This window comes from Pseudochaenichthys georgianus, chromosome 3 (genome assembly GCF_902827115.2).
Source record: "Pseudochaenichthys georgianus chromosome 3, fPseGeo1.2, whole genome shotgun sequence".
In the NCBI taxonomy this organism is placed as follows: Eukaryota; Metazoa; Chordata; class Actinopteri; order Perciformes; family Channichthyidae; genus Pseudochaenichthys; species Pseudochaenichthys georgianus.
The window spans coordinates 26547357-26619445 of NC_047505.1; the positions used below are offsets into that span (position 1 = coordinate 26547357).

The 72089-nt window shown below is 41.3% G+C and overlaps 4 protein-coding genes across 4 annotated transcripts; 2 read left to right on the plus strand and 2 right to left on the minus strand.

The window, feature by feature from the left end:
• Positions 1-13141: 13141 nt before the first annotated feature.
• hdc (histidine decarboxylase) lies at positions 13142-17643 on the plus strand. Its single transcript, XM_034108160.2, has 12 exons — positions 13142-13169; positions 13315-13487; positions 13572-13685; positions 14171-14293; positions 14394-14531; positions 14805-14948; positions 15411-15477; positions 15598-15760; positions 16016-16106; positions 16185-16283; positions 16438-16539; positions 16810-17643. Exons 1-12 carry the CDS (start codon positions 13142-13144, stop codon positions 17578-17580), a joined length of 2013 nt encoding a protein of 670 aa, XP_033964051.1. The 3' UTR covers positions 17581-17643.
• Positions 17644-17888: 245 nt separating this feature from the next.
• Positions 17889-22275, minus strand: LOC117465211 (long-chain fatty acid transport protein 2-like). Its single transcript, XM_034108151.2, has 10 exons — positions 21657-22275; positions 20890-21099; positions 20603-20761; positions 20284-20408; positions 19911-20105; positions 19562-19652; positions 19284-19482; positions 18615-18712; positions 18201-18331; positions 17889-18119 (listed from the first exon to the last, which is right to left on the minus strand). The coding sequence occupies exons 1-10, from the start codon at positions 22135-22137 to the stop codon at positions 17946-17948; spliced, it is 1863 nt and encodes a 620-aa protein (XP_033964042.1). The 5' UTR covers positions 22138-22275; the 3' UTR covers positions 17889-17945.
• A 700-nt stretch (positions 22276-22975) lies between these two features.
• On the minus strand, positions 22976-31043 carry LOC117465201 (long-chain fatty acid transport protein 2-like). The gene is given in 11 exon segments (XM_034108139.2): positions 22976-23589; positions 24274-24404; positions 24553-24650; positions 25076-25274; positions 25394-25484; positions 25696-25890; positions 27514-27638; positions 29309-29467; positions 29572-29704; positions 29706-29782; positions 30496-31043. Coding segments are annotated over 11 exon segments (1866 nt in total). The 5' UTR covers positions 30977-31043; the 3' UTR covers positions 22976-23412.
• A 7943-nt stretch (positions 31044-38986) lies between these two features.
• gatm (glycine amidinotransferase (L-arginine:glycine amidinotransferase)) lies at positions 38987-43214 on the plus strand. The gene is made up of 9 exons (XM_034106747.2): positions 38987-39136; positions 39918-40130; positions 40232-40427; positions 40704-40894; positions 41084-41221; positions 41423-41587; positions 41711-41774; positions 41866-41982; positions 42183-43214. The coding sequence occupies exons 1-9, from the start codon at positions 39068-39070 to the stop codon at positions 42293-42295; spliced, it is 1266 nt and encodes a 421-aa protein (XP_033962638.1). The 5' UTR covers positions 38987-39067; the 3' UTR covers positions 42296-43214.
• Positions 43215-72089: the final 28875 nt, after the last annotated feature.

Here is a 72089-nt window from a genome sequence, read left to right on the forward strand (position 1 = left end):
CTTGCAGAGGGCGATTTCTCTACTGGCCGAACTGGTGTCCTGGTCGGTGATGACACCAGAAAGACCGATGGTACTGCATCTCCATTGAGTAATGGTTGTTCTTTAAATCCCATGTTATGTTTGATCATACTCTCAGAGTAGTCGTCCGGAAATGTGAAATGTTCGCTGCATACATGAGCCTGTAAATCTCTCGGTTCGGGCCGGCCACATTTCGCTAGCCACTGCCTCCGAATGTACTTCTTATGCTTACCTTTTGGCAACAGATGGAACCGAGCATTCCGTGGATTGTTCCTATCCGAATTATGGCAATATTTCGCGATACAGTGAGGCATATTTGAATAGAGAAACTACAGTAAATAACATGGAGATCAACGTGTCTTCGAAAACCAAACGCATGGATTACGTCACGTCCGGGAAATGGCGGCGCCCACAGTGTTGATGTTATTTCGGTATATAATCAGTTTAAAATCACTGATAATGTCATCGGATTAAAAAAAAAAAAAGAGAGACTGGCAGAGACTGGTCTGTTTTATCGGATGATAATTTTTAAAAAATGAGTGTCATGAGCATACCATTCCTTTAACTAACAATAATGCTTAATTTATTATATCTGTCGATCTAGCATAACATCCCAATAAACTGCTAGCAACTGCAAAACACTAGTGCTAGCTAATGTTTTGCAAACTATTAAAAGTGAGGCTATTACAGTAGACCTAACGTTAGTCTAGTAGCCTCACTTCTAATATTTTGCTAAACATTTGCTAGATACATGTTGGCTAGCTAATGAGCTTCACATATCAACCTGAAGAACTGCGAGGCTCCACTCGCAGAGAAGAAAGCAGCCTGATGACAACATTCTGGACACCGTGGGGTAGGAAACGCTGGCTGAAACTCCCTTTCGGTGTGTCAGTTGCCCCGGAGCAACATGCATCTTTTGCACTCTCCAATAACTTGGAGTTTCAGGCTCTGCACTTTCCCTCCTCACCTCATACCTCAAAGACCGTACCTACAGGGTAACTTGGAGAGGGTCCGAGTCCGACCCTTGTCAATTAACTACAGGGGTCCCTCAGGGCTCTGTTCTTGGTCCCCTCCTCTTCTCCTTGTACACAAACTCGCTCGGATCTGTCATTAGCCCGCGTGGTTTTTCATACCACTGCTACGCTGACGACACCCAATTAATTCTGTCCTTTCCCCGCTCAGAGACCCAGGTCGTCGCACGCATCTCTGCTTGTCGATCTGACATCTCTCAGTGGATATCCGCTCATCACCTCAAGCTCAACCTTGACAAGACTGAACTGCTTTTCCTTCCGGGAAAAGATTGTCCCACTCTTGACCTAACAATCAACATCGGCACCTCTGTTGTTTCCCCGACTCAGACTGCAAGGAATCTGGGTGTGACCCTAGATAACAACCTGTCCTTCATTGCAAACATCGCTGCTACAACCCGTTGCTGCAGATACACGCTTTACAACATCAGGAAGATACGTCCCCAGCTGACACAGAAAGCGACCCAGCTTCTGGTCCAGGCTCTCGTCACCTCACGCCTAGACTACTGCAACTCCCTCCTGGCTGGTCTACCTGCATGTGCCATCCGACCTCTGCAGCTCATCCAGAATGCAGCGGCTCGTCTGGTCTTCAACCTTCCTACATTTTCCCACACCACTCCGCTCCTCCGCTCCCTTCACTGGCTTCCGGTAACTGCTAGAATTCACTTCAAGACACTGGTACTTGCATACCATGCTGCGAATGGATCTGGCCCTTCCTACATCCAGGACATGGTTAAACTGTACACCCCAGCGCGTGCACTACACTCTGCATTAGCCAAACGACTCTCTGCACCGTCGCTGCGAGGGGGACCCAAGTTCCCATCAGCAAAAACCAACAAGTCCTCCAACTCATACGACCAAATGGGTCGATTGTTTAAGCCCTTATTACGACCAAATATGTCGTTTGTTCAAGTGCTTAATACGACCTATAATTACGTTTTAAAATTGTCGGCCTCTAGTGCTCCCGTTCAATGCAAACGTTACAGAGGGTTGTTTATTCACAAATAACCCTCTCTGTAAAATTGTCATAGTCTGCTCCATCATTCACCAGTAGTTTTCCATTCACCTGTCTCACCTGTTTTCCACACCCACTCGTTAACTCACTCTCTTTCTCTTCTGCACCTATTAGCTTCTGCCAGTATTTAAACTCGCACCTGACACACACTCTTTGCCAGATTGTACTTTGCCTCATGCTTGTCTCTCCCGCGTTCAACACTAGATTGCCTACCCGGTTCCGACCCTGCCTGTCCCCGACCTGCCTGCTCTGCCTGTTTCCTGATCCTGCCTGTCCCTCGACTATCCTGCCTGGCCTGTTATCCGACCCTGCCTGTATCCACGCTGACCGCCTCGCTTACTCCCTGACCCTCTGCCTGTCCCTGACTCACCTTCTGCCCGCTGTCCTCCGGTGCGTTATACTGCCCGGTTAGTATTCCTCCGATCCAGTGGAATCTCCAATAAAGGATATTACCAATTCTCCTTGGTTTCTCGAGTGCTGCATTTGGGTTCTCCTTAAGACTGTGACAGAACAATCTGGCCAGAACATGGACCCAGCGCACTCCTCTTCACCAAGAGACCGTTTCGAGAGAGTTGAGGACGCTCTCCAGAGGCAGGAAGCCTCGATAGCCGCCCTGGCCACCGAGGCTCATCATGCTACATCTTCACATGACCAGACGCTAACCTATTTAGCTGCGCAGCTACAGCAGCTAACGGCTACTGTGCAGCAGCTAGTGGCAGGAGTGGCCGCTCCAGCGCCTCTTCCTATGCCGTCGACACCCGCTTCTGCATCACCTCTGATGGGATTTACCCCGGAGCCTCGGGTGGGAACTCCGGAGCGCTACGCCGGGGAACCGGAGGGCTGCAGCCCGTTTCTTACGAACTGTTCTATCCTGTTTGCACTGCAGCCACACACTTTCGCTTCTGAAGCTGCTCGTGTGGCGTTCACGGTCAATCATTTGACTGGGAAAGCCCGACTGTGGGGCACAGCGGAATGGGAGCAACAAACACCCGCCTGCTCTTCGTTCCCCGCTTTTTCTGCGGAGCTGCGCAAGGTGTTTGGACCCGTGTCTGTGGGTCCAGACGCTGCAGGAGGACTATTGAACCTGAGCCAGGGTAATGGATCTATAGTGGATTATGCCATTGAGTTTCGCACCGGGAGCCGCCTCAGCAACTGGAATTCTGCAGCCCAGTGTGACGCCTATCTGCGTGGGTTGGCGGATTACATCAAAGATGAGCTTGTGTCGTTTGATTTGCCCAATTCACTGGATGGGTTGATTGAACTGACTTCCCGCATGGATCGGCGCATCCAGACACGGAGACGGGAGCGACGATCGGCGGAAGTTCAACATGCCTGGGCGCCCCGACGTCCGAGTTTGGCTGCGACTCCTCACCTCACTCCAGAGCCGCAACCAGGGGGGGATGAGCCCATGCAAGTGGGTCGCACCAACCTCACTTTGGAGGAACGTGAGCATCGCAGACGTCGTAATCTGTGTCTCTACTGCGGCCGGGCCGGCCATTTCGTTTCTCACTGCCCGGTAAAAGGCAAGGCTCAGCAGTAATGGGGAACATACTGGTGAGCCAAACCCCTGGATTTGTTCCCACTCAGAGACCATTGAGCCACGCCAGGTTGCTATTGCCGGATAGCTCTCAGGCTCTTGCAGTTTTTATTGACTCTGGTTCGGACGCGAGTATTATGGATGAAGAGCTTATGCTGCAGTTGGGTATAGACCGGGTTCCCTTATCTCGCCCAGTTCCAGCCAACGCCTTAGACGGTCACCTGCTGGGGACAGTGACTCATCAGACTGTACCCGTTCACATGCTCCTGTCTGGGAACCATCACGAGACTATTCAGTTTCATGTTCTCCGGTCTCCACATATCCCGCTTATCCTGGGTTACCCATGGCTCCTCCGCCACAACCCTAACATTAACTGGGAGACGGGAGCCATTTTGGGATGGAGCCCCTCTTGTCATCAGATCTGTCTGAAACAGGCTGCCGCGCCTCAACGCTCGGGGAACCCCAGCCAAGTTCTGGATGTTACAGGAGTTCCACCGGAATATCTGGACTTCAAGGAAGTATTCAGCAAGTCGAGGGCTACTTCCCTACCACCACACCGGCCCTACGACTGTGCCATCGACCTGCATCCCGGCACCAGCCCTCCCAGGGGTCGATTGTACTCCCTGTCTGCTCCGGAAAGAGTTTCCATGGAGACTTATATCAATGACGCTCTGGCGGCTGGGATTATTCGCCCGTCCTCATCACCTGCTGGCGCAGGGTTCTTCTTTGTAGAGAAGAAAGACAAGACCCTAAGGCCCTGTATCGACTTTCGGGGTCTTAATAACATTACAATCAAGAATCGATACCCACTGCCTCTTATCTCTTCTGCATTTGAGTTGTTGCAGGGAGCAACCATATTCACGAAGCTGGACTTGCGTAACGCGTACCACTTGGTACGTATTCGCGAGGGGGATGAGTGGAAGACCGCCTTCAACACCACCTCGGGGCACTACGAGTACCTAGTCATGCCTTTTGGGCTTACCAACGCCCCTGCAGTATTCCAGGCGTTGGTAAATGATGTGCTCCGAGACATGTTGGACCGACACGTGTTTGTTTACTTGGATGACATCCTGATCTTTTCCAAGACACTGAAAGAACACGTGCACCACGTCCAGGCGGTTCTCAGGAGATTACTCGAGAACTCGCTGTTTGTTAAAACGGAGAAGTGCGAGTTTCACACATCCTCTGTCTCTTTTCTGGGATACATCGTGGGACAAGGGAGCATCGAGATGGATCCTGCCAAGGTTGATGCAGTCACTTCCTGGCCGGTTCCAGATTCCCGGAAGCGGCTACAACAGTTCCTCGGGTTCGCCAACTTCTACCGGAGGTTCATTCGTGGATACAGTACCTTGGCCGCTCCTCTCACAGCCCTGACCTCCTCTAAGGTCATGTTCCAGTGGTCCTCCTCGGCTGAGGAGGCATTCCAGAACCTTAAGGCGAGGTTCACCTCCGGCCCCATCCTCCGAGTACCCGATCCTGTAAGACAGTTTGTTTTGGAGGTGGATGCTTCTGATATGGGGGTGGGAGCCATCCTGTCTCAGCGAGCAATGGACAGCCAAAAACTCCATCCCTGTGCTTTCTTTTCAAAGCGTTTGACTCCAGCGGAAAGGAATTATGATGTGGGAAACCGGGAGCTGCTAGCAGTGAAGTTGGCTCTGGAGGAGTGGCGTCACTGGCTCGAGGGGACCAGTCAACCTTTCCTGGTGTGGACCGACCACAAGAATTTGGAGTACATCCGGTCGGCCCGCAGACTGAATTCCCGACAGGCTAGATGGGCCCTTTTCTTCACTCGGTTCAATTTCTCCCTCTCCTACCGCCCTGGTTCTCGGAACATTAAGGCTGACGCTCTTTCTCGTCAGTTTGGAGAGGGAGGTAACATTCCCAGGGGCTTGGACACCATCCTTCCGACTTCTCAGCTCGTCGCCGCCCTCATCTGGGAGGTGGAGGAGAGGGTCAAGGCTGCCCAGCAGGACCAGCCGGGACCCAGTGCCTGTCCTCCGAACCGCCTGTTCGTTCCGCAGACGTTGAGGTCTGATGTTCTCCAGTTGGCTCATAACTCCAGACTCACCTGCCATCCTGGGATCCAACGCACATGGGAGGTAGTCCAGCAAAGGTTCTGGTGGGCAACACTTAAGGAGGACACCAGGGAATTTGTTAGTGCCTGCCCCGTTTGCAATCAGAACAAGTCTTCTCACCAAGCTCCTGCTGGTCTCCTACGACCTCTGCCTATCCCTCATCGCCCCTGGTCTCACATTTCTTTGGACTTTGTTACTGGTCTGCCACCGTCCAACGGACACACTGCCATCTTGACGGTGGTAGACCGATTCAGTAAGATGGCTCATTTTGTGCCGATACCCAAGCTCCCCTCAGCTAAAGAGACGGCAGAGCTGGTCCTGCTCCATGTGTTCCGGCTCCATGGGCTGCCTACTGATGTGGTTTCCGATCGTGGTCCTCAATTTACCTCGGTGTTCTGGAGGGAATTCTGCACGCTCCTTGGGGCCACGGTCAGTCTGTCATCTGGTTTCCATCCGCAGTCCAACGGTCAGACAGAAAGAAAGAACCAGGAGATGGAGACAACCTTACGATGTATAGTCTCCAAGAACCCAGCGGCCTGGGCTAAACAGCTGCTCTGGGTCGAGTACGCCCACAACACTCTGGTCAGTTCGGCCACCAAGCTGTCCCCATTTCAGTGTGCTTACGGGCTTCAACCCCCTCTGTTTCCGGCCCTGGAGAGGGAGGTTACCTGTCCGTCCGTCCAGGCTTTCATCCGTCGTTGTCGACAGACCTGGAATCAAGCCCGGAGAACTCTCGTCTGTTCGGCCAACCGGTACGCCTCCTCTGCCAACCGCCGACGTTCTGAAGCACCTGTCTACCAGGTGGGCCAAAAGGTATGGCTTTCCTCCCGGGATATTCCTTTACGGGTGGATTCAAAGAAACTTGCACCTAAATTCATTGGACCGTTTGAGATTGTCAGAATAATCAATCCCGCAGCAGTAAGGCTAAGACTGCCTCGGACTCTGCGGATCCATCCCACCTTCCACGTTTCCAGGATCAAACCTGTCCGAGAGAGTGCCTTGGTTCCTGCGATCCCTCCCCCACCACCCCCCCGGATGATTGACGGCGGGCCTACGTACACTCTCCGACGACTTCTTCGTTCCCGTCGCAGAGGAAGAGGAGTCCAGTACCTGGTGGACTGGAAGGGTTACGGCCCTGAGGAGAGGTGTTGGGTTCCAGCTCGTCATGTGTTGGACCCCCGGCTCATCAGGGAGTTCCATCGGCGTAATCCCGAGCAACCGTCTAAGACCGTCACGTTGACGGGCAGAGACACAGGGAGAGTCTCTCCTCTTACCGTCAGCTCTTCAGAGGAGGACAGCGAGGGGCAGGCTTCTGATGAGGATGCAGATTCCCACAGGGGGCAGGAGAGGGAGGCGGAAAGAACTTTTTCAGATGAGTACTAATCCCACCTCCCACCTTCATCTGTAGATTAGCATTTAGGGACGTCAGGAGCCGTCCATTAAGGGGGGGGTTCTGTCATAGTCTGCTCCATCATTCACCAGTAGTTTTCCATTCACCTGTCTCACCTGTTTTCCACACCCACTCGTTAACTCACTCTCTTTCTCTTCTGCACCCATTAGCTTCTGCCAGTATTTAAACTCGCACCTGACACACACTCTTTGCCAGATTGTACTTTGCCTCATGCTTGTCTCTCCCGCGTTCAACACTAGATTGCCTACCCGGTTCCGACCCTGCCTGTCCCCGACCTGCCTGCTCTGCCTGTTTCCTGATCCTGCCTGTCCCTCGACTATCCTGCCTGGCCTGTTATCCGACCCTGCCTGTATCCACGCTGACCGCCTCGCTTACTCCCTGACCCTCTGCCTGTCCCTGACTCACCTTCTGCCCGCTGTCCTCCGGTGCGTTATACTGCCCGGTTGGTATTCCTCCGATCCAGTGGAATCTCCAATAAAGGATATTACCAATTCTCCTTGGTTTCTCGAGTGCTGCATTTGGGTTCTCCTTAAGACTGTGACAAAAATCCTAAATTGTAGGATAGTTTGGCCATTAAAACGCTTTATGATTAGATTTCTAGCGAGAAGTATATATTGTACTTTTAGAATCCACGTCCAGTCGATATGTAGGATCTATAGTTTGATAGATATTACGAAGATGATTTGAGGTTTCGTCAGGACAACGTGTATATGCGGCAAGCTTCCATGTAAAGTTACGGGTTGAAAACAGTATTTCCGGTCTCGCCGTTTTCATAATAAAACCAATGATCAAATGATTTAACAGTGATATCTGCACTACTCATCCACTAAAAAACATCAGTTTATCCTAGTTAATTATACGACATTAATTGGTTTAAATTGTGTACAATGCTTTTGTGTTTTTCCCATAGGTTTTTCTCTTTCGATTCTGAGAGACACATTTCTGTTTTCAGAGGTTTTGATAGGCTAAAATCACGTCGCAATGCACGTCGGGATATGGTGTTTATGTGATATGAAATCGGAAAACATTAAAAAAATAATAATAATACTTTATTCCGAGTGTTCTTGCTTTTCTCTTTGAAAGTCATCACATAATGGCATTGCAATACACGGTTCGGCTGCATTAAATATTACATATCTGCCCTAGATATGTATTTATAGAGCCCTGATCAGAAGACCTTTTGACAAATTGGAAGAGATGCCGCCAAAACTGAATACGTGACGTGGACCATAAATATATCAACAATTAAACAACATCTTCCATTTCTTTTCACACAATACGTCTCCTTGCAGTATCAACACTAATTCGGCTGACTTTTATATTTGATCCAATTAGTAGATAGTCTGTATTTACACCATAACGGTGCACATCTGATAGAAAGGGACTTTTTTGTAGTTTTTAAAGATATTACTGATTTTCTGAACTACCTTTCCAACTCCTCATGCAGTTGACTGTTACAGGTCTATACAAGTTCATGGTACAATGCATAAGCTTCACATCGAGAGACTGAAACTGTATTTTCCTTTAACGTTCTGTTTTAATTTCACAATAAAGTTTATAGTCATATTATGTACGATATTATTATGTTTTATTAACTAGACCACTGGTCTAAACCGCACCTCATAGTGGTTAAAGCACGTTATTGAATTTAGTTGTAGAATAAGTTATATTTGATGAAAACATTTAAATATTAGCCTACATACAAAATAGGGGTCAATGATAGAAATATAGAATGGAAAATATCAAGAAGATACTGTAGTGATCTCTACAATAAAACAGTTTAGTGCAGGACGTCCAAAGATATTAACAGGAGGATGTGCAAAACAGACAAACTGATAAGGCTGAATTTTACTCAGGTGTAACTAAAGTCTGATTTAAGGGTTGTTTATATTTCACATCATTAATCAGAATCTGAAAAGTAACAAAAATAAATGTAGTAGAGTAAAAATACCAGGTTAACCTCTGAATTGTAGTGGAGTAGAACAAAGTAGTACATGCTGCTGTAACAAAAACATTTCCCAACTTGGGATCAATAAAGTATCTTAACTTAAGATGCTCGATGGCTACTGTCATATTTGCTAAATGTGCATCTGAACCTTGACAAGTGCATGTTTCAGGCTTATCAATTAACAATAGGAGGGGTCACAGACATAAGACCAGCTGTCATGTGGTATTAATGCTGCCCATTATGGACACAAGCAATTTTCACCCATGTATTAATTATATGTTTTAAATTTGATAACACCAATGTGTTTCGTATCCCCTAAACCTCCAGGGATGTATACAGTTTAATACTGGCAACTTCTAATTGTGGGAAATACGAAAACGTCTTTTAAAACTACATTTCCCAGTAGAGACGTGCCATAGAACATGTTGCGAAACACACAATAGCCAGCAAGTGTAATTCTGGGGGGGAGGGCCGGGCTGGACCTGTCCAAGTCCAGTTTTGGATAGTCTGGCGTGGTTCCATTCCATTTCAAAGAGCTGTTTGACAGCGTAACCTTGTCGCACTGCCACTCCAATATCCAATCACAGAGCTTGAGGGCTAATCACGGGGTTTGTAAAGCAAGGCGGATGTTGTAGTCCCAAACGATAGCTGGGGATTCTGGGTAGTGTAGTGTCTTCGGAAACTCTGTAGTGTCTAAACTCCGAAAAAACTATTTGTTTCTCCGAATCGAAGGTTAAAAACACAAAAGCATTGTACACAATTTAAACCAATCAATATTGTGTAATTAACAAGGATAAACTGATGTTTTTTAGTGGATGAGTAATGGAGATATCACTGTGTAATCATTTGACAGTGTGGGGAATACTTCCGGTTTTATTATGAAAACTTCGAGACCGGAAATACTGTTTTCACCCACGCTAACTTTACATGGAAGTTGCCCCATATACAGTACACGTTCTCCTGGCGAGACCTCAAATCATCTTCGTATATCTATCAAACTGTAGATCCTACACATCCACTGGACGTAGATTATAAAAGTACAATATACACTTCTCGCTAGAAATCTAATAAAAAAGCATTTTAATGGCCAAACTATTCCACAATTTAGGATTTCCCAGAGAGGGTTATTTGTGAATAAACCAACCTCCGGAGCGTTTGCAATCGACAGGAGCATGTTGTTTCTTACACGACCACTAGAGGTGCTACACTTTAAAACGTGACTCTGGGTCACTGCTGCTGAACAATCGACCTATATGGTCGTTTTTTGTAGGAGGACAGGCTGGCAAAAACACGTGGGTTTGCTATCCTGGCTCCAAAATGGTGGAATGAACTCCCCATTGACATCAGGACAGCAGAAAGCCTGCACATCTTCCGGCGCAGACTGAAAACTCATCTCTTTCGACTCCACCTCGAGCGATAGAATTACTAACAAAGAACTGCTAACAGAGCACTTATATACTAATAAAGGACTGGCTTATCTATAGCCAGTTGAGTAGCACTTGAAATGTTTGGCTCTATGAAACCTGATGTACTTATATGATTCTGTTTTCTTCAAGGTTGTGTCTTCCTGGTCGAATGTACTTATTGTAAGTCGCTTTGGATAAAAGCGTCAGCTAAATGCAATGTAATGTAATGTAATGCTCTTTGAGTGTCAGTTAAAATAATTGTGCTTTATGTAGAATTTTAGTGTGTTAGCAATCGAGAAAAACTGTAATGAGGTAGCATTGAAATGAATCTACATATTATAACATTCCCACCATAAAGCTGCCCATTACAACTTCAACTTTTCAATGACAAGGTTAAAATTAAGAAAAACCTTGATTAAATAATAACACATGTTCTAAAGCTTAGTTAAAACTACACTATATTTGTATGATAACTAACTGGCAACATTTCTAAACCCTTGCTTTGTTCCTTTTTTCACCTTCATCTCAGACAGTATCATCATTGGTCGGTGTGTCTTTTCCACTTCTACTCATGTCAAACTAAGTGGCCCAATCCTCTTTCTATGACATTTTTTTGACTTTTGGTTTGAAATATAAAGCCCAGGGTCATGTTGATATTTGTATCTTATTTGAATAAAATCAACACAATATGATCCATTAGGAAGCACTTTGACTTTGATGTAATGTCAATTGCACAATCAGTGTTAAACCTGCTTTCATCAGGCTCATACTCCCAGATGGTAAGGCACACGAGGAGCACAATAGTCGCAGTGTGCTCTGCTCAACATCCCATAATACTTATTGGTTTGCATTGTAACACACACACACACACACACACACACACACACACACACACACACACACACACACACACACACACACACACACACACACACACACACACACACACACACACACACACACACACACACACACACACACACACACACACACACACACACACACACACACACACACACACACACACACCTATCATTATTCCAGTCTTTACCAGCTACTGGGCTTCCTGCCTTGGTGGAATCTAAAGTCTGTGTGGCAGTTATAGCTCAGATTCATAGAAATGGTGGTTAACTGAACTGGAAAGTGTTCACAGAACTTGCTAAATAAATGTTAATGCATGCACATCCTCCAATATTTAGAGAGGTGATGTTGTGGCGGCTCAATCCCCAGTTACATTTGAGTCGCCGAGAGGCTAAACTTGGCTTTAAACTGTGACGTGTTTTCGAAGAGAAAGTCCATGTTGAAGCAATATAGTTTTAAGGATATTTAATAAACAAAATCAAAACATAGTAACTATGGACAAAATGGTCAACAGAAAAAATGACAGCACAAGCTCACCCTCTGTCATGTGCACTCGACATCAAACAGGTGACTTATAAACCAAACCACACCCATGTGACAATTACCGGAAGTGCTCAACAAGCAAATAAAGGTGACGTAAATAATAATAATACAAATAATGAACTTGAGCTAAGTAGTGTTATGGCACCTACAAATAATACAAATAATGAACTTGAGCTAAGTAGTGTTATGGCACCTACAAATAATACAAATAATGAACTTGAGCTAAGAAGTGTTATGTCACCTACAGATGTATTAGTGTTTAAATACCATGTCTGGTGAATGTTATAATGTTCTAGTGTTGAAGTTCTAGTCTAAGTTGATATTATTGTATGGGATAACAGGTTTGAAATGAACATCCTGCTCCTTTATTAGTTTAGTTAAATGAGTTGATTGCCTCTCATCATAAGTCATCAAACTCTCTCTGAAAAACACTGATGTGTGCTTGGTGTATTTGAAATTGTGGTTAGATTTGCACCGCTTATTGGCTTCCCCAAATAACTAGATGAGAGCAAGTCCAAGTGGAGCACAATGCACAGCAAACAGTAGAGTGTGTGAACACTCCAGGTGCGGCTCAGGCTTTTGTCAGAGTTTAAAAGGCAGCGATAAGCTGCGACACAGATGGTTTTCCTACATCATCCCCTTTTACTCATTCGTAGATTATTTCCTTTGTAATTTCCCCTATGATAGACCTTTATTTGTTTGTGAAAAGTCATCAAACAATAGATATATCACTTTCCTTTAATAGTCATCTTTTGTAATGTGGTAAGGCGAGATGAGAGGAGAATCTCAATTGTGCCAGTTGAGAGAGCGTACAATTGATCCACTACATGGGCAATGATGCATCAGTGGGCCTTTTCACAATGTAATACATAAAGGGATAAAAAAACTGTACGTTATAATTGTCTTAAATTCAAGAACTATCTGCAAATATGTTAGATATATTTTAAACATTATTTTGATGTTCAGGGTTATAGTATGGAACAATGGGAGTTCATAATGTATATGTACTTTAATATTGCACAATAAACAAGTACACTGATCCATATTTTTCTATTTGTTAGAGGTACAGAGGGATTGATTAAATTATACCGTTGATAATATTATCCTATTAAACTTAATACAGTATAATCTCACAATGATCTGCATAAGGAAATAAAATGCGTCACCACTTCGGGGCGTGCTCTTCACAACAGGGCCTATATAGTTCTGTGATCTCTGCCACAAGATACACAAAGCATCATTGCAGACAGCTGTTTCACACAACAAATATAACCAAAAAGCTCTCATCTGAAAATAATAATGCAGCCTGAAGAATACAATCGCAGAGGTAATGATAGCTTTCATTTCATTGTAATGACTTGTTTTGTTGTGATGTTATATCTCACTGAAAATAATGATTAGCAAACAATAGTCAGAATAAATATGTATTTCACTAGAAGTATCCTTGCAGCTGTTAAAGTGTTTCTGACCAGGTAAGGAGCTGGTGGACTACATCACACAGTATCTGGGCTCCATCAGGGAGAGGAGGGTGATTCCAGATGTGAAGCTGGGCTACATGAGGGAGCTTCTTCCTGATACTGCGCCTGAGGAGCCGGAGGACTGGGAGACCATCTTCAAGGATGTCGAGAAAGTCATCATGCCAGGAGTAAGTTCCTACTGTCAAACATTATCATATCAGAAGTCAGAAACGATGTCTCTGAAGCAAGGTCTGTCTCCTCTTCTCCCTCAGGTGGTTCACTGGCAGAGCCCTCATATGCACGCCTACTACCCCAGTCTGACCTCATGGCCCTCCATGCTTGGGGACATGCTGGCTGATGCCATTAACTGTGTTGGATTCACCTGGGTAAGGCAACAACTCACCTTCTACACTACCTCAAAACAATTAAGAAAACATAACTACATTCACGTTTTTCAATGGGTTTGCATGGTAATCATATACAGTATATGGATAGATATTGTGATACACAATGAGGTTTCTTAATTGGTAATAACGATCAAATACTAACTTATACCCCAGTGTAGTTAAAGCAAACTATTGTCTTAATGTGATTAATCTGTATTTGCATGCACTATTTTAGCTTGAAACTTTAGTTCATTTCAGACTAAAGTTCTTAGAAACTTTTCATTTGTCATTTTTTTTTAAATCAGTAGTTTACATAATAGGCTTTACCATGTGATTATTTTATATAGGCTATTTAATTACAGGAAAACATGCTATATCATGATGTGTCTCTACATATAGTAAATAACTAGGCATAGAAGATGTTTTACAAATAGCCCAGCTCTGATTGAAGACATACAATAGAGTTTGTTGCTGGTTTTGAACAGGCCTCCAGCCCAGCATGTACTGAGTTGGAAATGAATGTGATGGACTGGTTGTGTAAAGCACTGGGACTCCCCTCCTTCTTCCTGCATTACCATCCTGACAGCAGAGGTGGAGGCATACTGCAGGTTTGAGAATACCCTGATCTGATTTTATTGAAACGCCAAACTTGAAAGTATTCTCTGCAGTAACTTTTTAAGTCTCTCTTCTGCCTGAACCTCCTGCTAGAGCACAGTCAGTGAGAGCACACTGGTCACTCTTCTGGCAGCCAGGAAAGACAAAATGTTGCAGCTGCGTCCTGACCTCGAGCAGGACGTGGACGACTCGGTGCTAAATTCAAGACTAGTGGCCTATGCTTCAGATCAGGTCAGTGTCCGTTTTTTCACCTCACCTGCTACTGCGGCAGGTCACTGAACGTTTTTACCGGCTCTCTCTGAAACCTATATTTAATCGCCTTTGAATTGTAAACACGGTGGTATCTGACACATAATGTGAGATATGGAATGTATTGTCTAACCTTAATCCCTCATTATTTTGAATTCAAGAATTGAATTGAATAACAAGTTACTTTTCCTTAATTTAAGTAGAAATCTGTCTGCCACGGTGGAAGGTGACCTGAAATGTTTACTGCTTTTATAGGCTCATTCCTCGGTTGAGAAGGCAGGTCTGATCTCTCTGGTGAAGATCAGGTTTCTTCCCACTGATGATCAGTTGTCTCTGAGAGGAGACACTTTGAAACAAGCCATACAGGAAGACAGGAGGATGGGACTGGTCCCTTTCATGGTACGTAGACTGAAGGATGGGTGAGCATCATGGGGTGTTTCGGTGGAGATTTACAGTGTTTACTAAATAATGTTTACCCCGATGACATTTTGTACAGTATGTTTAGGAATACTGACACTATAAGGGCTTCATTGTATATAGAGTTGCTTCAACTATCTACACTAATGTGTCAGTCATGGGACATTTAAAATAACAGCTACTTTTATGTTTTAAATATATTTAGCTAAAACACTTAGATATATTTACTTAGCTATAATTTTGATAGAAGGACTTCTAGTATTAAAGTAGATCTGTGGATTTATGTATTGAAACCTACCAATATCAAGTGGTATTCTTAAAACATAATGATGTACAATTTGGTTTGATAAAAACCTAGGTTTGTGTTTAAAATAGTTCAAATACAAAAAAAACTGACATTGAAACTTTCATCTTATTGGTGGTTTTGTTTTCTCCTGTGTTCAGCTGTGTGCAACTTTGGGAACTACAGGAGTGTGTGCCTTTGACAATCTGTCTGAACTTGGACCAGTCTGTACGTCTTCAAATTCACTCCTAATAATATCTGTATAAAAAAATGTCTGTAAAGTCAAAACATTGAGTTGTCTTTTTGAGATGCGCGTGGACAGTACTTGTATTTTAATCTCTTCTACAGGTGCAGAAGAGGGAGTGTGGCTCCATGTTGATGCCGCGTACGCTGGCTCGGCATACTTCTGTCCTGAGCTGCGCTGGTCCCTGGAGGGCATTGATCTCGCTGACTCCTTTGTCTTCAACCCTTCCAAGTGGATGATGGTTCACTTTGACTGCACAGCTTTCTGGTGAGTAAGAGTGCTAAATACTTGTCTCAGCTCTTCAGAAATAATGGATAAAAAGCATGTTCTTTGTTGGATAATTCGTTTTTATTTTCTATAGTAATAGTAATTATAGTGCAAAAGCCCAAATAAGAATCCACTTAATACTATTAAGTTAATAGTACATTTAATTCAAACTATATATGATAGATACAAAAACAATTAATACTAAGTGAAGGATGCTTGTTTATTTGTTAATATGGTTTTACCTTGTTTTCTCAGGGTAAAAGATAAATATAAGCTCCAACAGACGTTCACTGTTGACCCTGTTTATCTCAGACATGAAAACTCACAGGCAGCCACAGACTTCATGGTAACATACCGTCTTGTATCACCTAATTACATTTTCATTTATTATAGTGATATAAGGAAACCTTATCTTTCTGTTCAGAATTGGCAAATTCCCCTCAGCCGACGTTTCCGTTCTCTGAAACTTTGGTTTGTTATGCGCTCTTTTGGCCTGAAAAACCTCCAGGCTCATATCAGACATGTAAGTGGCACTCAGTTATTTTAATGCAAATTATTGAAGGAATGAATATCCAATGTAATCAGATTATGAACATGTATGAAATACTAGGACATCCCAAAGCTTTTATTTGTCTTTAAATGATAGGATTTACATGTATATTTCTGTATCGCATCAGGGGATTGAGATGGCGAAGCTTTTGGAGTCTCACATTAGGAGTGACCCAAATTTCGAAGTTCCCGCTGAGAGGCACCTTGGCCTGGTGGTGTTCTGCCTAAAAGTAGGTGGCACAGATTTAAATTGTCTATGCAGTAAACTTTGTTAAGCAACATGTCTTTGACTTGCTAATCATTGTTGAAAGTAACATCTCATATAAAGGTCAGTTCATTTATAAGGAAATAAAGTTTTTCAAGAGCACGCTAGTTAAGGTCAGACCAATAAAGGAGATCATTAAAAGTGGTAACCTTGAAATGATTTCCTCTAAATGTTTGAGTTTAGTTGAGAGGTTTGGGTTTTTTGGCATTTGACATTTATGTATTTTTTATGCTAGGGGGGAAATGCTTTGACACAAGAGCTGCTGAGGAGACTGACTCGGTCAGGCACCATGTACCTGATCCATGCAGACATTAACACCAAGCGCATCATCAGATTCACGGTGACCTCACAGTTCACCACCGCAGAGGACATCCTTAAAGACTGGAGCATCATCTCCAAAACAGCTTCCACTCTCCTGGCTGAGACTCAGGCTCTGAACAATGCAGACCAACCAAAATCAGTGAGAGATGAGGTGATGGACGAATACCTCGACTCTGACATGCGGTCTGAGGGGAGCGAGGATGCTGTCTCCTGTCTTGAAAAGGCTGAGGTGGAGCTGTGGATTGACAAAGCCTGGAACAGATCCAGGAGACCAATGCGCTCTCTCAGCTGCAGCAGCGAGCCTCTGCCTTACACTTGCAGGGGGCCACTGTCTGGCTACGACTTTGATACAAGGCCTAGTCTTAAAGATGATGCAGGCGCCCTCCCTAGCACGCCATCAACAGCAGGATCTGGTCCTATGTTTAAGATTACAGAGGTGCCTTCAAATCTCATGGGTAAAAAGGTCCTAAAGCTGACAAAGTTCTACAGCGTGCCCAGTTTCTGCAACCAGTGGGTGCAGTGTGGCCCGCACCAGCTCTGCTGCCCTGTAAAGGTTTCACAGACAACTCAAAAAAACGTATCCTCCACCTGCAGAAGAATTAACTGTATGTCTTCTTCTCCTGTTGCTAACACTGCCCCCTCTACCAATCCACTGGATACCACCACAGCACCTAAGCTCCTATAATGATCCTAAAAGCAGTACAGTAGATTAGATACAGACAGTAATTCAGCTGTATTGAGCAATTTACTACTGTTCAGGCCGGGTGCTGTGCCAGCACATTCTGTTATTGGCAAATCTAAGATCACTGTATAACCATGTCAATGATTTGGGATTGCTTTGCTCAGTACAATCATGTTTTTAATTTTCAAACTAAATTAAATCCCTTAAAAATATTTCAGTACACAATGTTCCCTTCAAGTAGCTCGTGAAATGTGCTGTACCTAAATGTTCAATGTGAATGCCATTTATCATTATTTGACATCCAGTATCACTTCAAATCAAATGTATTATTTTGAGGTTCACAATCCAACAATAAACACTGAACTCATTCAGAGCCTGATTTTTCCATCTGTGATGGAGTTGAATATCTGCTGAGTCATGGGTACATAGTTGTTGTTGTCCTCCAGGTAGAACAGAGGGTCACTGATGGCATCTGGGTCAAAGCCCTCCTGTCCCAGCTTCACCTTTATTTGCTTAAACGTCCCAGTAACTACCACTGCATCCTGCCACACAAACAGAGACATATTCAGACGAATCCATGAATTGTTATGTGTTATAAACGTATTCAGCAAGACTTTCCTTACCTGCAAGCGAACGAAGCGGGGTCTTGCGTAGCTGGGGAGGTAGTTTTTGACGTGTTGATAGACAGCTTTGGTGTCAAAGTCCATGTTTTCTTTGAGCTTCACTGCTGCCATTCCAACTCGTCCCTCGTGTCCTTAAAAGTGAAGGAGAAAGTCAAATGACAACTTTAACAGGAGAAGATTATACATTTCTCTCCGTTTTATACAAGCACTTAATGGAAACTTAATTCTCTGGATAAAATTACAAAAATTGTGTATGATTATTAGACATGTGAAATTCTATATAAATATAAATAGTCTAATGAATACACAATCAAACACATTTAATGATCAGATGCAAGGCTTACACTAACATTTAGTTTTTAGGAGTTACAGATTTTCAGCACCATAAATCCTTACTAACAAAGTGATTCTTACCTGGCACCTTCACACCATAGACATTAGCCTCCTCGACAAAGTCCAACATCAGCAAATGATCGGCCACCTCTGTCGTTGCTACATTTTCGCCTTTCCACCTTTATTCAGGGTCAATAAAACAGACAGTAAATGCATAACTTAACTGCTATGTTTTCATTTAGCACTGAAAAGTTGGTCATAATTAGCAAACAAACACAGAATTATAAAATTATAATTCAATAATGAATCTGAGATTATATTAGCTAAATTAAATGCTTTATAAATCTTGAATATAATCCAATGTAATGTTGTGTCTACATCTTTAATTCAGTTTGCAGAGGTAAAATGTAAAAGTTATTATATAATAGTTGGGTTTTCTCCGGAAGTTTTTCCTTGTACGATGTGAGGGTCTAAGGACAGAGGGTGTCGTATTGTCATACTGATATTCTGTACAAACTGTGAAGACCACTGAGACAAATGTAACATTTGTGATATTGGGCTATAAAAATAAACATTGATTGATTGATAGTTATTTTCCAACTAATTGACCAAGTCAAACGCAGAATGAGTTTGTGAACCTTTTAGGGAGTGACATGGTCTACAAATGTCAACACATCTATTTGTTATCTAAAGCTGTTCCTAGATGTTCCATTACTCGCTCAGCTCATCAACTTTGTTCAAATCACTCACCTGAAAGTATCTCCAATTCGGTCTTGAAAGAAGACAAATCCCTCCTTGTCTATCTTTAGAAGGTCACCACTGTTAAAGTAGAGGTCTCCCTTCACAAACACATCTCTTAGCTTCTTCTTCTCTGTCTGCTGATGGTTCTTGGCGTAGCCACTGAAAGGAGCTCTTTCTTCGATCTTCCCCACAAACAACCCGGTCACTCCTGTAAGAAGCACATTATGTTTATTAGTAAGAGCTAGATTTCAAGGCTCATATTTGGGGGGGGGGGGGGGGGTTCTGACCTTTGGGGACTTCAATACAAAATCCCTTGGAATTTTTGACGGGCTCCTCTTTCTCCGTGTCATACTTTATGAGGGTGTACTTATATCCCATCTAAAATTCAATTGGAGAATAAAACGTGAGAAAGAATAAAGTAGTAGTTATATAAAGAATCTTATCTTCTAACATTTTAATTCATACTGTACTGCATCTCTCTCTATATAATATATATAGAGAGAGATGCAGCTGCAATAGCATATATATATATATATATATATATATATGCTATTGCAGCTGCATGTTCATCGCATGGCGTAAAATATTAACCCACAAAATATTACTGAAAACCTATTAGCATTAGCAACTTCTTACTTTGTGGAGAAAATGCTCTTTGCCAATAGCTCCAACTTTGCCACAGTAGTTGACAAAGCCAACATTTCCTTCAGTCGCTCCGTAGCATTCACAGATAGAAATGTCCCCAAATCGCTGCAGGAAATCCTCCCAGGTGTCGCTCCTTAACCCGTTCCCCAGGGCCAGTCGGACCTTATGATCTTTATCATTGTCTCGCTAGAGGAGAGCAAGAGGCGAGACAAGAATAAGAGACCTCACATTGTGTTGTTTTGTTTGGTTTTGAGTACATGAAAATATCGAATAAAACTATCAAGGCTGCTAATGAATGTATGTGCTATATTGTTGTAATGTGTTAAAACAACATGACCATATATGACATTACACAGGGGTTTACCTTAGGTGTGTTGCAGAGGTAGCGCATAATTTCTCCTATGTACTGAATAACTGTCACGTTGTACTTCCTACAGTCGTTCCAGAAGTTGGAGGCAGAGAACTTACGTTTTAAAACAACCGTGATGCCTGCAAATGAAGGCACAGATTTAAGCAACACAAAATAAAGTCACAGTTAGAGCTAAGAAAGTGTTTTTGACCTTGAGGACCTTGACATACGAATATAGTTGGACACTACTAGTCCATATCACTTGTTTAGCCTTGACTAAACAATCAGCATGCACCCTGTGAATCATTGGTAGGTTTATGATCTCGTGAATGACCTCGTTCTATGGCTCCACAAAGCCCCATCAGAAATCCAGAAGTGTGGTAAAGAGGCAGGCACATGAAGAGGACATCGTCTGAGCGGACAGCAGCAATGGACTGAAGAAAGGATGACATCCATAGCCTCTCGTGGTTGATAACAGCTGCCTTGGGAAGTCCTGAGAGAAAACGCCATTAGAAGCAGACGCAGCCATTTTTTATTGTCCTATCTCTGCAGCTCAAGGTCTGCAGACTAGAAACACAATCACAGATTAGAAGGGAAGGTCAGATGAGCCTGTCAGATTACCTGTGGTTCCTGAGGTGTAGATGTAGAGTGCGGGACTCTTAATGTTAACGTTGGCCCTCAGCTGAGGTGACAGAGGCTGGTCTGAGGCCTGCTGAACTTTATCAGAGAGGCTTTCAATGCCCTCCACCTCACAGTGCTCACTGAGGATAAACACACGGACACCCTGCTCGGTCAAGGTGGGTAACACCTCCTCTACAGCCTGTTTCAAGTCTGAGAGAGACAAAACAGAACAAGGAAGTTCAGACTTCATGGAGGTCAGTGCTGATACAATAAACATGGTGAATCAATCATACAGATCATTGGAATTAAGCCTAGAAAGTCAAAGCCCAGTCCAATAAATGAATTGACAAACAAGATATTGTAGTGTAGAAATGCAAACTAGTTTTGAGGCAAATTAGAGTAGTTTGTTCACCAGAAAGAAGGGAGGAATAGATTTATTTTTTTTTAAATGGTAAATGTTGCTTATGGAATGCATTTTTTTCAGATTTAATTTTTCAAATGTAAGTGTTCCATATAAAAAACGTTATTTTCGTGTTATGGATTACTTTTTAAAATAATTCAATTAAATTTGTGTCCCAAATATCAATATCAGCATCATCCCTTTAAACATCCACAATATCTCTGGATAAACGTATAGCCTGTGCCATGCATAGAACATATATTTTTTTTAAGTAATATTGTTGGTAGTCTCTACGTTTTAACAACAATTATTAAGAGTGGGAGGTATGGAATCACAAATAAATGCAGTAAACCCGAAATCAACTTACCGGCACCAGCCACCAGCAACTTGGCGTCACAGCAGGAGAAGCAGTGCATCAGAGACTTGGATCTGATGTTGCAGTTCAGTAAAGAAGATATGCATCCCAACTTGGTAAGAGCGAGCCAGAGCCACACAAAGTGAGGCTCATTTCCCAGGAAGAGGGCCACCGTGTCCCCCTCCTTCAGGCCGGCGTGGGTGGACAGTGCTCGCGCCACTTTGTTGCTCTCTTTGTCGGCTTGGCTGTACGTGTACGAGCTTTCCTCGAAAATAATGAACTTCTTATGCGGATGTTTCGCCACTTTGTCCAGAAAACCGTCCAGCATACTGTAAAACGGTTTCCGCTTCTTAATTGTGTTAAGGCTTATAGCAATTTTAAGTGAAGAAATGGCGAAACTCAAATCTTGAAAAAAATAACGAGTTTTCAGGCGAGGCAATAACACCAACAGTGCCAAACCTGCCAGAGCCGTGTATAAAATATATGTTATCATTGTTAGTCAGAACAAAAATGTCAGCCTGGCTGTATTAAGAGTTTAAACTCTCAGCAGCACACAACAAAAAACTGAATGTGGTCAGACCTTTACTGAGTCGACGCACCGAACTTTGACCAATGTTTACTTGGGGAGTAACTCAAGGCTTCATGGGTGGAAAACACTTATCGAAATGTATCAGATTTAAATAGTCATTTTTTTAATGCGTTTACTGCTCCTCCCTCCTCAAATCAGTTTATTCATTCTGCTGTGGAACAAAATTCCCTGCAGAGATTTGGTTGCCAATAATGGTTAATTTAGGATCAGCAACTAGTTGGGAACAAAGTGAACCCTGATATAGAATGTGTTTGTCAGATGTTCAGTAAAACAAAATGACCTTTTGTCAAATTTAAAAACAGCATGGTTTCTAAGGTTTACGCCTGTTACTTACCTTACAAGCCGATGATGATGTGTCATCATTAAGTCAACATAAATTAGAGTAAAAACGGTGAGTGACACTTTTTAAACTTATCATAACTGACATAACCTGTATTGAAAGAGCTTCTATTCATATTGTGTATTTAGGTTTTTATTAAGGGCCATATTTTGCACTATCATGAACAGGACCAAAAAAGAACAATGGAACATGAAAAACACCCTAAAAAACATGTATTTGTGACGACAGGTTGGTTGGGTGCAAAACTCACACTACTCCAACACAAGAACAGTCTATTCTGGTGATTTACATTTTGGTAGGCTATATTTGGTTAAAATTGGCATGTAAATGATTACAGTGTATACATATTGAAAGTACGAACTGTACCTGCAGGACTTGTTCTCCCTGAAAGAAATGTGCACCTTTGTTTTCTAGTCATTCACTTTTATGGAGGGGTTAACAGATATACCATTAAGATCAATATATGTTCACAGAAAGCACATATGGAAAAAAAAATTAGACAGCGAACTCTGTGTTTATCATGGTTGGATCCTTTAGTTATTCCACCTAAAATAAACTAGTGGTTGAGCATTCAGTGATATTTTAGACACATACCATGCAGATTAATCTTCATGTTTTTGGAATGTTAAGATGTTCAACAATTACATCTGGGGGACATTTTTGAGTGCACTGTCCATGTTCATTTATATAAAGTGAATATTGTACTGTCTACCCCCACTACACTGACCACAGAGTTTGTCTTACAATCTTACACTACTGATTATCCATCTACTGCTTTTAAAAAAGAGGTTTATGCCAGACTGAGACGCCGGCACAGTTAGTGGACACAGAGAGCGTTCTCATAGTTTGATGTTTCCTGATATGATGGAGCTGTAGACCTGAGCTGTCAGCGGTATGTAACTCTTCTCTTCATTGTCAAGGATGTAAAGAGGGTCCTGGATACGTCCTGGATCAAAGCTCTCCTCCACTAACTTCACCTTCATCTGCTTGAATGTCCCCGTCACCTCCACAGCATTCTGGACAGAATAAGAGTACGAATCAATCATTCAGGTACAGTATCAAAATATCTTTATCTGCTTTTAATCACATGGTACGGACACCCTGAGAGGCAAGTGAGGGAGCTAAATTCTGGTGATCCATTTGTGTAAGTGTGATCTTAACTGTTTTCTCTCCTGTGTTTATGATTAAAACACATGTGGAAAAAGATCAGGATAATCTTTAGTTTTTAACTGTTTTGCTCATCTGTGAAACAAATGGGATAGCAAACATGAATGTTGTAATCCTGTTTAGAACAAGGGTTAGTGGTGAATGTCAGACTCTTGTGGCTAAAATGAGTATTACAACAGCATACAAAAAAGAACAGCCAAGACGTTGTTCGGTCCATTTGTTTTTTACAGATCAACATTTTTTAAGGAAGATTATCCTTACAGAATCTTCTAATTTTCAACGGTTATTTTGTCATAATAAGAAAGAAAACAATTTAGATCAAACTTAGAAAAATAGATTCCTAGAATTATTGTTTCACACTCGAAACAGAGTGAAAATATGTATTGCCACATTGATAAGGTTGCATCAAAAATATTTGTCATTTACTTTTTTGAGAACAAAACAGTTTTCTAGGTATTTTAATGTATGCAAACTTAATGTGCTCTTTCTTTTCAAAATGTAGTGCTGAGAATTGAGTTGTGAAATAACCGTACCTGTATTCTTATGAAGCGAGGTCGGGCATATAAAGGCAGGTAGCTAACCACATGGTTAAATATTCTACTTCCATCAAACTGTGCGCCTTCCTTCATGGTGACCGCTGCCATTCCTATCCGCCCCTCATGCCCTGTATAGCCGGGCAAAATAGAAACAGATAAAGCATTCGTTTACCAATTAATCTGCAAATCAGTCTCTCTTCAATGTTCTGGCATTTGGGAGTCATGAGATCTTAAAACATACTGTGAGGTCAAATGTGCAGAGGAAACGGCGGTCACCTGGTACTTGGACTCCATACACGTTGGCTTCTTTGAGACCATCGCTGATCGTCAGAATGTCAGACACTTCGTTTGTGGCTACATTCTCACCTTTCCACCTGCAAGCTCAAAGTTAAAACTATATATTAATTGTGTTACTGGTTTTTTTAAGTGAAACATTTTTTTTACCCAGCTTTCATAATCCTGTCAAATAGGGTGCCTGCAGAGCCCAGAGCTCTACTTACTATTATCATTCATTTTAACATGACTTTGTTAATCAATTTGTTCCCAATGACTTGCTTTCAATATTTCATTTTCTGTTTTAATCATTGCCTTTAAAAACACAGATTTCCTCATGTGTTCTGTATATATTGCATTTCACACAATATGCAGATACACTTTTGTTTTTTTAACATATGTATCTATTAACCCTTTTTATTTCAACTTTTTAGTTTTATTACATTGCTGATCCTGCAGTATTGAAACCATAAACAATTTTTTCTTTACGAACAAAATCAAATTAGGGTGCTCAGGAGTTCTGTACCTGAATGTGTCACCTACACGATCCTGGAAGTAGATGAAGTTGTCGTTATCGATCCTCATGAGGTCTCCACTGTTGAAGTAAAGATCTCCCTTCTTGAGAACATTACGAAGTTTCTTCCTCTCCGTTTGTTCTTCGTTCTGGGCGTAGCCGACGAAAGGAGCGATGTCTGTGATCTTTGACACCAGCAGTCCTGTCTCACCTTAACAAAAAGGAGACATGTATTTTACAGCCATTGTCCATTAAACACCTACATCAGTAAATATCCTATGACTATAAGATCCATAATTATTATTGAGTTTTATGTTTATTTTTTCTCACCCTTGGGTGCCTCCACACAGAGGCCGTTATCATCTCTGATCGGTTCATCTCGCTCGGTGTCATACTTTATCAGAGTGAAGGGAAACAGCTTCTACAGGAAGAAACACATCACTGTTTCAGTATGTGCCAAACATCCTCTACGCAGACAGCAAAATAAAACATATTTACCATATTATTCATTGGCAGCCATGCATGGGATTCTAATATGCCACCTATGTGTTTTGGATCCACACAATTAAGTTGCCTGTATAAGATTACAATGCTAAAAGACAATGTAATGCTTTTTTCCATATTATTCTTACCTGATGGAAAAAGTTAACTCGTCCAATAGCTCCAATCTTTCCTACGTAGTTGACAAATCCCACATTTCCCTCGGTGGAGGCGTAAAACTCACGGACCTCTATGTTCCCGAAGCGATTGAGAAACTCTTTCCATACCTCTGCTCTGATACCGTTGCCAATGGCCAATTTTACTTTATGGTCCTTGTCATTTTCTCTCTGCATTGTCACATAAACAAAACATTAGATCACAAATGTTGGTGACATTGGGATATATATTTTTTAAATCCTCTGGAGCAGAGAGAGGAGCTGTGGATTATTGTTATTGATTAATGCATCAGTGTTTCTTAGGGTCAAAAATACTAAACTCACAACTTAAAACGAAAGTGTTTAGTTTATTTAATTAAAGAGCACATGTTCAATGTGAAAAGTGACAGTCGATATAGATTAGTTGCAATATATATATATATATATATATATATATTAAAAACAATTTTTTTTTATTTTAATAATTTTGGCGGGGCGCAGCGCCCCTCCAAGACAATATTAGGGGAAACACTGGGGGTTAAGTATTTCTTTATAAACAAACATAATGTATATGTGTCACACAGTTACAGTTTCAGTCATCTAATTACGCCTCTCATTAGGATCCTCTCAGATCAAGTATGGCTAATCCCTGCCTGTATGTAATAATTTGCATAAAACAGTTTACACAAGCAATGATGCTTATGTAAAATGTTTGGTTGCCAAGTCACTTAATATGGTCTTCCTTAGTAAAGGCCAGCATCTATTCCTAGTGATGACCAGATACAGACAGGCCACCTCCTCCTACTCTAACAGGGTCACACGGTAAATTGAGACTGCACTTCATGTGATGCAATAAGATACTCTGAATGGCCATACATGTAGGTAGAATGTAGTACTCCTACATACAGCAGAGTCCGCCTTAAGAGATGTGGAAATGTTGCATTCCTTCTCTTACAAATGTATATTGATCATATTTCAGCATTTAATTTTGACATGCATCCATAAAGTTGCATGGTGTTCGAACCCCCGCAGATAATGACGCAGGAGGCTGGAACCCGATAGTTGTGATTTAACGATTTCTATTTTGGTAAGCCAGCTGTGCTGCTCTGTGGGAATGTACTGATTTGGAAAGTTATCTCTGACTGGATCTGTCTCAGGTTCTCAGCTCTGCCTCAGCAGCTGTCTCGCTCAGAAGAGTTTTACAACAGTTGAGGCGGCAGAGAGGAGGCATGCGTCCCACTGCCAAAGATCCTGTGTGAGCTTGTTTGGGTTGTACTCACTGCAGTTATTAAAATACTTCCATTTGATGAATAAATACAATTAAGGTTAAAGGGCAGGATCGATAAATCAATCCGTCAACATTATGTAGCCATATATTTTTTTTAAATGAGGCATCAGGTATGGCAGTTTACGTGTAACTTCCTTCAAATATAACTAAAACAGCAATTAGAAACGTTTTAGTCTAGCCTTACAAATTGTACAATTACATGCTGTCCAAAAGGAATATTCCTTCGATAGGCATTATCAATCAAATTATTTGGAGGGAGGTTGACATTTATCCAGTGGCAGCTTTACGGGAATGCCCCTGGTTTGTGTTTCACCTCAGACTTTACTGTAACTGAACTATAAATGTCACATGATGACCAAGACACCACTGCAGAGGCTAACAGGGAAAAAGTGATACTGAGCCCCATACAAATCTTTAGGTAAATAACTTGGCAGTTTCAGCAACAAATATTCTTCCTTTCCTGTTCTGTAGTACTGCTAAGTTTAATAGTACTGTGTGAAGATCTGGGAACAGTGAAAAGCATTTACCTTTGGTGTACTACAGAGGTAACGCATCACCTCTCCTATGTACTGCACAACAGTCACACTGTGTTTCCTACAGTCGTCCCAAAACTGAGAGGCAGAGAACTTCCTCTTCAAAATAATAGTTGACCCTTCAAAATAAGACAGCAAAAAAAAGAAAGAAAATGTGATGATGAGGCAAAGATATGTTCAGTTATGAAAGTAGAGATACAGGTGATGTCCTTTTACAAATATGTAATGCCTATAAGGGATATTTATCAATATGTGTTATTATTATCAATATATATTTCAGGTAGTTGTAATTGTCATGTAAACATTACTATTGTATTACTTGCAGTATCCATAGTCTACCACTAGAATATTTCCCCCTGAAAATAATGCCAACAATAATAAAGTGTATTCCATTTAAATGCATGTAGTGCACAACAGGAAGGTGATTGTTCTCAAACAGTGTTGAATTTTCATGAATATCTTTCTGTAACTCAGGCTGCTTACCCAGAAAACCACAGCGGTGTGAACTTTAGTCTGTTTAATAAGAAGCAGTTAGAAAGTAGAGGTAATCTGGGTTTGGTCAGATTACTGGTTTCCAGCAACAAAGGACTCATTTAGTTTTGCAAGGAAACCCAGAGGCAAGGGGAGGAGCAGGGACACCACTTTGTGTGCAGTATAAAACAAGTTCAAAGTTTAAAGAATGACATAATACCGATCCTTTTTACAAGTAATATCAATCAACCAATGTTTATTTATATAGCCCAATATCACAAATGTTACATTTGTCTCAGTGCACTTTTGTGCAAAGTTTGTATAAAATATCAGTATGACAATACGACACCCTCTGTCCTTAGACCCTCACATCGTACAAGGAAAAACTTCCGGAGAAAACCCACAGTTTAAAGGGAAAAATGGGAGAAACCCCAGGGAGAGCAACAGAGGAGGGATCCCTCTCCCAGGACGGACAGACGTGCAATAGATGCCGTATGCAAATCGAAAAGATAATACATTTACAACATAGGTAGACCAAATGTTTGGAAATGCATAATAGCTTCTTTCGATTCCCTCCCACTCCCATTGCCTTTCTTGTTTAACATCTGTGGTCTTTTGCCTGTCTTTTGCCGAGCTAGGAAATCCTGGTGCTCATTAAATATAACAAATAGTGTGTTGAATTGGATTATGTATTGGCATTCATTAGAATTGTGAAGTCCACCTTTAAGTATCGTTGTTTTCCTGTGAAAACCATGTATCTTTAAGTTTGCACACTTCATGATCTTACTCAGACTTGTTGTTAGCTTTTTGACAACACATTCAAGCTAATCCAATGGCTTTTTTAAATAGTTTCCTTAACAAAATAATTAGCAACACGTGGTTCTTAGGCCAATGACTATATGTCAAAGATGTGTGATGATACATTTAGCCCGGATCTGCCATAAATTAGACATCAGGTCTTTTCTTCTAGAGTTCCTTTTTTAGATTTCAAACCATTTTCTTTGAAATGGTCATCATAAGCATTTGTTTGGTAAATGGTTCATACATGTTAAGACTTAATTGCTTTGCAGAGGGAGCCTATTGCAGTAACCGTGAACTCATAGACGTAAAACAGTGACTAGTGGGTAAACCTTTGGTGGCTTAACCTCTTGCTGCAGTCTGAATTTGAAACAGTTTGGCCTAAAATACAAATATAAAGACTATACAGGAAACAACTGAAGAACTCAATGTTAGCCAAGTAAAATAAGTATTCATACAAGGAAGCTCACACAGCTTCACAAGTTGTTTTGCGCTCTCTGCTTCACTTAAATGGTCTCACCTGTCTCAATGGAGCCGATAAAGCCTAGAATGAATCCTGCTGTGTGGTACAGAGGCAGGTTGAGGTAGATAACATCGCTAGACGTCACACCATTTGAAGCCAAAACAGCCAACGCTGTTAATAGGCGGTTCTGATTGACCACAGCTGCCTTAGGGAGACCTGAAATACAACAAGACACAGGCAGCACACACCTTCAAACTCAAGAACAGACATCCTTCTGTTGTGGGAACAGATTATCACATGAAACGCCGCCACTCAGATACCTGTTGTTCCCGAGGTGTAAATATAAACGGCAGGACTTTTGAATGTGATGTGTGATCTGAGGGATCGAGGGAGCGGGGAATCTGATGCTTCGTCCACTTTATCAGAAAAACTCTCGATCCCAGGTGTGTCCGCAGTGTTTGGTCATCAGGAGCACGGTGACACCCTGCTCCGTCAAGGTGGGCAGCACATCCTCCACTGCTGCCTTTAGCTCTGCAAAGAAACATACAGTATACTCAGAACCAGAACATACTAGTTTCCGGTCAGAATGCTGATATTTTCCCACTAAAATGTATAATTAAGTATGATCAAACAACACTTTTCAACCTTGACTTTCACTTTAATTGTGACTGCAGACAACAGAGACTGAGAAGATTGACATTGGTCCGTGAAGCTTGGAATGTCAATGGTCGCATTTTGAGAGCATAAATGTGGTTAGCATCCCAGATTTTGTTAAAAACTGTCACTGACCAGAGATTACTCTTTTAAACAACAACACATATCAATATTAACATCATTTTACATTCAAATGGTCAATATTAAGTATAAACCGAGTACGCCATCCCCATTTAACAACTTGTTTATGCCTCCTTTCCTTCCACATGACGCTGTTAATATAATCTGGCAGGGTGTGCATTCTGGATAATTCCTCAACACCTTTTCTTCTCTGATGAAACATCACCTGCATGAGATCAAGTCATTATAGGCCCACTGTGATGGATTTCCTAAACTGTGATGGCCAACAAAATATATTCCACAACTTTTAACTTCTTCTAAAAACAGCTTGGATTTATAGGCATGACTGGGCTCAAAATGAAACCCTATACCATGGAATAAAGTTTGACATTCAGTCTGAAAGAAAGGCTCAAGTCACAGCTACCTTAAGTTGTTGTCATTAACACATTAAAACACTATCAGATGCATACCTGAGGCTGCTATCAGCACTGTGGCCTTGCAGCAGTTGAAGCAGTGCAGCAGAGACTTGGTGCGGATGTTGTGATTGAGAAGAGCCACCGGAGAGCCTAATTTAGCCAGGGCCAGCCAGGTAAACATGAAGGCGGGTTCATTGCCCATGAAAAGAGCCACGGTGTCCCCAGCTTTATACCCAGGCTGTGACAGAAGAGCGTTGGCTGTTTTATTGCTCCTTCTATCTGTGTAAGAGTACGAGAAGTGTTCATTTTCAAACACAATGAACGACTTGTCTGGATGTGCCGCGGTCTGCTCCAAGAAACGGTCCAAAACAAAGAAGAAAGGTCTCCTTCTTCTCCTCGAAACGAACGTCACTAAAATCCGTAGCAGATCCTTTAAATACAGAATATCCAACCAAAGATAAGGGGACAACGTTTTTATTGCGAACGGAATGATGAAGATACTTGCTAAAATGACTGAAATCAAATACATCATCATGTTGTCTCGTTTTAAAAGCCACAAGTCCTGTAAAAAAGTGCAGCACTGCTAGAAAATGGGGAATGTTGCAAAAAGGGATTGTGTGCAGGGGGGCGGGGCAATTTCTGAAAAGTAGGTTAGGATCATGCAAAGGGTTAACTATTTGAATAATGGAGGGTAGCTAGACAATTGAAGGTAATATTGTTACTCCATATCGTTGTTTAATTACAAAAAACTAAAGATGGAAGTGGTTTTAGAGAACAACACAATTAAAATGTGAAAAACATGTTTTGTTGACATTCTTTTTGTTTCATTGATTGAGTGTGTGTGTGTGTGTGGGGGGGGGGGGGGGGAGCCATAGAATTACACATTCAAAATCACATTGGAGTTTCTCTCAAATTGAAGTCCTGTATTATTCCTGTATTTGCTGTTTAGTCCAGGTTCCCTCCAAGTGGTCACAAGACTTATTTGTGGAGTCGAAAGATGTTAAAGCAACAGCGAAAAAGTTATATGTCAAAAATGTGCAATTGTTCGTTTGACTTTTCTCTTATCTTTGCTTTAAAAAACAGAACAATTGATTGGTAGACCTGTGCTCACAGGCATCTGAAATGTCATTGAAGGGCCCAATTTAGAAATGTTAGTGTTCTGTGAGCAGTCCCATAATCCAATGTTCAACACTGCCACACTAGAAAGTCTTGCTTCTCGTCCTCTGCCTCTGAAAACCTCCTCTGCCTCTCCTTCGGTATTCATTTCATTTCAAACCTTTATTTATACAGATAAAATCCCATTGAGATCATTGATCTCTTTTCCAAGGGAGACCTGTTCAAGTAGTTCCACATGAAACATAAAAGCATAAACAGAACAACAAAAGGACATCATCCAGCATCATTTACATAATTATCCACATAAACAGGTACCAATAGCTTCCGATTGAGTAGCATCCAACCGAGCTTTAAAAACATTTAGTGGCACCAGATTGTTCAGTTTCCATTTAATTTGCAGACTATTCCAAGACAGAGGAGCTGAGCATCTAAAAGCTGTCTTCCCTAAGACAGTCCTAGCAGTTGGCACATTTAATAAAACCACAGCATTCGATCTCAGGCAGTAGCCACTTACAATTCTCCGTGAGATCAGGGAGCAGATATAAGATGGAAGTTTCCCTAGCATGGCTTTGTATATAAAAATGTACCAGTGACTGAGCCTCCGTACAGTTAGTGAAAGCAAACCAGCCCTTGCATACAGGGTACAGTGATGGGTTAATGCTTTACAGTTTGTCACAAATCTCAGTGCACTGTGATACGCAGCATCTAACTTGACCAGGCAATGGGCAGGTGCATTCATATAGACCAGATCCCCATAGTCCAGCACAGGTAAAAAGGTCACAGTGACTAGCCTTTTCCTGGCCTCAAGCGAGAAACAGGACTTGTTTCTGAAAAAGAACCCTAGCCTAACCCTCAGTTTTTTTAGCAGGTTATTGACATGAAGTTTAAAAAAGAGACAATCATCAAGCCAGATACCAAGGTATTTGTAACAGGCAACAACTTTTTTTATCCACATTTAAAAGAAGCTTTAATTCAGAGAACTGAGTCTGAATAGTGTTAAAAACAGCCTGTAATTTAACAACAGCCTCTTTAATGGAGGGACCTGCACAATACATCACAGTATCATCCGCATAAAAATGTAAAGTAGCTTCATCCACATTATCACCTACGCTGTTAATATATATGGAGAATAAAAGTGGTCCTAAAACAGAACCTTGTGGTACACCATTAGAAATGTTTAACCACTCAGAAGACAGTCCATCAAAATGAACACATTGGGACCTTTCAGAGAGGTAGTTCACAAACCACCCCACTGCAAGGCTGGATAGGCCAATACTGAGTAGCCTCTGCTTTAAGATGAGATGATCAACGGTGTCAAACGCTTTGGAAAGGTCAATAAACAGAGCTGCACAACTCTGCTTATTATCTAAAATACTAGTAATGTCATTCACCACTTTCATTGTCGCAGTGATGGTGCTGTGTTTCTTTCTGAATCCTGACTGATGTTTAGACAGGATGTCATTTGTACATTAAAAACTCCTTTACCTGTTCACTCACTAGGCGTTCAAGAACCTTAGCCAGAACTGACAATTTAGAGATTGGCCTATAGTTATTTAAAATAGTTGCCTCCCCTCCTTTCAGTAAAGGCAAGACATAAGCAGACTTCCATACTTTTGGAATTGCATTTGTGCTGAGGGAGAGGTTAAAAAGAGAAGTAAGAGGTGGAGCAATAAAATCTGCAGCTATCTTTAAAAAGAAAGGTTCTAAGTTGTCCGGGCCAGCCGGTTTCCTAGGATCTAGCTTAGATAAGGCTTCATGAACAACATCAACAGTAAAAGGGGTAAAACTGAAAGGGTTTTCCAGACCACGTTGTTCAGAGTCACAGACTGTGGTGTTTACAGAAGCAGAGTTAGTGACAGAATCAAACAGAGAATCACAGGACACAAAATGCTCATTAAAGCAATTGAGCATAGTAGCCCTGTCCGATATAGGGCCAGATGCTGTGGTAAGGCACGGAGGTAGCTCATTACGGATCTCACCGGTTGATATCGATTTGATTGCTTTCCAAAATTTCCTAGGATTATTTAGGTTTTCTGTGGTAACTGACAAATAGTACTTCGACTTTGCACTTTTGACATTTGAAGTGAAGCTATTCCTTAGCTGCCTAAAACGCAGCCACTCTATCTCTGAGCCTGATTTCCTAGCCTTTGCCCAGGCCTTATTTCTCTCATGAAGGAGACTAGACAGCTCAGCAGAAAACCAAGGATTGTCTCGTCCCTTTACTCTAAATTTACGCAGGGGTGCATGTCTATCAATGATCTCCATAAAACCAAGATAAAAATAAGACCATGCGGTTTCCACATCAGCACACAGATCGATTTTACCCCAATCAAACCCAAACAGATCATGCACAAAACCCTGCTCCACAAAATGTGTTATGTCTCTCTTGATGATAATGCGAGGTTTAACCTTTTGGACCTTAGTGTCCCTAATTGTGGCTACAACACAGTGATCGCTCAGATCATTTGCAAATACTCCCACAGAAGAATATTTATGGGGAACATTAGTTAAAATGAGATCAATTAGGGAGGATTTATTAGGGGACTTAATATTTGGGCGAGTAGGACTGTCCACAATCTGAGTAACATTCAATGAGATACAAAGGTTTTTAAAATCCTCTGACACTGCAGTTAACCAGTCCCAGTTAAAATCTCCAAGTAGCACTATTTCCTTGTAGTCTAGTTGTGATAAAAGATTTGCTAGTGAAGACAAGGAGTCTTTGACAGCTGAGGGGGGTCTGTAGCTGCCCACCACCATGACCTGTTGACCCTTTGCCACTTCTATATTTAAGGCTAAAAATTCAAATTGCTTACTGATCGATTTGGAAATTAATGTGGTTACATTGAACTTATTCTTAACATAAATTGCAACGCCACCACCTTTATTAGGCCGGTCGGTACGATACACATTAAAACCATTTAAGGCAATGTCAGAGGCCAAAATAGACTTATTTAGCCATGTTTCAGATAAGACAATGACGTCAGCGTCAGTCGATTTTGCCCAGATACGGACAAAATCTAGTTTACCTAACAGACTGCGCACATTCAAGTGGATGAAACCCAACCCAGACCTAGCTTTAAAATCAGCAGGAGTAGCGATCTGACTATTACTACTGGGCGGACCAGGGTTAGGTTGTACATTTCCTGACAGTAATAACAACAAAAAAAACAGGCATATTTTCCTCTTAAATGACACACATACATTGTCATCTAATTTAGAAACACCGGAAAAGTCTGCGAGAGTGTGATTAGAGCTTAAGAAGCAGTCCTGAAGAACCATCATCGCAGGAAAATAAAAAAGACAAACATATTTTGTCGAGCAGATTGACTGTGACAAGGCAACCGGTAATTGTTTGAGCAACATATCCGAACCTTTGCAGGGGATGCCCACTGCAGGTGGCAGAACAGACCTGAATCCAGTAGTCTTCTCAGAATGACTAGAGATCTTCTCATAGTCCAAAACAGTTAAACAGGCACAGCAGAATCCCGATATGGGCCATTTTCCCAGACCAGCAGAGCATCCAGATAGGCGTGCAAGCAGGCCCGAAATGTGGAGGCGCTCCGTTCTCCTCGCGATATCCCCGGTGCAGAACCTCCTCAGTAGGCCTACAGCAGGATAGGCGAAGCAGGACCAGCTCGAGGCGTAGAGGCGCTCCGGTCTCTGAGCGATATCCCCGTGGTAAACGTCCTCGGCACCGTAGAGCACGACAGGTGGAGCAGGTGGATACAGGCCTCCGCTACAGCAGGTGTAAAGCAGGCCAAAGCCCGAACGCGAAGCCGCTCCGGTCTCTCCGTTACGCCCCCCGGGGTAAAATCTCGCCAGGACAGCAGCACAGACAAGTGGAAGCAGGTCCCTGCCACAGCACAACTGGGCAGGTGGAAAAAGGGGACCCAAACAACAACGTGCAGCCGCTCCGTCTCTCCGCGACTTCCCGGGAAAAACCTCCCCACAACAGCACAGGTGCACAGGTAAACCTCCTATCCACGCCGACGGAAGAGAGGCAGCCCTGCCCCTCACTTTCCACGCTCCGTGAGGCGGATGAGAAAATGTGCTCCGCTCGCGAAAATGCGCTCCGCTCACTCTTATCGACGAGTGTAGAGTGTAGAGTAGAGTACTGAAGCTCCACACAGAAACACACAGAGGTCTGATGAGTATTGTGAGCGGCCAGCATTTTGCTTAGCTTGCGCTGTGTCTGTGAGTCCGTTGAGAAAGGCATTACTTGTTTCCCAAACACCGGCTTGGTCTCCTAGGGCATCGGGTTTGTTTATCCCGCTGTTGTCCCCATCTACTTGGGCCTGATGGGGGTGGACGAGCTTGGAGTTGACGCTGACTGCATGGCTGGGGCTTGTAGTGGCGGTGGAGGTGGTTGAGGTGTTCCAACCGGATTGCCAGGGTTGTACGCCAGAGGAGGGAAGGGATACCCAGAGTCGAGGAGAGGTCATTCAGGCCTGCAATGGAAGGACACAGAGATGTCTGGGGTTTACATGTCTTTTGGAAATAATGTATTTCTTTTCTTCACATTCATCTTCAACCTTAATATTTTATTTAATGCCCAAGGCCAACTGCCTTTTTTTTACTCCCCAGTATTATAAACACTTTCTGTGAGTGTCCAGTTTTCTATAAGTCTTTTACTTTAACTTTATCTTTTTACCCTTCATTCCATCTTCATGTTCTTGTAATTTATTCTTTTTAGGTTCTTGATTTTAATTTACTCAAAAAACCTCCCTTAGGAAATCCGAACATTTCCATCCATATATTTAATTTAGACAGACTGTCTTCACCATATTTTGCTCGCATGACATCCATAATCGGACCCTCAGGAGAATGTACAAATCCCCTACCCTGCTTTGCTCCCATAACAAAGTCTTTAAGTGTTACCAAAACACCCCGTGTTACCAAAACACTATTTTTTCATCCGTCGATGATACAGATATCCCAAATATCCTACTTTCGAGCAGTCCCTCTCATAAATGTCATGTCGAGTTTAATTACGTTTAACTTTAAACAATTTAGACTCTGTACATCTCACCGAGTATTGAAAGCCCTTTGAGTTTGTTGGATCTCGTGAAGTCAATCGGTTCCACCCCGGCGCTGGTCCTCTCGTCCCGTACGGTTTCTGTCGAGGTAGAGGAGGATCCGAGGATCCTGGAGCGACCACCAGCGTCCGGAGGTGTCCCCAATCGAACTTGCAGAGATCCTGCCGACAACGCCATTTGTTATGGAAATCTAGGACCCAACACGGCTGGAGAGTACAAGTCAAAGTGATCAAAACAAATAAATGGTGAATCGAACAGAGCTGTCTTTTGGTTATTTATTTGAAGCTTCAAATACATGATACAGATATAATATAGACACAGGTCTGACAGAGCATAGAATAGTCTGCCAGAGTGTGCGTAGTACAATGAAAAAGCAGAGGTTATATAGAAAAAGAGTGGGAATGTTATAACTCTTGTGTTCACACGGTCACATTGTTATTAGACATCTTCTGGCCTTGAGCTGTAGATAGCATAACGGTTCTCAGAGTAGGGAAGTTCTTGTGTGACTGTGTATGAGTCTCCCAGTAGCCAAAGCAGCTCTGTGGCCTTGAAGCGCGTAGAAGAAAAAGAAAACAGCACATGACATTTATGAGAAGCATTTGGTTTAAGCATATAAGGATATAATAAAAATGTCCACTACAAGATGGAAGTGGTTTTAGAGAACAACACAATTAAAATGTGAAAAACATGTTTTGTTGACATTCTTTTTGTTTCATTGATTGAGTGTGTGGGGGGGGGGGGGATCAGCTGAAAAGGCGTTAACATGGTGTAAATAACCCAGGGAGTCGAAAGGAGCATTAGGTGGAGCCATAGAATTACACATTCAAAATCACATTGGAGTTTCTCTCAAATTGAAGTCCTGTATTATTCCTGTATTTGCTGTTTAGTCCAGGTTCCCTCCAAGTGGTCACAAGACTTATTTGTGGAGTCGAAAGATGTTAAAGCAACAGCGAAAAAGTTATATGTCAAAAATGTGCAATTGTTCGTTTGACTTTTCTCTTATCTTTGCTTTAAAAAACAGAACAATTGATTGGTAGACCTGTGCTCACAGGCATCTGAAATGTCATTGAAGGGCCCACCACGGCTTCTTGAGTAGGGGTCATAGGTCAAAAAAGATTAGGACCACTGGTTTTTATCTACAATGTATTGTTTTTTGTGTGTTTATTAGTAACTTGTACAGAGATTAACTAGAAACTAGAGTAAATGCTCTTTGTCACTTTCTGCCACTGGTAATGGTACCATCCTTGTGTTTGAATTTGGATCAAAGATTGGAAAATTATGCAAATGCATACAGGTACAGTACACACACAAACAGGCTCAAACAGTAACAGAAACAACACACAATATGACTATATTTATAAATAAGTTGTATCACATAAAGACTGGACTGAATTCATTGCAGTGCTGAAATGTGTTTGTGTTCTTTTTCTTTTTTAAAGGTGCTGTATGGATAAAGGTAAATAACCATTATTATTAAATGAAATAATATAAGTTTAGTCCACAAAGTTGCCCTTTTGACTATTGGACCAATAAATGATGCTACTGGGAGCCAAAGGCATCCTCAGTGCATATCATGTGAACCTTGGGCATCAGCCAGATATTTTTTTAGAGGGCAGGCAGGGTAATATCAGGAGTCACTGAGGTCGTAGGGTTGTGAAAGTCTTGAGAGCACAGTCCAGAGGAGCATGTGGTGACCCAGCTGTGTAAAGGCTATTTGTTTCTTTGATTAGGCTATAATACTCTACTTTTCAACCTTCACCTGCTTCCCATACTGTGTTTGGTAATGTTCCCATGTAATACAATTATTATGATTATACTGTTAATGTAGTTATATGACACTGGAGTCGAAAAAGTCCAATAAGCAAGCATGACAAACTGAATATTAACATCGCCTCACTGAAAGTAACACAGTTAAGCCTTTTATTTTGTAGCTTTATCAAATATATATAATATAATTTCCTTAACCGGTCACCAACACAATAAGACTAAGAAAACAATACATTGAAAGACTTCATTTCAAATAAATCCTATTTTAAATATCCTAATCAATTACTAAAATGCAAAAAAAAAATGTTTTCAGCATTTGTATGCAGTGGCCAAAAATAGGTTATTAAGTCATTTATTTTATTATTTTCCTCAGGGTATCTTTGGCACTAATAAAAACGTTCCAGAAAATGGTTGTTTCTGCACAATGGAACGCAATTCCAGATACATTTCAGATGTTGGCCTTGGAAACTTTTCAGCAGAAGAAGCCATTGATAAGAATTTGCTGGTGTCAGGGATTGAGTTTCAGAAAGGTTTCTCTAAGGTCACATTGCCCCATAACATAAGGGCAACCAATAGTCTTAGAGGCACGTAGACCCTGGGCTATAAAGGTGGCTGCTTGCTAAGGCGTCTTCATTTTTGAGCAAACTGAGAGGTGGATCCTGCGCTGTCGTGTGCTTTCACTGACACACTCACTATTACATTGGACAATGCTGCGAGTCAGGTGTCTGAGAGGAGGTAGCAGGGGGGCCGAGGCTGCCCATCTGATCGCAGCCATGGTTGGTATTATGGTGGTCTCATGACTTCTTATTTTTTCTTCCAAATTCTTTAGAAAAAGTAAACAAAAATCTGTTAAAATAGGCACATATCGCTGATTTTGAATAAAGAAAAAATGTTGACATTTATTTAAATTGTTCCTGTTGTCTGATTAAGCATTTTAGTTGATTCTAATATATTTTTTGGGGAAAAACACTGATTATGTCAATTTAGACTCAGTCCAATAATTTATTTCAACTGCTGAAAGACTCTGCGTGTTTGGTCCCTGAGTGACAGTGAACAGCTGTCTGCAGCAGATGCACTCCCAGACTCAGTGACACTGAGCTATCTGTGGAGATAGAGGCTTCTTATTAACATGTGTACTTTAACAGCAAAAAAAATACCGTACTGATGCATTTATCATTGCTATCTCTAAACCGTTATTTTTATCAGCCTACACTGTTTAACCTTGTTTGAACTAGCATTTTTGGAGGTAAACTGCAAGCCAACATTTATTTGCCTCTATCACTTCAATTTCCACTAAGTATCTGTAACTATAATACAATAAACGAACAAAAAAATCAGCAAAAGTAATTACACACAGATAGTTTTGTTAGGGACTAATACACAGATTGTATTAATATATTTATGCCATATTTTGCCTGAAAAGGTCTGTTACTTTTATTAAGAAATAGGCCTATTTTGTACAAAAGCCTTTCTCAGTATACTGTAATTTCACAAAACCATAGACCTTTTTTGTGCTGAAGAAAATTAAACAGCTTGTGATCCATTTCCCCCCCTCAGCTTGGCCGGTCAGTGACTGGATGGGTGCAGAGGGCCTTGCAGAGCACCTCCAGTGCAGCAGCTGCACAGTCGCACGATGCAGCTGACCATGTTACTGAGCCTGTGGAGCAGGAATGTCCTGTCTGCAGCCACAATGAATGGGACCCTCTGGAGGAGGTGATTGTGGGTCGCGCTGAAAATGCCCATGTGCCTCCCTTCACCGTGGAAGTGAAAGTAAGCCAAAATGTCAAGAGTGCATCTGTAAACCTTATATAATGCTCAGGTGTAGGCCATTAAAATAACTCCATGTTGTCATGTTGTGAACTTATCAACAGGCTAACACATATGAGAAGTATTGGCCTTTCTATATGAAGCATGGGGGCCACTCTTTTCCTGCAGACCACTTGAAAAAAACTGTTGCTGAGATTGAGGAAATGTGCAATATTCTTCGTCATGAGGGCGTCAATGTAAGGAGACCAGAACCCATGGACTGGTCCATGGAATACAAAACTCCAGACTTCGAATCACCAGGTAAAGAATTACACAAATCTGTTTTCAAATAACATCAACATTATGGATAACATGTCTGTGTAAAGAAGTGCACAGCTCAATGCCTGTAATCAATGAAGACACGTAAACACCCAAAATCCCCAAAACAACAAGCAATTTTAAGTTACTTATCTTTTCAATTACTACTTCTTTATATTTCTACTGCACAACATTCAAAGGCACATATTGCACTTTAAACTACACTACATGTATTTCTTATTATTTATAATATTACAATGATTCTTGTATCTGTTACAGGCATGTATGCGGCCATGCCCAGAGACATCCTTCTGGTTGTGGGGAATGAGATTATTGAGGCTCCTATGGCCTGGAGGGCTCGCTTCTTTGAGTACAGAGCCTACAGACCTTTGATCAAGGAGTACTTCAGAAACGGGGCCAAATGGACAACTGCTCCGAAACCCACGATGGCCGATGAACTGTACGATCAGGTGAGGCCTTATCTTGTGAGATTAGCACCGCACGTTGAGTGTTTCAAGTGTTGTACAACTGGTTAAAGATTTGAGATTGTATTTTTGATCAAATCCGCATTGGAAGTGATTGTTTATGTTCTTCACGTCACCACAGATATGTTTTGTTATCTGATTATTGCTTGATTATTGTTGCTTGGTGGCTTTCAGGACTACCCCATCCGCACAGTGGAGGACAGACACAAGCTGGCTGCCGAGGGGAAGTTTGTGACCACAGAGCACGAGCCGTGCTTTGATGCTGCCGACTTCATCCGGGCTGGGAGGGACATTTTTGTCCAGAGGAGTCAGGTATGAATGCTGTCAAATGTATAACTTATTTGCGTAAAGCCCAATAGGTACATATTTACCAGTCTATATTTAAATATGTTATCGCTCATGATAATGATCAAGTGTGAATTAATGAAGGTGAGACAAGACAAAGTTTTATTACAATAAAGGTTCAAAGTTTAAAATTTGCAGCAGAGGTAACTCACTTGTGTTGTTTTGCAGGTTACAAATTACATGGGTATTGAGTGGATGCGCCGCCATCTGGCTCCAGACTACAAAGTCCACATCATCTCATTCAAGGATCCTAACCCCATGCACATTGATGCCACTTTTAACATTATTGGACCAGGATTGGTGTTGTCAAACCCTGATCGTCCATGTCATCAGGTACTCTTGGACCATGAAAGGCTATTTTTAATATCTCTCAGTGTCCTATGCTAACTTCCTGGAGACTGATACTTTAAATGTGTTTGATGTTCACTGTCGCTCATTGTCCCCTGTTTGTTTCAGGTTGACATGTTCCACAAGGCTGGGTGGTCTGTTGTGAAACCTCCGACCCCTCTGATTCCTGATGGTTAGTAGTAAAACTTGTATTTTCTTACATAAGAAAACCATTTTGAATACTTACAGAGAAAATAGACCTTTCCTCTCCTTTTTTGTTCTAGATCATCCTCTGTGGATGTCCTCCAAGTGGCTGTCCATGAATGTCCTGATGTTGGATGAAAAGCGTGTCATGGTTGACGCCAATGAAGTCACCATTCAAAAAATGTTTGAGAGCCTCGGTGAGTTTCCCATTAGGGTCATTCCAGTTTATTTTTTTGCATCATTTAAGACTTTAACGGATTTGATGTCCGAATTCTACCAGAGGCCATAAAATCCATGGTTGAGAAATGTCCTCAGTTTTCATGTCCATTAAAAATGTCATGATAAATATGATCTTTAAGGAAATGTATCTGATGCATCAATGTGTTTTTTTTTGCAGGTATCAAGAGCGTTAAGGTGAATATTCGCCATGCTAACTCCCTGGGGGGTGGCTTCCACTGCTGGACAACCGATATCCGTCGCCGTGGTACCCTGCAGTCCTACTTCCACTAGCCTTGCCAGAAATGGGCAGTTTTTAATTGAGCTTTAAAGATTAAAGCTTCAGTAAAGACTAACCTGCTGCAACTCAAAGTCAAAGCAGTGAGCAATATATTATTCAAACCTGTATGAAACTTATTTTTGAAGCAATCTAACGACAGGTGGCACCAAAGTCCCTTTCTGGAACGGGTCTTTATGTCCACAAACATGTATGCATTGTTTTGATTTGATATTGCTATGCATCACAGTGCCTTTGTAAACTGCTTTATTCAGATTACATTTATGCTCAATAGCGACAAATTAGTGATTTAACTAATCTCAATATTAACTGCATTTCTGGCCTGGCTATTGTGAAGCTGAATTGATTATGGCTCATACTTAAAGACGTCGTAAGTTTAAGGACAAGGTACAATTTGGTATGTGAAAGTCATCAAACAAGGAGAGAATCTACCTCCTCGAGGAAATGTCAGACATCATAATTCATAAGTATTTTTTTATTTAAAGGAATGTATAAAAGTTTTGAAGTAGGTCATTAAACAATATACATTTCTTATCGCTAGTTTATTATTTTGTAAAGATTTTAATTGAATGAACAAGACAAGTTTTATTTATATTTTCATACTCTATATTGGATACCCAACAATCAGTGTTTTTATATATTTACTTAAAAAGTATGCGTTTGCAAATCTGGGCCAGTTATACTGTATGTTACTTGTCATTTTCACTGAACTGATTGGTTGCTTTTGTGTGCAAAGCAAAAATGCCTGAAGAATGAAAGATGTTCTGTTGTGAAGATGTCTTTAAATGTCCTTTACTGCGTACACTGGATATTAAACTCTTCAAGGCTGCCTTTGAATTAATTCAAGGAAGGCTCAACAGAGGAATGCAAGTAATGTTTTGTATTATGCAATGTTAATAAATGTAATTAAAAAGAGTTGGGTGTCAGTTTTTTAACATAATATTTGTGAAATGTAACATATTTGTGTTTGTTAATTGATCACTGCTGGTGCTGAAAACATATTGCAGGATTGCATATCTGGCATTTGCATTATATTGTATTTATTTATTTGATCATAATGTTCTGAAAAAGTAAAGTTATGCTCAAATAAATTCAGTGGTGTGATATTTCCCTCAATGTGGAATAGAAGTATAAAGTACTATAAAATGGAAAAACTTCAGTAAAAAATACTTAAGTACAGCAGTGGAGTAAATATACTTGCACAACACATTTAGTTGTAAGTAGTTGACTGTGGGTCACAGAAAAACCTGGGCACCTACCTGGTTGACAAATGGCACCACAATATTATTTAAGCTGTGACCCTTAACACTGTTAATCTTCCTCCTGGATATCCACAAATGGATGTCCCGAAATGTCCTGCAGCTAAATGCGGACAAAACTGAATGTATGATCATAGGTCATGTTGATATTGCCATCAACACATCCATGTCAATTCAATGGTTCAATCATGCTTTCATCACCTCAGAAAAATCTTTCCTATCTACCAGAAATGTTGAAACTGTCATCCATTCTTTCAGTAGATTGGATTATTGCAAAACATTCCTACCTGGTGCAAGTAAAACATCCCTGTCCCTCCTCCAGCTCACCCAAACTTTGATCCTCAGAGGCATCGCTGTTGGTCGTTCCAAGGTCCAGGTACACAAAAGGAGACAGAGCCTTTGCTGTCAGAGCTCCTGGACTTTGGATCAGGGCTGCAAAATCTGCTCTTTTAAGTCCACTCCCAGATAGCAAAATATGAGTGAATCAATGTTGAAATATGGTTAGGCAGAAATATTGAATCCATGTTGAAACCCGGACATTGAAATTAAACAGAAAGCGCAAATTGTTTTAATGTTGAATAAACGTTGGACTTTCAACCATAACTGACACTATCAATGTTGATTCAACCATCATCTAAATAGGAATCTACATGCACATTTTTGGTTGATTTGACACATTGAATCAATATTAGGAATCGATATTGATTCAACCATCATCCAAATGGGAATCTACATGTAAATTGTAGTTGATTTTATATTGAATCAGTGTTAGGAATCAATATTGATTCAACCATCATCTAAATGGGAATCTAAATGTAAAACTTACATTAAATTATTCAACTTTTCTAAGCATACTGTAACACATTAAAAAAGTGAATGTTTTTCACCAATGAATTTTCTGCGTATAGGTCTACATCTTAACAGACCATTAACAAGTGCAACATCAATACTGTACTGAATGAAGTGGTCCAAACTTGTAAACACACACTACACCATGTATTGTTGGTAGACGGTTGTTATTAGCTTGTTCAAAATTACCTTGAATTACCATATTTCCCAAAATGTATGAAATCAAACTAAAAATGACAGAAAACATTATTTTAATATTCAAATTTATTTTAGAAAACAGGCAGCAATGAGCAAGACTCTTAACCCGTTATTGCTCCCCAAACGCTGTGGAATAAATGCAGAGGACACATCGTATGTGCAAATATACAGTGACACAAGATACCCCCATCAAAAAAAAAAAAGAGGGTCTGTAAGAACCATTGGTGCAACTCCAAACAAGAACAGCCTGAAGCTTCAAGTCTTCCATGAAGGCGAAGCTGTAAACATTTGACTTATTTTTGACTGTAAGAACTGTGAGAGAGATTTTCTTTTCAGCAATGTAGATGGAAGGAATGGAGGCTGGAGTCCGCTTTATATCAAACACTGAGTTTAATGAGAGCCAACGGCCGGGAGCATTGGCAGGGTTCTCACACGTCTTCATCATGTGATTCCCCAGCCAACACTGAAGATTACACAGAAACACAGCGCAAATCTACACAGATAATCAAGGAGGAGCCTCTATTTCGCGCGTCTTCTGATCGATAATCACAAGAACCTGGATTCAGAGACAAAGACAGTCTGTTAAAGTCCTCTGGCAGTTAGTCACAGTCCCCCAACAGGAAAGCGGAACCTTTAACCCTTTAAACTTTAACCTCTTAAACCCCTGCTCTAAGTTATAGCAGACCTATGTGAAACACAAAATGCTTTTTGGTACAAACACATAAACAAAAATATTTCCTTCACAGATCCACGCTTTTATCAATTCATTGATAACCAATTAACATTAGTCTAAGAATATTTTCAGTCACTACTTGAATCAAATAAAACGTCCTCAGAGTTGGGTGGATTCCTCATTACATTAATCACATCAAAAGCAGAATAAGATTGGAACAGCCAATCACAATGGTTGATACAGACAACCATAATAGAAAAATCATCTTTCTTCAGTGTTTGATTTCTTTTGTCAAAAAGCACAATAACAACACATGTGCAATACAAAAATATAATAGTAAAATATATGTTTCAAAAACAAGATCTTTTATCATTTATCCCTCAGTTAATCTCATTCATCAAACACAAATTCAAATTCAGCTTACATCTTTAAAGATTTACTTTAAGGTAATTACTTATTAAAACACAATTAGAATGTAGGATTATAAGAAATCCAATTGAGGTATAAAATCAGAATCAATAGGGATTCAGTTAAAAATTCACAGTCAAGGTATACATTCACAGTGATGAATCGATCAATCTGTAATCTGTAAAGCTACAGTGTCCTCCATTTTTAGCATTACTTTACGTTTACTTCAATACACTTATTCAAGAGTAAGGCACTTTACTACATACATTTTATTCAAATACATTTGTTCAAAAATCTGAAAAGGAGAAGTCAGACATTTTATTGAAAACAACCTGAGAAAGGAAAAGTCAAAACATTTATTCTTAACAACCTGAGAAAGGAAAAGTCAAAACATTTATTCTTTATTCTGAGTGTCAACTTTAATCAACTTATCAATCGCTGAAAGGAGGTACCCAAGGTACCGGAACTGCCACGGAGACCCATGGGTCTGGAAGCTCGGCGTCGTACATCAACATTGTGTCATCTACAGTAGAGTACCCCACTAGCCTCTGTGGGGCCTGGAGGGTAGTCTTGGCAACCCTGCGTATGGCTAATTTAATTACAGTGATCAAACAGGTCACTAGGATTAGCACAACCAAGATAAACACTGCAACAGTAACAACAAATTTAACCAACCCCGCTCCCCAGGACCCAAGAGTTCCGCTTAAATCCCCAAGTGTAAACCCATGAGTTTCATGCAATTCTTTTATCCCCTTAGCTGTGTCCTGGACCATATCCGTAACTTCAGGTGTGGCGTCAGAGACAAAGGAACAGCACTCTGCACCAATTACTTTACATGCGCCCCCCTGGGCAGCTAAGAGGAGGTCCAGCGCCATGCGATTCTGTAGTGCTACTGTCCTAACTTCCTGCAGTTCTTTATGTTCCGCTAACATCGCGATACTTGATACATTTAGATGATGCTCCACTACTTTGGACAATGCCATGATTTCCTGCTGACTAACATAAATGCCGTACCAAGGCAAAAATAGGCTCGCTACCTGTTGTCCTTTTGTAATGGACCTGCTGTTCCTGTGTAGAGAGGGAAGTATCGCTGCAATCTCATTTGCCTCTACTTTACGGATTAAAGGAATTAGGTAGGCTAGATAACAGGTGCCATAAAAAACGTCATATGGTACGCAGCCATAAGCCCGGTCGCCACAAACTAAGTAAACTCTCTGTGGGAGGGGAATTCTAGCTAATGTTACCCTCACTATGGTATTACAGTCGCTGTGTCCCACATCCGGAGAGGTGTGAGATCCTGCTTCATTCTGGAAACAGATGGACACATTCTTCCATTCGTGTACTGAAATTGGGGGAACATATACTGAACAGTCACGTGTAGGGGGATTGCCTAGGGGTATTGGTTTCGTGCAATCATGTATTTTAACCTCAACGGAGTTCACTGTTCTGGAGCCAAACCAGGGCACAACTGTTACCAAAGCTTCAACCAGCAAAGATGCCAGGTGTGGTTGTTTTGTGCATGTTGGACTTGTGGAATTAACCGAACAATTAGTTTGTACCAGAGCTAACTGGAATCTGTATTCAAAAGCTAGGTTAATGTATTTCTTCACATATATTAGTTTTAAAAACATCAATCGTTTGAAACCGTCAGGCAGATAATTTGTATTTACTGTCTCAACAATGAGAGAGACCAGACCCTTGTACTGTAACGGTTTATCAGAGTCTGTTGGGTATGACGGAGTATAGCAGTCCTCAGCCTCATCGCTAATCCTAGAGTAAATTTCGTTCCAGTTGATTAATTTATAGTCTGCTCTTGCAAACGGGATTGGGCTAAACATGGGAGAATGCATGGATTCTGGCATATTTTGGCATAGCCAACAGTTGCTAATATTACGTTCATGGGCGTAGTCTAACATTAAGTTTACTGCAGAATTAGTTTTAGTTTGTTTAAAAGGAGCGATTAAGGCCTTTTTTGAAGAATCTACCTCACCTCCTGAGTGTTTACTTGGAGTGGATGGAACATTTGTTTTTTTCTCTGGTTCAGACAGGTCGCACACAGCAGCACCTGGGTCGGAAACCTGGTAAGCTGGTTTCCTCGTTGTACATTTTACCTGGTAATGATTAAGGATAGTAACATTGTCTGTTATAATATTAGAAATATCTTATTGTTCAATACATTATCAATCTGAAAATATCAATTAATTTATTTGTTTAGTGTGAAAGTGTAATCTGATCTGACAATTAATTTATTTGTTTAGTGTGAAAGTGTAATCTGATCTCACAAAATATATTTGTCACCACTATGTAACACATATCTGTTCATCGGAAATATAAAAACAATCATTAATTGTACATCTGTAATCATATGGTCATTCAATTCAAATGTTATCTTTGTACAAGAGCTCGAAGAACATGTCCTCCTGACTCGTTCTCCTCCTCTCTTTATGACACAGAATGTCTGGTGTGTGAAGGCATCCTGATACTGTAGATTAGCACTGAGGTGCTGATTGGCTCAAAACTCTTCTTCCCCAGAGCACCATATTTCAAAACCCCCCAATTGCTCTGCTTTTGTGGCTCATTCAGTGAGCACTTTATGATCTCCCAGTGAACCAGAGGCTCATCTGCCTGCATTCCTTCTGCTATCTGCTTGAGAGCAGAGCCTATTCCAAGTGGCACATCCAGATGCCACCCCCGTGATGGGAGAGGTTAGGAAGAAATCTGCCCTTCCAAGAACCATGGAGCCTCTGAAGCCATCGCTCGTCCTGCAGAGTTGTCTGTTTGCCCCCCCCCCCCCCGAGCAGAAAGATGAAGAAGCATCCCATCCCATCAGAAAGTTGAAGATTAGAATCCTCTCATCTCGAAAGACCTCGTGCCTCCTTGCCCGTGGCTGGGGGTGCTCTCTGCAGCCAGAGGGTGTGACCCTCTCTCTCTGACCCTTGACCTTCAGAGCTGTCCTAGTGATTGGGTTAACACTTCATAGAGATGTTTTCCTGGGTGCAGACAACTCAAAGTAATGGATTAGCACATTATCATTCAATTACAAAAATACGATAGGCCCCTCAGAATTATTTGGGAGCCTTCCTGACACATGCGCATGCATACATGTAAGGTTTGTGTTAGTCATTTAACATGCAAGAATCATATACTCATCAGTCCAAAGCAGAGAAATGTTATTTTAAGTTAAATGTGAGCTAGTCCCTGTGGATATAACCCGTTCTCAATTATTCTAAATATTATATTAATTCACCATTTACCGTTTGATAAAAGATTAGTTTATCAGAAGAAGAAAATGGAAGAAATTTCCTCTTCCATAAACATAGGTTTGAGAAATGAACGTTTCAATATGAGATCAATTACTCAAATATAATTGACTCTCCCCTCCCTTTTCTTACATATGTCACATAATGTAATAACAACGTAGGAGTCTATTTAAACATGGTATCGTCTATAAGCTATTAATCGAGAAAACTCAGTATCAGCACGCAACTTGCAAATAACTCTTCTCTCTTTCCTATCCCTCTCTTATCCTCATCTCTCTATTCTCTCCTCCACATCTCTCTCTATTCTCTCTCTCTATTCTCTCTTTCTATTCTCTCTCTTATCCTCATCTCTCTATTCTTTCTTACTTCAGTTAGATATGAAATAAAACATAGAAGTCCATGTAAGCATGGTAGAGGTCATAATCCATCAGTCGAGAAAACTCAGTATCAGCTGTGCGCAACTAACAAAAACAATTGTGAGAACCATATATTATGCAGGAAATGCACACCTTTGTTGAAAAAACAAAACAAAAAAACAAAGCATCTCTGATTTGGGAGGAACAGCTTCAACCCCCTAAACATCTGAGTCACCACTGAAGGAGCATGAATGATAGTGGGCGTCTGAGGGTGTCTTTACTGAGAAATGTCAAACAAATTCAAAACCTTACATTTGAAAACAGGTTTGCATTCCTCCACTTAAGGTGACGTTATCATTGGAAACAATAAGAACAAACTATTTTGATATAGAATCTATAAATTGAATCTTTAGAGCAGAACAGAATGGTTGTATTTTTAGCCTAAGCTCCGTGCAGCCTCATGGTCTATATAATGTGAATATATGTAGTAGACAGTAACAGGCCCCTGACAACAGGCCTATACTAAAAATGGTAGGGGCTTTTCACAGCTTGCCAACCTGCAGGCATCCTCTGCATAGCAGTATGGATAGCCTTAAAAAACAAACAAACCCACTCTGTGGTAACGAGAATCATATTTCTGACCCCTGTGCCCAAGTGAAGCCGTTTGACTCATCTGACTGACCCAAGGGTTTGGAGCTGGTGTGACAGGGAGGCTTCCAAGTGTTCAGAGCAGACGTCAAGCTTTCAGTTCATGGCTCGGTGGGGGGGAGCAGACCCACGTGAGACAGTATCAACGGCTGTAAAGTTCAGTTTGAGGAATGTCATTCTCTCTGTGAGCAGGGAATGGTGTCCATTCTCGGACCAGACCATTAATGTCATGTAGCGCAGCCATAGCATCTCTGTGACTGCACTCAGCCGGTCTGTAGTAGGGCAGAGCTGGGTGACTTTTAGTGAAGCCGTCCGAAGCCATAGACAACAAACGGAACACAGGATCATCAATGTCTCTCTTTACCAGTGGCTCAATCATAAAAGAAATTAGTGGGGAAATGTGGAACACTAATCCATCATGTGAAATGTTGAGTTAATTTAAATAATTACTTATGGGATGAAATCAAATTATCATTAATATTAGAAACTAAAGTCAGTTAAAATAGGACTTGCACGGATCAGAATCTAATCAATACACCATTTTCCCAGCTCTGTAATGAAATGGATGACAAGCAGGTATGCAAACTTGTCACCTTTTGAATCCAAACTAGGTCGTTTGTGTGATTCATGTAGATCTGCAATACAAATATTATTTGGGGCATGGGCAAGGTTGCCAACTCTGGGTACCTGGCTGGATTGAGATTTCGATATCATGGGTTTAATTACACACATGCGCACGAAATGACTGCTATCGTGTCAGTAGCGGGACCTTAGCATATATGTAGGATATGTATATAATATATATATATAAATGCACAATATTGGACTCAGACTATAAAAGGGCACACAGTGTCATTCACTAATGAAAGTCAAACACATGTTTGTTTCCACTGTTTTATTGTGTGCCTGTCATGATAAGCAATTAATTGACGTATCAGCTCCTGAGTATTTTTTTTTTTTTTTTGGGTAATCTATGGTAGGGCTAACTCATACAGTGGTGGGGCTCAAATCAGTATTTGAAATGTAATTACATATTGATTGATTGATTGAAAAGTTTATTAACAGCTTGTATATTGGGTACAGTACAGCTCAAAAAATACAATTGTCAAGGGGATGCAGACCAGAGAAAGACTTTCGTCTTGTTTACATCAGGGTCCCCCATTTCCAATTCATCATGTCATTTAAGACATATAAGACATATTTGACATACAGATGGCTATATCGCCCCCTTGACGGTGAAACGCCACGCATGAGGTTTGGATTATTTCCCTGTCTCAATCCAAATGGAACTGTATGAAATAAAAAGGCACATTTGTGTGACAAAATTGACATGCTGAAAACCCAACCCCGCAGCGGCGCTGTCTGGGTTTTTTTTTTTTGAAATACTAACATAAAATACACATTCTCTCTTGAGATGAAAAAGAAATCCATCGACAGTATTACTACACGACATATTTAAATGAAGCTGAACCTGCTGCTCCTCACAGAGGAAAAAAGGCTGTGTGAATTACTTTACATTCGTGGATCCCCCACTGTCCTGTGTGTGAAAACGGAAGACAGCCCACACACCTATCAATCATCAAACCGTGGGGTCCTATTTCATTATGTGATGAGTTCTATCAACACGTAATGTTGTATCAATGTATATCGAGATGTGTTACCGCAAAATTATTCTCCGTCGGGACTTCCTGCAACAACACCACGCCGCCACCTCGATTCTGATAGGCCAGAATCTATTATCAAAGATGTCCTATTTAAGAAGACGATCACTACGTGACAATCTGCAGCCGCTTGTTCTTGAGTAGAAGTACCAGAGTGTATGCATACTATGTTACAGCAAGAGTACTGCATTAAAAATGTTACTCAAGTGAAAGTAGAAAAGTATTCTCATCAAAATATAGTGGAAATAGCGACAGTCGTTGTGCAGATTGGTCCATTTCAGAATAATATATATGATGTGTTTTATAATGATTTATCATCAAAGTGTTCTCAAAGCTGGTGAAGGTGCAGCTAGTCTGAAGTACTTTGTAGACTGCAGGGTAGCTGGTGGATTTACTCCAGGTGGAACTAAAGTCTGATTTAACACTTGATTAGATTTCACATCATTCATCCAGATCCGTAAAGTAACTAAAAGGTATGAAATACATGTAGCGGAGTAGAAATACACCATGTCTCTGAACTGTAGAAGTAGAAGAATAAAGTGGCAAAACATTTAAATACTCAAATCAAGTACAAGTATCTCAAAATAGTGCTCAAGTATAGTACCTGTTGACTTTATGAACTTAGTTACACCAGTGGCTATACAGATAGAAAGACTAAGCCTTACCCAGAGGCATGAAAACACATCTATGAAAAATGCTCAACAATGCTGCCAGAACCACAAACTGACTGCTACAATTAAAATGAATGCCTCTATCCATCTCCATCAGATGTATATAGCACCTTTCAACGCAGGGCAATTGAAAGTGCCTTACAAAAAAATGAAAGACATTAAGCATTAAAAGAAAAGCTAATAAAATAAGCATTAAAAGGACAAATACATGGATAAAAGTTACAGTGCGGTCTAAAATATGAATAGTTCAATTAAAAGCATAATAACTGAACGCTGCTTCTCCATGTTTAGTTCTGACTCTGGGGACAGAAAGCTGACCAGTCCCTGAAGACCTGAGAGATCTGGATGGTTCATAGTTTAGCAGGAGGTCAGAAATGTATTTTGGGCCTAAACCATTCAGTGCTTTATAAACCAGCAGCAGTATTTTGAAATCTATTCTTTGACACACAGGAAGCCAGTGTAGAGACTTCAGAGCAGGAGTGATGTGATCCACTTTCTTAGTGTCAGTGAGGACTCGAGCAGCAGCGTTCTGAATCTGCTGCAGCTTTCTAATATATATTTATTTTTTGTGAGACCTGTGAAGACACCATTTCAGTGTCCAGTCTACTGAAGATAAAAGCATGGACAAGTTTTTTTTTTTTTTTTTTTTTTTCAAATCCTGCTGTGACATTAGTCTTTAATCCTAGATATGTTCTTTAGGTGATAGTAGGCTGATTTAGTAACTGTAAATCACTTACACGTGTGTGTGTGTGTGTGTGTGTGTGTGTGTGTGTGTGTGTGTGTGTGTGTGTGTGTGTGTGTGTGTGTGTGTGTGTGTGTGTGTGTGTGTGTGTGTGTGTGTGTGTGTGTGTGTGTGTGTGTGTGTGTGTGTGTGTGTGTGTTTGGTTGGGGGTAGCCAGATGTTCCTCTTTGGGCCTTTAGGCCATAAAACCCCCAATGGTCGCTCTGTGGTCTTGCTCAGATTCTCTGCCCCTCCAAAGGTCACGCCTGTGATTGACCTCGGGTGCAGGATTTTAGGAGCAGAGGAAAGGGGAGATTCCGTCCAAAATGCAAACCTCTCCATGACTTGTCTTTAAAACGTTCTTTAAGTCCTGTATTAAGTCTTCTGTTATGTAGCGGAAAATCCCATTTAAAAATGAAGAGCAAAATAGTTTAGTTTACTTCTCTGTCTGTTCGGATTTGGAAATGTTTATGATTTATTTTGTGTGCTCGTGAACGAGAGAAGGAGAAAAAAACATCTACCTTTGAACTGCAATTACTTATCTTAAAAATTGCAACATTATACTCCTTAAAAAAATTGCTCAATTCGTTTAAACACATTTATTATGTGCACAATAAAACCTCAACAAGTATATTGATCCTGGCTTAACCAGCGACCTTTACTCTATTGTTCATAAGCTCAGTATTTGACAACTATTAGGATTGTAGTAATGTCTGTATAGACCAATTGTACTAGAAATAATTTGAAACAGTTTAATAAAGAATGTTAAACTATATTTAAACTGTAATTGAACTTCAACGTATATCAATTATCTGATTCCAGTGGCCAGTTGGAAACAGACAATCAACAAGGTTTTCATTTTGCAGCAACAGCGCAAAAGTTTCAATTACTGTCTGACTACATTGCAGTTAGCTGACGCTTTTATCCAAAGCGACTTACATTAAGTACATTCGACTAGGAAGACACAACCTTGAAGAAAACAGAACCCTATAAGTACATCAGGCCTCACAGAGCCGAGCACCTCAAGTGCTTCTCAACTGGCTATAGATAAGCCAGTCCTCATGTCTGAGTCTGGTTCTGTCTTATCTTCTTTGTTTTGGAATGTGTTCAATACATTACGTTTTTTTTTATTATTCATTATTACCATATAATACATAGACTTAAGAATAAATGAAACAAATAATACAACATTGAGCTGTTTGAGCTTTTCATCTTTACATTATTGTTTTATTTCTCTCAAGTCATTTAATTTTGGTGAAATAACTGAAGTTTTTAGTTCATTTTACCCTGGCTGTGGACTGATTCATTATGAGTTGTTACAACGCATGCACAAGACGGCGGGTAGACAAACAAACACGAAACAATTATACAAACAAACACTGCAGTTAGACAAACAAACATAAAAACTCTCAACAACTCAGCCTGACAAAAACTCTTCCAGCCTATTTTAATCCGAATTAGGGAGACTTTCAGAGGGGCCACTAATTATGAGCCCTCTATCCTCATAATTCTCGTGTATCTGCAAACACAGCCAAATTCAGCAATTCATACAACATTCTCAAACCACACATTAGGCACTTTCTTTAGTTCAAAAGCGTCAATAATCGCGGATAATGCTGTATGCTCCTTTTTTCTGCATGCAGCTCTCCCCAGGGGGCGGAGAATCGGCACCTCAGCAGAAATGCTATTTATCCTCTGAAAGCTCCTAAATTCGGCGATTTGTTTAAATACAAATCTTGCGACATTGCTCTAATTCAGAAAATCCACTTTGCTGGTGCATCTCTCAAAAGTTTCTCTGAATATTTGTTGTGTGTAATTGCCTGGTGAGTTAATTCCAAGAAGCACACACAGAGGAGATCGATGAAATTCGATATTCCTAGGTTATCATTAGCCCCAAATATTCTCATAGTTTTCACATAAGCCGCGTTTGCTCGTAGACACCTGTCCCAGCAACAAACACGGGGAAATCGGCCAGGACAATATCCCCTTGACACCGATTCCCGAGGTTATAGATTAGCCTCCAGATGTAAATGAGTAGAGAAACCCAAAAAAAATGCAGCAGCTCAGTTCTCTCAGGTAATTTTGATACACCGTTGATCTCAAACGCTGGCGAGTCAATCTCAAAATAGAAATGTACTCACCAGCATCCGAAAATCTGTTGGTGTCCTGTTCGCGACGCCAATATGTGAGAGAGATTTTCTTTTCAGCAATGTAGATGGAAGGAATGGAGGCTGGAGTCCGCTTTATATCAAACACTGAGTTTAATGAGAGCCAACGGCCGGGAGCATTGGCAGGGTTCTCACACGTCTTCATCATGTGATTCCCCAGCCAACACTGAAGATTACACAGAAACACAGCGCAAATCTACACAGATAATCAAGGAGGAGCCTCTATTTCGCGCGTCTTCTGATCGATAATCACAAGAACCTGGATTCAGAGACAAAGACAGTCTGTTAAAGTCCTCTGGCAGTTAGTCACAGTCCCCCAACAGGAAAGCGGAACCTTTAACCCTTTAAACTTTAACCTCTTAAACCCCTGCTCTAAGTTATAGCAGACCTATGTGAAACACAAAATGCTTTTTGGTACAAACACATAAACAAAAATATTTCCTTCACAAGAACAACAGTCTATTGTCCATGAAAGAACAGTATTGTCTATGAGGCTGTAACCTTTGTACTGTATGCACAAGGAAAACACAGAGTGTGGTGGGGTACCCTAAGTTGGACTTGCATTTGTTTCACTTGTGTTCATTTCACTTGTGTTCCTTGGGATGCCTCCCTCACGCTCTGGAGCATAACGAAGCCACTTCTTCACAGTTTCACTGAAGCCATTGTGGGTCAGCTTGCGGTCGAACTGCCGAGCAGCAGCTGAAAGACAAGATTACAAAAATAAGCGTGAGAGAGAGAGAGTGTGTGTATCCCATACAACTTCTGTTATAATAAGAAAATCACTCTCACTCTGTACAGTAACACAAGCTACAGTCAGCAGCCAGTTTGCTAAAAGACTGGACTGGAAAGAGGAGCAAACGGCTAGCCTGGCTCTATCCAGGTAATAACATTTGCATCCGAGCACCTCTAAAGCTCACCAATTAGGTTGTCTTTTTTTGGTTTATTTCTTATAGCTTCACCATCACCTGATTCCAACCAAACCTTTTTTGTTAGATTAAGTTCATGCTTTATTCTTGAACAGGGGATTACAGAGAGACATGAAACAAGAGCAGAGAAGAGACATAAAATACATTATAGGAGTTGGATTCAAACTCGGTAGTTGGTACTATATGGCTCACAAAGAGCATAATTATGTTCTGAATCACCATCAGTCACACCTCACTCCTTAAACTTAAAGAGCCTGTGACAGCATCCCAACAACTGTTGTGCAATGAAATATTGGGCTACTAGTCATCTCGAACCGTCAGCTTAAAAAAAGAAGGTGTGATACCGTTCCGTTAAATATCAATAATTTCGAACATCGCGGTGAAATTCCTTCGACTCATTTTGAAGTTTTGGGGGAAGCCGGAAGTGACGTCAATGCGGGAACGCTTCACTGTGCGGCGAGAGCCAAACACGGACAAAGTGTGTTGTCATGCGTAGAAATGGTGAATTACTGAGTTTAGGCACGTTAATAACGTTTTAATGAAGTTGACTACAGTATATTCATATTTGTCAGTGCTTTCATGTCAATTCGGCGACATAAACATAAATGATCGTGGTGAAGATGATGATTACATTAGGATTAAAAATCGGTAGTGAGAGCTGCTGAATTTCCTCCCGTAGGATGTGATATAAAAACAAATCGATTATTTTTGTAGTTGTAAACTCAAGTGGATGAAACTACATTTATTAGTGCTTTCATGTCAATTCGGCGAACATATGATACATTAAATGATCGTGAGGATGATGATTACAAATTGTTTTTTTGAGCCGGTCCCGTTAGCAGTATCATGAATCATATCCATAACTTCCGGTGTGGCATCAGAGGCAAAGGAACAGAACTCCGCACCAATCACTTTACATGCGCCCCCCTGGGCAGCTAAGAGGAGGTCCAGCGCCATGCGATTCTGTATTGCTACTGTCCTAACTTCCTGCAATTCTCTGTGTTCAGCTAACATTGCTGTGTTAGATACATTTAGATGATTTTCCACTACTTTGGATAACGCCATGATGTCCTGCTGACTAACATAAATGCCGTACCAAGGCAAAAATAGGCTCGCTATCTGTTGTCCTTTTGTAATGGACCTGCTGTTAGAGAGGGAAGTATCGCTGCAATCTCATTTTCCTCTACTTTACGGATTAAAGGAATTAGGTAGGCTAGATAACAGGTGCCATAAAAAATGTCAAAGGGCACGCAGCCATACGCTCGGTCCCCACAAACTAAGTAAACTCTCTGTGGGAGGGGAATTCTGGCAAATGTTACCCTCACTATGGTATTACAGTCGCTGTGTCCCACATCTGGAGAGGTGTGAGATCCTGCTTCATTCTGGAAACAGATGGACACATTCTTCCATTCATGTACTACAATTGGGGGAACATATATTGAACAGTCCCGTGTAGGGGGATTGTCTAGGGGTATTAGTAGTTATACAAATGCCACTTTCATCACATTAGTATGCATGGAATGTGACAGGTCGCCCAGCCCCCTTTTGACATTTTGACCGGACGTCCCGCCCCTTTTGACCGGAAGTCCCGCCCTGTCTGACCGGAAGTTCCGCATATTTTAACCGGAAGTCCCGCCCCTTTTGGGCGGATGTCCCGCCCCGGTTTACAAAATAAAATTAAAATAAAATTAAAATTAAAAAAATTAGAAAAATAAAATGCCGTTGTTTCAATCAATTAGTATGCATAGGATATATGTCCCGCCTCCTAACCACTTCCTGTGCCCCTAATCCTATATACAGTATTGAATGTAACTTACAAATACTTGCAAATAACATGAAATTAATCAAAGTAAAGCATCTAAAAAAACATATATTTAAAAAAAGTCAGCCTCTCTGTTTTTGCGAACAGGACATGAGGGGAGAGACCATATGGTGGCCGAGGGGAGGGGGAACACACACACACACACACACACACACACACACACACACACACACACACACACACACACACACACACACACACACACACACACACACACACACACACACACTTTCCCCGCCCCTCACCCCTCACCCCTCTCCCGTTAGGGGTTGTTTAAATAAAAGCCAGCGTCTTGTGGTCACTCTTCAATATCTTTCAAGTCGAGAGAAAATGGCCAAGAGACGTCTTGATATGAGTTTAATCAGCGAGACACCGGTGACAACTTACAGCCATCCATTGGGTGCTCCAATCAAGAAACGAATGCAGTTTGTATGCCGGGTTCAGACGCCTACAGCCGAAGAACTTCACGAAGAATGGATTCTGAAAAATGGCGATGTTTGGGGTTATATATTCAACTATATAGCTAATGAACTGCATTTCTACAATCTGAAGAATGGAGAAACGTATGGACCCCGTAGTGTTAAAGCGACACTGACCTCAACAGATTGGGCTGTGTTAACTCTGGTGTCTTCCCGAGATCTACACGCAACCATTGTATCGGAAGAAGTAGTGCATCAAGAAACCATCGTGGAACCACCGGTGTCCAAGATATTTGCAAAGAAAAGCAAAGAAACACAAACAGCATGCGAGATTAAAGAAGAGTTTGCATCGTTACCCCTCAATGTGAAGGAAGAAGAAGGAGATATTCCCACACAGCCAGAAGGGAGAAGAGTCCTGACAAGCACCGTCTGGGAAACTAAAAGCGGACCCTCTGGGCGTTGGTATTACCGCTCAAGCCGTTTGGTGACGTTGGGTAAGGACCCCTCTGATGATTTTGTTTTGGAGTATTTTAATTCTACATGCGGGGTATTTCAAACGTCCTTGAGGGTGCCTCTGACTGCATGGCTGGAAATGATTGATGGAAAAGCTACAAAGCTTAAAGAACTTTTTAAACAGAGTCAGACATCGATGGACATTATACTGGTGAAAAAGACCCTCACGTTTGCAGAGGACTCCGCCCCCCAATCAACATAACAAGTCCCACCCACCTCAGCAGATCATTTTAAAAGTAAGGACCCCGTAAGGACATTTTTAGAGAGCAGCAACCATGGATCTGAGAAAAACCAAGTCTCCCCCCACGATCTGCAGCCTGGATCAAACGCCTACAGGACCGCCATCCTCACCAACAATTTGGACACCAGATCTCAAGAACTATATGGCGGGTATTGATATCACGGGGTGGCTGGATATGCCTCAACCTCCATCTACTCCACCCGAGTCTCCAGAGGAATCAACAGCAGTAGGCATTGATTCGCCATGCTTTCCTTGTGCTCCCGAGGGTGATGCTACAGAACGTGTTAGGACATCGGCATTCCTGAATACGGTAAAAGCGGTTGTAGTTCATCTGTTGGATAGAGTCGTGCAACTGTACAGAGAGGAAAAATGTAACGGATGTCAAATCGCTCACCCCAGTCAGAGGCAGCACCAGTGTTTATTCCCTACCGATGAATACTATCTGGATCGAAACTATGATGAAGTGGTAAAGAGACTGTGGACCGTTCGTTTTATTCCAGCCATTCGGGATGCTCTACACCAGAACCAGCTTCATGTGTCAGAGAGGAGAGTCTTTGGAGCTACAGAGGCTATTCTGCACAATCTCAGAAACACCAGACTCTTTGAGGCTAAAATGGAGAAGCTATACGAACAGCTTGTAGAGAACGACGAGACCCAAATGAAGATTACAAGAGCAGCTTGGGCCTTCTGGCAGCATTAGGAAGAGTTTTTATTTATTTTTGATACTTTTTTGTTAAAGTATGTTTTTATTTTGATCTGTTTTTATAATTTACTTCTTTTGTAACATGTTTTTCTATACATGGGTGTGACATATCAATAAAATGCTTGGCAAGAAAAACGTTTGTACTCATTACCTCAACGGGGTGTAACAGGAAACATGTCTGAGAAACGTGTTATGCATAGAGTGTATTACACTCCTTCTAATCCAGGGAGTTTAGGAGGTGTGGATAAACTCCATAGAGCTGTACAGAATGAAATGGGTAAACAAATAAATGTAGAGAAAGTCAGAGAATATTTATCTGAGCAGGACGCATATACTTTGCACAAGCCGGCACGGGTGCATTTTGTAAGAAACAGAGTTATCGTACTCAGACCGCTGCAACAATTTCAAGCAGATCTCTGCGATATGCAGTCGCTGTCCGAATATAATGATGGTTTTAATTATTTGTTAACAGTCGTAGATGTGTTTTCGAAAAAAGCCTATGCTCAAGCATTAAAGAAAAAGACGGGTATTGAGGTTGCCAAAGCTTTTGATACAATTTTAACACACAGCGAGATCCCTAAAAAGTTACAAACAGATGCGGGGAAAGAATTCTTTAATAAAGTTTTTCAAAACTTGTTGAAGAAAAGAGGTATTGCACATTATGCAACAGCCAGTGACATGAAGGCATGTGTGGTAGAGAGATTTAACCGTACGCTGAAAACTAAAATGTGGAGGTATTTTACAGCTAAAAACACTCATAGATATATAGACGTCTTACCCGAACTAATTGAAAGTTACAATAATAGTTATCACAGAAGTATTAAAATGACGCCAATGCAGGTGACAAAGGAAAATGAGGCTCAAGTGTTTCGGAATCTATATACCCCCTCTAGCCAACGTAAAAAAGCTGCTGCCAAAATGAACTTTAAGGAGGGCGAACTTGTAAGGATATCCAAATTGAGAGGGGTATTTGATAAAAAATATGAGCAGAGTTATACTGACGAACTATTTACGGTGTCTGAAGGCTTACCTCGGCAGCCACCTGTTTACAAGCTCAAAGATTATGATGGAGAAGAGATCAAGGGGACTTTTTATGAGAAAGAGTTACAAAAAGTGAAGATAACCAATGACAAGGCTTTTCAAGTCGAGAAAATTCTAAAAAGGCGTGTGGTGAGAGGGAAAAAACAAATGTTTGTATCTTGGCATAATTGGCCCGAAAAGTTCAACAGCTGGGTTGATGCTGGCGAAATCAAAGATGTATAAAAAAATACGGAATCAGCGCTCAGTCCTTCATTACAGCCATGGAGATAAATGAAGGGTTCTACATTACGCTGCCGTCCAATGCCAGCCTGAAGGTATTTCAAAACAATACAAGCTCTAGTTATCAGGTGAACCTGGCACAACCTTTACACTTGGATGGTTCGTGGCAGGTCGCCCTGACATAAATATCATACCCACACACCTGGTATAACTTACCTACGGAAGCAGCCTTTTTTGAGTGGATAAAGAAACCAAAACCCCCCGACATATCCCCGGCTAGCAGGTTAAAGCTTCATATGTTTAGAGCTGGTTACTATAGTAGCATAACTCAGCTCATAGAGGAAATTGAGTCCTGCATCAAAAAAATTGACTCTGATGTCAGTTTACACTATAATCCAATTCATAGGAAAATCGAATTTCTAGGAGGGACCCAACATCGTTTCCGCTTTCCAAAAACCGCCGCTTATATGCTTGGAATACAACCAGACCATTGGCATAAATTTGATGATAAATCAGCAGACTATCCAGCGGATATAAATGCTGGCTCAACACACCTATACTGTTATAGCGACGTGATCAGTCATCAGCGGGTAGGTGACGCTTTTGCTCCTCTCTTGAGAACCGTAGATATAAGAGGAACATTCGGCGATACCGTAACTCAGTATTTTAATCCTGCATACTACTTGCCGGTAACAAAAACACACATCGAGAATATAAAGGTAGAAATAAAAAACGACCAGAACAAACCAGTAAAGTTCACCTACGGAAAAAGTGTAGTGAAACTTCATTTCCGACCCTCAAAAACAGGACAATCTTTTACAAAACGATGATTCATCAAGACCCTCAACGTTTTGTGAGTTATTATGAAAATCAAGCGGGGGGATCCCTGCCTGGTTTTTATGGTGCACCGGTGATGTACGGGCGAGGCATTGGCTCTATATTTTCGAGATTGTTTCGTTTTGTCGCCCCCCTGGTGAGAAAACGGTTCGCCATAGCTAAACCTCATCTGAAATCGGCGGCCAAAAATATTGCATCAGATGTCATCGGTAAGGCTGTCCGTAGATTCGGCCGCCAATCAGACCCCGGATCTCAAGAAGGATCAGGTGGTCTGATGGTTTTGGCAAGAAGGGCCAGGAAGAGACCTCCAGGCAAACGGGTTCCGAGGGGTGTCAAGAAAGTAAAACACTCAGTCAAAAGAAAATCATTAGGCAAAAAACACCCTCGGAGAAGGAACGTATTGGGGGGAGATATATTTTAGAGTGTTAAATATGGCTCTTTTACATCATAAATCTGCTGAATGCAGCATGGCAGAGCTGGATTTATTTTCTGCCCCCATGACACAACTTTCTATCGACGAAAAACACTACACAGAGGTCCTTCCGTTGTCTGCCATTACGGAGGACGGACCGATTGAATTTTTTATTCCCGGGGACGGGGATAAATACCTAGATATGAATGACACCTTGATACATCTCAGGATCAAAATAACCAACGCCGATGGGACTAATCTGGCAGCTGATGCCCCCGTGGCCCTGGTTAATTATCCTCTGAATACCATTTTTAGTCAATGCGACGTTATTCTAGGGGACAGGCTAATTTCTCAATCCAGTTCGACTCATCCTTACAGAGCTATGATTGAAACGCTATTGAATTACTCTGATTCTACTTTAAAAACTCAATTCACTGCCGGCTTATTTTATAAAGACACCGCGGGAGCTATGGACTCTGTAGTGATCGCCAATGGACCAAACAAGGGTTTGGTAAAGAGATCTACATTCACAGCAGAATCTCGAGAGCTTCATCTGATGGGAGCTTTACACACGGATATTTTTTTCAGCGAGAGGCTTCTCCTGAACTCTGTAGATTTGAGAATCAAACTCACCAGATCTAACGATGCCTTTACTCTCATGTGTGCTAATGATTCTACATACCGTCTAAAAATACTGGGGGCTTCACTTTTTATCAAGAAAGCCACCATCTCCCCTGCTGTGCGGTTGGGACACGCCGCGGCTCTGATGAGAGGTAACGCCCTCTACCCCTTATCAAGGGTGAATATCAAAACCTATAGTATCCCCGTGAATTCCAGAATATGCAACCAAGAAAATCTCGTTTTGGGTAATATGCCAAAATACCTAGTTTTGGGTATGGTAAATCACGAAGCCTTCACTGGAAGGAGAGAGCTTTCACCTTTTAATTTCCTTCTTAATGATATGGAATACATGGCTCTGTGTCAAGATGGTAGGCAGGTACCTGCCAAAGCATTTCAGCCTCAATTTAACCGGGGGTCGTCAGTCAGAGAGTTTTACAACATGTTCACTGCTACAGGGAGACACATGAAAGACTTACCTCTAAGTATAGACAGAGATGATTTCGAACAAGGATACTCATTATTTGTGTTTAATTTAACTGCGGCGGAAGACGCTGAAGCCCTGTCTCCCATCACAAGCGGCAGTTTAAGATTGGAAATGAGGTTCAGAGTACCGCTGCCACAGACTACTACTTTAATCGTATATTCTTGTTTTGATTCGATTCTGGAGATTAATTCAAAACGTCAAGTGTTGGTAGATTATTACTAAGAAGACTACAACATGAATAATCATCAATTGGACAGTCTCCTGCGTCATATGGTGGGGGACTCTTTTGGGGGGGTATGGGCCTCAGACCAGCTCCCCCGAGTAAAACAAATATTTAGATATCCTGTATACATGATTGTAAACACCCACCCATCCCACATGCCCGGAGAACACTGGCTAGCAGTGACTTTGGAGGAAGAGGAAGGGGTTGGAACCTTTTTTGATTCTTTCGGATTATCCCCAGATATTAATCATTATCCAAAAACCATCTTACATTTTCTAGAAAAACAATGTAAAACTATTTTATACCATAATCGGCAACTTCAGAATGTCATGTCTACAGCCTGTGGTCAGCATTGTGTTTTCTATCTATGTAAAAGAGCGTCGGGATTGTCTTATGAAAATGTGTTATCTCTGTATCAGGATGATGTGATAAAAAATGATGCTGCTGTAACGAATTTTGTGAAAAAATACCAAAGGTGTGAGAGACGTCATAAAGACACTCATTTTAATCACAGTGTTTGTTCTCTACAGATGTTTAAAGATTGTTACAAAATGTAGAAAATAAAAAAGGTCTGGAGACAAAATTAATTCTGGTGGCTCTGTTTTTTTATTAGGAATACAAAAAATATAATACAACTTTAGGAGGTAAAATGTAACCAGCTAGGACTTAATATTCTATCTTTCCTTATTATTTTCTTCTTCTTAAGAGGGGCACTCTGAGGTTCTTCCTCCTCTGCGGGGTCCGAGATTCCAGCCATTTCCCAACGAGGGGTCGTAGGAGAAGATTTATTATTTCCTCTTCTTCTTCTTCTTCTTCTTCTTCTTCTTCTTCTTCTTCTTCTTCTTCTTCTTCTTCTTCTTCTTCTTCTTCTTCTTCTTTTTAGGGGAATATTCTCTCCGTTTAGTTCGCCCTCTCTGATTATACGATATTGTTCACGAGCGTGCAGGTTTTGAAAAGCTGATAAAGGAATGTTGAGCTCATTCAGACTATTTAAAAAAACCCGCCAGCCTTTAGGCTCCCGGACATTTGTTTTATACGTGTAGGACAAATGTTTAAATAAATCTAACATGTGTGAACCTTTTACAGCTGTACCCTTTTCTACAAATTCCCCCGCCGGTGTCCATCCATCTGTACTCGTGGTTAATTTGCTCATAACGTAATCGGCATTCTTACGGTAACGCGTAGGGAGGTTTTGAAGTACCTCGTGTTTTATTTTATCAATGGACGTGGCATCCTTTTCTTCTCTTTTTACCACCCCCGTGTCTTCAGGTAGAGTTAGAGTAATATGTCGTTCCTCATCCCCGTCTTGTTTGAGTAAGGCGAGATATCTCTGTAGCAGGGTGTTGTATTTTCTTATTTTTTCATAAGGGGGTAATCCTGTTTCATTTAGCACGGCTCTCATTTTTTCATCCAGAACATCTTCGGCAGTGCGTCTCGTTGTTTCCTTACTATGAGGGTTGTTTACACCATTCTGATTGAGCTGATTAAACTGGTGAGGTGATAGCAAAAACATCTTTTGCCGCTGCTCGGTGCTGTGATCCCCATTCTAGGACAACTTTTAGGGGGGCTCGCTCGATCATGAGTCAAACAGTATAGGTGTGTTGAGCCAGCATTTATATCCGCTGGATAGTCTGCTGATTTATCATCAAATGTATGCCAATGGTCTGGTTGTATTCCAAGCATATAAGCGGCGGTTTTTGGAAAGCGGAAACGATGTTGGGTCCCTCCTAGAAATTCGATTTTCCTATGAATTGGATTATAGTGTAAACTGACATCAGAGTCAATTTTTTTGATGCAGGACTCAATTTCCTCTATGAGCTGAGTTATGCTACTATAGCAGGGGTCTCCAACACGTCGATCGCGAGCTACCGGTAGCTCGCGGGCAGCTTTTCAGTAGCTCGCCGCTCGATTATCGATTATAGCGTAGTAACGTTGCTTCTTGATTTTTCGGCCGCGGCCGGACAATAAAGTGTTTTTATTTTAGAATTGTTTCTGGCACACAAATATAAAATTGGTCCGTGACGCAGAGATCAAGGAACAGACGTGACAGCGGCACAGCGACACCACACATGGAGCAGTCTGCTTTCTCCAGCAGCACTGCAGCACCAGTCAAACCAACGGCAGAATGACCCGCTCTGAATCAGGCCGTGTCGCTGCGGCTCAGAGACACACAGGGAGGGATTTGTGTTTTTGAAAAACACTCGTTATCGTCATGTCAGGTTTTTGGTGGATTCAATCAAGTCTTGGATTGCAGAGTATGAATGTCCTGCTATTTTCAGTTGCAAAATACGTGTGTAAAGTTTGTGAAGGCAGGAGGAAAGCTTCCGCAATCACCGTCTCCTCTCCGTTCCTCCAAACCCCGCCCCCTCCCCTAACGGCTGACAGTGACCCGATAGAAACTTTATTATTCACTTAATCACTGATTGAGATATGATGAAGCTAACTTAATCTCATACATTCATGGGATGTATGCAACAGTAAGACAGAGAATGCACCCACATGCCCTATTTTTGTTTTTATAATGCTATCCTTTTTTTAACAGAAGACCGTTGCAAGAAGCTGCTGCTCGACTGCAGAAGCATTAGTTTTTTGTTTTTGAGGATAGAAAAATGTCACACACAGATATAGGGAGGCTAGACCTATACAATTGATTTATTATGGTTTATAATGTAATGTCAAGACGAAGAAGAAGAAAAGATGCCTGAACTGTTCAGTGTCTGTGGAGATGGAGGTTATAAATCTCCAAAATCATGTTCAGCTGAAGTCTCAGAAAACTCACAACATTTCTGGAGCCTTGTAGACCCAGACAACTATAAGAACATTCACCAAGCAGCACTGAAAATGTCTGCTTTATTTGGTTCTGTTCTACAGACCTTTCTGAAGCAGCTTTTTCTGACATGAATGAAATCTAAATACAGAACAAGACTGATGAACATGTAAATTACTCTATTAGAGTGAACCTAAGTGGGTACACTCCAGCAGACCCCTCTATGGTGGACTCCATGCAGTGCCATTCATCTCACTGACTGTAAAAAAGAGTGAATGCACTTATTTTACACACATGTGCCATAAGCATACTTGCAAGGTGGTGATTAAGGCGATGTACTTACGACGGCCATATTAATATGTGAGAAATTGTCGTTTTCTTGGACCTTGATGTGAAGTTAAGATTTTAGATAAGCTTTAGGTATTGCAATTTCACACGTGTACAAAGGTAGCTTAATTCAACTGATGAGTGCTATGTGAATAAATGTAAGCGATGTGATGCAAGTAGCTCTTGGCCACTTTCATTTTTTCAAAGTAGCTCTCAGGTGGAGAAAGGTTGGAGACCCCTGTACTATAGTAACCAGCTCTAAACATATGAAGCTTTAACCTGCTAGCCGGGGATATGTCGGGGGGTTTTGGTTTCTTTATCCACTCAAAAAAGCTGCTTCCGTAGGTAAGTTATACCAGGTGTGTGGGTATGATATTTCTGTCAGGGCGACCTGCCACGAACCATCCAAGTGTAAAGGTTGTGCCAGGTTCACCTGATAACTAGAGCTTGTATTGTTTTGAAATACCTTCAGGCTGGCATTGGACGGCAGCGTAATGTAGAATACTTCATTTATCTCCATGGCTGTAATGAAGGACTGAGCGCTGATTCTGTATGCATTTATACATCTTTGATTTCGCCAGCATCAACCCAGCAGTTGAACTTTTCGGGCCAATTATGCCAAGATACAAACATTTGTTTTTTCCCTCTCACCACACGCCTTTTTAGAATTTTCTCGAATTGAAAAGCCTTATCATTGGTTATCTTCACTTTTTGTAACTCTTTCTCATAAAAAGTCCCCTTGATCTCTTCTCCATCATAATCTTTGAGCTTGTAAACAGGTGGCTGCCGAGGTAAGCCTTCAGACACCGTAAATAGTTCGTCAGTATAACTCTGCTCATATTTTTTATCAAATACCCCTCTCAATTTGGATATCCTTACAAGTTCGCCCTCCTTAAAGTTCATTTTGGCAGCAGCATTTTTACGTTGGCTAGAGGGGGTATATAGATTCCGAAACACTTGAGCCTCATTTTCCTTTGTCACCTGCATTGGCGTCATTTTAATACTTCGGTGATAACTATCATTGTAACTTTCAATTAGTTCGGGTAAGACGTCTATATATCTATGAGTGTTTTTAGCTGTAAAATACCTCCACATTTTAGTTTTCAGCGTACGGTTAAATCTCTCTACCACACATGCCTTCATGTCACTGGCTGTTGCATAATGTGCAATACCTCTTTTCTTCAACAAGTTTTGAAAAACTTTATTAAAGAATTCTTTCCCCGCATCTGTTTGTAACTTTTTAGGGATCTCGCTGTGTGTTAAAATTGTATCAAAAGCTTTGGCAACCTCAATACCCGTCTTTTTCTTTAATGCTTGAGCATAGGCTTTTTTCAAAAACACATCTACGACTGTTAACAAATAATTAAAACCATCATTATATTCGGACAGCGACTGCATATCGCAGAGATCTGCTTGAAATTGTTGCAGCGGTCTGAGTACGAAAACTCTGTTTCTTACAAAATGCACCCGTGCCGGCTTGTGCAAAGTATATGCGTCCTGCTCAGATAAATATTCTCTGACTTTCTCTACATTTATTTGTTTACCCATTTCATTCTGTACAGCTCTATGGAGTTTATCCACACCTCCTAAACTCCCTGGATTAGAAGGAGTGTAATACACTCTATGCATAACACGTTTCTCAGACATGTTTCCTGTTACACCCCGTTGAGGTAATGAGTACAAACGTTTTTCTTGCCAAGCATTTTATTGATATGTCACACCCATGTATAGAAAAACATGTTACAAAAGAAGTAAATTATAAAAACAGATCAAAATAAAAACATACTTTAACAAAAAAGTATCAACAATAAATAAAAACTCTTCCTAATGCTGCCAGAAGGCCCAAGCTGCTCTTGTAATCTTCATTTGGGTCTCGTCGTTCTCTACAAGCTGTTCGTATAGCTTCTCCATTTTAGCCTCAAAGAGTCTGGTGTTTCTGAGATTGTGCAGAATAGCCTCTGTAGCTCCAAAGACTCTCCTCTCTGACACATGAAGCTGGTTCTGGTGTAGAGCATCCCGAATGGCTGGAATAAAACGAACGGTCCACAGTCTCTTTACCACTTCATCATAGTTTCGATCCAGATAGTATTCATCGGTAGGGAATAAACACTCGTGCTGCCTCTGACTGGGGTGAGCGATTTGACATCCGTTACATTTTTCCTCTCTGTACAGTTGCACGACTCTATCCAACAGATGAACTACAACCGCTTTTACCGTATTCAGGAATGCCGATGTCCTAACACGTTCTGTAGCATCACCCTCGGGAGCACAAGGAAAGCATGGCGAATCAATGCCTACTGCTGTTGATTCCTCTGGAGACTCGGGTGGAGTAGATGGAGGTTGAGGCATATCCAGCCACCCCGTGATATCAATACCCGCCATATAGTTCTTGAGATCTGGTGTCCAAATTGTTGGTGAGGATGGCGGTCCTGTAGGCGTTTGATCCAGGCTGCAGATCGTGGGGGGAGACTTGGTTTTTCTCAGATCCATGGTTGCTGCTCTCTAAAAATGTCCTTACGGGGTCCTTACTTTTAAAATGATCTGCTGAGGTGGGTGGGACTTGTTATGTTGATTGGGGGGCGGAGTCCTCTGCAAACGTGAGGGTCTTTTTCACCAGTATAATGTCCATCGATGTCTGACTCTGTTTAAAAAGTTCTTTAAGCTTTGTAGCTTTTCCATCAATCATTTCCAGCCATGCAGTCAGAGGCACCCTCAAGGACGTTTGAAATACCCCGCATGTAGAATTAAAATACTCCAAAACAAAATCATCAGAGGGGTCCTTACCCAACGTCACCAAACGGCTTGAGCGGTAATACCAACGCCCAGAGGGTCCGCTTTTAGTTTCCCAGACGGTGCCTGTCAGGACTCTTCTCCCTTCTGGCTGTGTGGGAATATCTCCTTCTTCTTCCTTCACATTGAGGGGTAACGATGCAAACTCTTCTTTAATCTCGCATGCTGTTTGTGTTTCTTTGCTTTTCTTTGCAAATATCTTGTACACCGGTGGTTCCACGATGGTTTCTTGATGCACTACTTCTTCCGATACAATGGTTGCGTGTAGATCTCGGGAAGACACCAGAGTTAACACAGCCCAATCTGTTGAGGTCAGTGTCGCTTTAACACTATGGGGTCCATACGTTTCTCCATTCTTCAGATTGTAGAAATGCAGTTCATTAGCTATATAGTTGAATATATAACCCCAAACATCGCCATTTTTCAGAATCCATTCTTCGTGAAGTTCTTCGGCTGTAGGCGTCTGAACCCGGCATACAAACTGCATTCGTTTCTTGATTGGAGCACCCAACGGATGGCTGTAAGTTGTCACCGGTGTCTCGCTGATTAAACTCATATCAAGACGTCTCTTGGCCATTTTCTCTCGACTTGAAAAATATTGAAGAGTGACCAAAAGACGCTGGCTTTTATTGAAACAACCTCTAACGGGAGAGGGGTGAGGGGCGGGGAAAGTGTGTGTGTGTGTGTGTGTGTGTGTTCCCCCTCCCCTCGGCCACCATATGGTCTCTCCCCTCATGTCCTGTTCGCAAAAACAGAGAGGCTGACTTTTTTTAAATATATGTTTTTTTAGATGCTTTACTTTGATTAATTTCATGTTATTTGCAAGTATTTGTAAGTTAAATTCAATACTGTATACAGGATTAGGGGCACAGGAAGTGGTTAGGAGGCGGGACATATATCCTATGCATACTAATTGATTGAAACAACGGCATTTTATTTTTCTAATTTTTTTTATTTTAATTACATTTTAATTTAATCTTGTAAACCGGAAGCGGGGCGGGACATCCGCCGGAAGTGGGGGCGGGACATCCGGTCAAACGGGGCGGTACTTCCGGTCAAAAGAGGCGGGACTTCCGGTCAAAAGGGGCGGGACTTCCGTTCAAAATGACAAAAGGGGCGGGGCGACCTGTCACATTCCATGCATACTAATGTGATGAAAGTGGCATTTGTATAACTACTAATACCCCTAGGCAATCCCCCTACACGGGACTGTTCAATATATGTTCCCCCAATTGTAGTACATGAATGGAAGAATGTGTCCATCTGTTTCCAGAATGAAGCAGGATCTCACACCTCTCCAGATGTGGGACACAGTGACTGTAATACCATAGTGAGGGTAAAATTAGCCAGAATTCCCCTCCCACAGAGAGTTTACTTAGTTTGTGGGGACCGAGCGTATGGCTGCGTGCCCTTTGACATTTTTTATGGCACCTGTTATCTAGCCTACCTAATTCCTTTAATCTGTAAAGTAGAGGAAAATGAGATTGCAGCGATACTTCCCTCTCTAACAGCAGGTCCATTACAAAAGGACAACAGATAGCGAGCCTATTTTTGCCTTGGTACGGCATTTATGTTAGTCAGCAGGAAATCATGGCGTTATCCAAAGTAGTGGAAAATCATCTAAATGTATCTAACACAGCAATGTTAGCTGAACACAGAGAATTGCAGGAAGTTAGGACAGTAGCAATACAGAATCGCATGGCGCTGGACCTCCTCTTAGCTGCCCAGGGGGTCGCATGTAAAGTGATTGGTGCGGAGTGCTGTTCCTTTGCCTCTGATGCCACACCGGAAGTTATGGATATGATTCATGATACTGCTAACGGGATAAAAGAATTGCATGAAACTCATGGGTTTACATTTGGGGATTTAAGTGGAACTTTTGGATCCTGGGGAACGGGGTTGGTTAAATTTGTTGTTACTGTTGCAGTGTTTATCTTGGTTGTGCTAATCCTAGTGATTTGTTTGATCACTGTAGTTAAATTATCCATACGCAGGGTTGCCAAGACTGCCCTCCAGGCCCCACAGAGGCTAGTGGGGTATTCAACTGTAGATGACACAATGTTGACGTACGACGCTGAGCTTCCAGACCCATGGGTCTCCATGGCAGTTCCTGTACCTTGGGTACCTCCTTTCAGCGATTGATAAATTGATTAAAGTTGACACTCAGAATAAAGAACAGATGTTTTGATTTTCCCTTGAATAAAGAACAGATGTTTTTGATTTTTCCTTCCTCAGGTTGTTACAATAAAATGTCTGATTTTTCCTTTTCAGATTTTGAACACATTTATTTGAATAAAATGTATGTAGTAAAGTGCCTTACTCTTGAATAAGTGTACTGAAGTAAACGTAATGCAATGTTAAAGATTGAGGACACTGTAACTTTACAGATTACAGATTGATCGATTCATCACTGTGAATTCATACCTTAACTGGAAATCTTAACTGGATCTCTCATGATTCTGATTTTATACCTCAATTTGATTTCTTATAATCCTAAATTCTAATTGTGTTTTAATAAGTAATTGCCTTGAAGTAAATCTTTAAGATGTAAGCTGATTTTGAATTTGTGTTTG

Excerpts from the sequence above, each read along its gene's own strand:
- gatm (XM_034106747.2), top strand. The coding sequence starts at position 39,068 with ATGCTGCGAGTCAGGTGTCTGAGAGGAGGTAGCAGGGGGGCCGAGGCT. Across the intron at positions 39,137-39,917 it reads CCCATCTGATCGCAGCCATG|CTTGGCCGGTCAGTGACTGG; the intron begins GTTGGTATTATG and ends TCCCCCCCTCAG. Across the intron at positions 41,588-41,710 it reads CTGATCGTCCATGTCATCAG|GTTGACATGTTCCACAAGGC; the intron begins GTACTCTTGGAC and ends TGTTTGTTTCAG.
- hdc (XM_034108160.2), top strand. The coding sequence starts at position 13,142 with ATGCAGCCTGAAGAATACAATCGCAGAG. Across the intron at positions 13,686-14,170 it reads ACTGTGTTGGATTCACCTGG|GCCTCCAGCCCAGCATGTAC; the intron begins GTAAGGCAACAA and ends GGTTTTGAACAG. Across the intron at positions 14,294-14,393 it reads GAGGTGGAGGCATACTGCAG|AGCACAGTCAGTGAGAGCAC; the intron begins GTTTGAGAATAC and ends ACCTCCTGCTAG.
- LOC117465211 (XM_034108151.2), bottom strand. The coding sequence starts at position 22,137 with ATGATAACATATATTTTATACACGGCTCTGGCAGGTTTGGCACTGTTG. Across the intron at positions 21,100-21,656 it reads GTTGCTGGTGGCTGGTGCCG|ACTTGAAACAGGCTGTAGAG; the intron begins GTAAGTTGATTT and ends TGTCTCTCTCAG. Across the intron at positions 18,713-19,283 it reads CGAATTGGAGATACTTTCAG|GTGGAAAGGCGAAAATGTAG; the intron begins GTGAGTGATTTG and ends CCCTGAATAAAG.